Source organism: Carassius carassius, chromosome 6, assembly GCF_963082965.1.
Source record: "Carassius carassius chromosome 6, fCarCar2.1, whole genome shotgun sequence".
Lineage (NCBI taxonomy): Eukaryota > Metazoa > Chordata > Actinopteri > Cypriniformes > Cyprinidae > Carassius > Carassius carassius.
The window spans coordinates 38141400-38213488 of record NC_081760.1 but is presented as its reverse complement, the minus strand read 5'-3'; the positions used below and the strand labels follow the sequence as shown (position 1 = coordinate 38213488).

The 72089-nt window shown below is 37.7% G+C and overlaps 6 protein-coding genes across 6 annotated transcripts; 3 read left to right on the top strand and 3 right to left on the bottom strand.

The window, feature by feature from the left end:
- The first annotated feature begins 4237 nt into the window (after positions 1-4237).
- LOC132142050 (protocadherin Fat 1-like) lies at positions 4238-7727 on the top strand. Its single transcript, XM_059551687.1, has 11 exons — positions 4238-4371; positions 4634-4702; positions 4951-5114; positions 5225-5266; positions 5377-5466; positions 5556-5645; positions 6111-6233; positions 6624-6737; positions 6821-6914; positions 7041-7153; positions 7239-7727. Exons 1-11 carry the CDS (start codon positions 4305-4307, stop codon positions 7326-7328), a joined length of 1056 nt encoding a protein of 351 aa, XP_059407670.1. The 5' UTR covers positions 4238-4304; the 3' UTR covers positions 7329-7727.
- Positions 7728-26583: 18856 nt separating this feature from the next.
- On the bottom strand, positions 26584-31821 carry LOC132141727 (uncharacterized). Its single transcript, XM_059551389.1, has 4 exons — positions 31788-31821; positions 30560-31543; positions 29784-30451; positions 26584-26640 (listed from the first exon to the last, which is right to left on the bottom strand). Exons 1-4 carry the CDS (start codon positions 31819-31821, stop codon positions 26584-26586), a joined length of 1743 nt encoding a protein of 580 aa, XP_059407372.1.
- Positions 31822-44159: 12338 nt separating this feature from the next.
- On the bottom strand, positions 44160-45141 carry LOC132141726 (GTPase IMAP family member 9-like). The gene has a single exon (XM_059551388.1). The coding sequence runs from the start codon at positions 45102-45104 to the stop codon at positions 44160-44162; it is 945 nt and encodes a 314-aa protein (XP_059407371.1). The 5' UTR covers positions 45105-45141.
- A 251-nt stretch (positions 45142-45392) lies between these two features.
- On the bottom strand, positions 45393-46263 carry LOC132141725 (GTPase IMAP family member 4-like). The gene is made up of 2 exons (XM_059551387.1): positions 45889-46263; positions 45393-45467 (listed from the first exon to the last, which is right to left on the bottom strand). Exons 1-2 carry the CDS (start codon positions 46261-46263, stop codon positions 45393-45395), a joined length of 450 nt encoding a protein of 149 aa, XP_059407370.1.
- A 4914-nt stretch (positions 46264-51177) lies between these two features.
- On the top strand, positions 51178-53018 carry LOC132142049 (claudin-9-like). Its single transcript, XM_059551686.1, has 2 exons — positions 51178-51218; positions 52258-53018. The coding sequence occupies exon 2, from the start codon at positions 52288-52290 to the stop codon at positions 52939-52941; it is 654 nt and encodes a 217-aa protein (XP_059407669.1). The 5' UTR covers positions 51178-51218; positions 52258-52287; the 3' UTR covers positions 52942-53018.
- A 7110-nt stretch (positions 53019-60128) lies between these two features.
- Positions 60129-65301, top strand: LOC132142854 (mitochondrial dicarboxylate carrier-like). The gene is made up of 11 exons (XM_059553033.1): positions 60129-60535; positions 62331-62450; positions 63091-63205; positions 63875-63923; positions 64014-64055; positions 64133-64176; positions 64259-64329; positions 64413-64505; positions 64770-64847; positions 64924-64980; positions 65067-65301. Exons 1-11 carry the CDS (start codon positions 60446-60448, stop codon positions 65166-65168), a joined length of 861 nt encoding a protein of 286 aa, XP_059409016.1. The 5' UTR covers positions 60129-60445; the 3' UTR covers positions 65169-65301.
- The last annotated feature ends 6788 nt before the right edge of the window (positions 65302-72089 follow it).

Here is a 72089-nt window from a genome sequence, read left to right as displayed (position 1 = left end):
AGTCAGTCTGGTTATTAATAAGTGGAGCTGGTGATGCTGTTTGTGGGGTTGTTTATTCAGATCTTGAGAGATTTCATGTATTTTATTTCAGTTGATTTCATCTAAGGCTGTGTCTGAAGTCAGTTGTAGTAGTTCTTGTGTTTCTCTTTTCTTCAGTGATTCTGTTTGTTAACAGCAGCTGTTCATCACTAATTAACAATCAGCACTTAGTTAATCTTAATTGCAATGTACATCTTCTTTCAGTGAACTCAACTGAATTAAGTTCAGAGTACTCATAACTGTTAGTTTTAAAACTTAAATGGTTTAAGGCAATCGGTTTCCTCAAACGGTTTGAGTTAACATAACTTGTCAGGTTTGAGTGAGGCTGTGTCTGAAGTCAGCTGTATTTCCTTTCTCTCTTTTCTTCAGTGATTCTGTTTGTTAACAGCAGCTGTTCATCACTAACGCTCAATTATCAGTCAATTAATCACTTAATTACTTAATTGCAATGTATATCTTCTTTCAGTGAACTCAACTGAATTAAGTTCAGAGTACTCATAACTGTTAGTTTTTTCAACTTAAACGGTTTAAGGCAATCGGTTTCCTCAAATGGTTTGAGTTAACATAACTTAAGGATATCTGTTTACTCAAACCGTTTGAGTTAAGTTTACTTGTCGGGTTTTACAGTCAAGGCAATCGGTTTACTCAAATGGTTTGAGTTAACATAACTTAAGGATATCTGTTTACTCAAACGGTTTGAGCTAAGTTAACTTGTCGGGTTTTACAGTGTGGCAGAGGAGAAGCTGTTCCTCAGCATCTGGTTTCCTCATTGCCCTTCAGTCTCTTATAGACCGCAGGTGGATTCCAATGTCTGGTGATGTCATAAGGTCGGGAAATTCCCTCAGAAGCTCCCGATAAGAAGCTTTCCATTTCCTCACCTTTCTCCTCCAGGACTTTCTTCTTTGATGCCTCCTGCACTGTGTCTGCAACACAGCATTCTACAGTAACATCCTTTTTTCTTCATTTTTCTTTAGCAAAGATCTTACTAATACATGTATTATTTCTAGCTTATATATGCTATAAATATTCGCTCAATAAATGCATTAAACAATTACAATATAAGTGTGGTGTCTTTCTTAATAAACCACTTCTCTAATAAAACAATTACATTACATGTGGTTACAATACAAAGGTATACATATAAAGAAAAAGGCAAACGTGTAATAGGACAATTGCATATTTTCCTCAACAATATATACATAAATATATGATGAATATATATTGTGAACAGGCAAGCTCAATGAAATATATTTTTGAAATAGGAAATATATTGAGTTTCAACCAAAAAAAAAAAATATTATTTTATTTTATTTATTTATTTATTTATTTATTTTACATCATATTGATTTATAGTGATATTTACTGTATGTGTTGTGCACACTAAACTTTTTCTCAGAGTCATTTTCTTTCACTCACAATGCAGAGCAGACAGGGACTTGTATTTAACCTATTTTATTAAGTAGTATTAATTAATGATATATAAATAAATGTTTATGCATGAAATATGGACTGAATTGCAGTGCAGACACGGATGTCACTTCTATCTCATTTATGATATGTATTTTGCAACGTCATATTGTCACATCAAACCACTTTAAACTGCCCAAAACTAAAATGACAATATCAATCATTTGTCAGTTCTTGTGCAAGTTTTCATGATGTTGATGTGTCGCTATTTTGGATTTGATTGCTGTTTTCATTTAATTAATTAGAAAATAACTCTTTACAATATACGCAAACTCTCTATACTGAGTAAGTTTATTTGTTCATCACTCAAAGTGATTTTGTGAATTCATATTGGTTTAAATGTTTGCAAATGATTAACAGTTGAAAACAGAAATTTAAAGAAGTATTCAAAAAAGTACTACATATTAAAATTTTAAATAGGATAACTTGTAATCTGTGACCTTTTTATTTCTAAAGTAATCTTCTCAACACTGATTAGTTCTGATGATCAAGGATCATAACTAATAAACAGTGTAAAGATAAGTGTTGGCAGTAGAAACATAGAATAAGGCATACATTAAAAAATCCCAGCAGTATCAGGTGTGAATCATTAATCGATGTCATGGATCTTTACTGCCTGTTCAATTGCAGGCCAAACTCCAGCATGAAGCTTTTCAGATTTATTTATTAAGGAAGGAATAATAACCATTCATTATTGCAAAATAAAAACTTGTATCACCCTAAAGGGGTTTATTTTATTATAATTACCAGTTGACTGTTCTTTATTCTTCTTATTAATTTAACAAATATATTGATAAATTGCTGTGAAATACCGATTTGATTTAAATTATTCTATTATGTGACAAGAAAGAAAGTGCAGAGTGATACGAATGACATAAAGCACAGCGTATGAAGTTGGTTCAGGGTTTCTGCTATCTTAAAAATTAATTTAATGCCTTCTTAATGCCATACACAACCCATGACTAACCACGGATATTATACACACACATATTTCTTTAGACATGTCCCAAATTCTGAATTGCAACCAGTCAGTTTGACAATGATGCAATGATGAAACTATGTCATTCTGAACTGAATTAGAAATGGCTCTGGAGGCAGCTTAAAATGTCAATTTATTTGGAGATATTTCAAAATTAGCAGGAACTCTAGTTTAAGTAGAGAGCCACAATTATTCAAAAACCCAGCCGGCAAATGACCAACCTTCAACGTTGAAATATGTTTGAAATAAGGTCAGTTGTTGTTTTAACGCTGAAACAACGTTGATACAACAGTGAATCAACGTTACAATATGAACGTTGATCCAATTTGCAAAATCGAAAGGTAATTCAACGTTGATTCAACCATGGTACCAACATTGTTTCAACCTTCAATCAACGTTGAAATGCCGGCTGGGAAGCTTGCTTTTGTAAAAGTGTGCGCAAAACAACAAAACAGTAACTGTAGGCTAACCAAAAACAAAAGTGTACAATTATAACAAAATGTAATCTCACTGCCACCTTGGAGTTCAAAAAGAGATTGATTTTATTTATAATTGTTTCCTAAATCACAAAACAGCTCAGCTTCAACTTTTCAACTTCAATGGTCAACTTTTTAAATGCTGAAACTTAATGTATTCAAAGTAGATACATGTATGCAAGAGCTATAGAAACTGCTTTTATTTGTCATTTGTCTCTGTCAATTGTCATTTACTGTGTAAGTTAATTAAGGCATGTGTGATTTTAGCTCCAAATGTTAAAATGTAGCTGATTTTGTCCTTGCCACAAGTGAAAGATTTGACGGTTTCAGAATCAGGAAACATTGCCTGTTGCTTGATTTTGCTACGGTAATGTTGGTGATTACAACATCAGTTGTCACCGTAAGGTTATTACTTGTAGATTTATCAGTCACTGTATGCTGTCTGACTCTCACCGCCAATTTGTGGCCATCACAATGCATATGGGATTTCACAGCGCTGATTCTCATGGTCCCCAACGCTGCAAACGCTGCAAAATCCCTCATCATTTTTACCACTAACAGGCTGCAACCATGTCTTAACATTTTGGTTTTCCAGCCACTTCAGCTGGAACTTACACTTTCCCATTGTTCCTAGCTTCAGATCGGTCCACCGCTGTACAAAATGTCTGTGTCATCTCCACATCGCTGCAATTTTGATTCGGCAAGTAACAATTACCAAATTGGTTTCCCATAACGTTACATATCTTGCAACAACAATTTTTTGTATAAATTGTGAAGGTTATATTCAATACATTTATATAAAATTATCTTAAAAACCATGTAATGCCTGTAAGAATCAAATTGAATACCTTTTAATCCCATTTAATGTCGCAAAATCCATTTAAGGACTTTTTAAAGCCCCGCAGAAACCCTGTTGGTTGCTGTGCCGTGGCCAAATATAAACTTAAGAGTCCATTTCACATTAAAAGGTTGTGACTGTCCAATCAGAATTAAATATTTCAGAAGGCTTCATAATAACAAACAAGAATAGACCTTAATGATTGAAACCCCTTCATGAGTAACAGAAAAAGATTAAGTAAAGTTCAGTTACAAATGTTCAAAATGTCAAATATGCTCGTCCCAGTAATTCTGTCGCATAAGCTGTCAATCTTGCTTTATTGGCCTCTATCACCCACCTTTGATACCTGATTACAGTAGAGGCCATAACTCTTTCTGACATAAACAGTTAACATAACAGTTACATAACAGTTAAGATAACAGCTCAGAAAGATACATATATATATTACACAAGGATAGTCATTCTGTTCACTGCCAGACTTCACGATACAAGCTGCACTGAAAACATGGCCTTATTCTCTGTTTTAATTATTTTAGCCTGTCTGCATGTCGACAGTGTAAGGAGCGCTATTGGTAAGTCAGTTTTCTGTCTATCTATAAAGGTTAAAAAATACAGGGGAAAAAGTTTATAAAAGGTGGTTTTAGTTTTATGTCAAGTTTCAGTAAATTTAAGAACAGCAGCTGAGCAATGCCACTGTTTCTGTAGTTGTTTCAGTATTTCAGACCAATTTTTTAATTGAATGCTGAATTTGTCTTGATTTTCTATACTGCATATAATAACATTGTGTGCTGCTGAATTTTACTAACCGCAGAAACCAATTGCTTGTTGTTTAAGGTTCTACAGAAGTAAACTGTGGAAGTGGAAGTAATATCGCTCTAGGGAGAGTCGAGGAGGGATTTGAAGGTACGATAAACCAATATAATATAATATAATATAATATAATATAATATAATATAATATAATAATATTTGTATTATTATATTTAATATAAAATAATATTTTTGTTGTTGTTGTTTTCATTTCAATTTATTGTTAATATTTAGATAAATGAGCCAATAATTAAATAGTATGATGAGTCATAATGCAAAAACATTATCTGGTGTGTATAATTTAGAGTATGCATTTAAATGTGTATTTGATATGGCTTACAGGAGATATAGAGATTATCACTAACATCAGTCCAGATGTTCGTCTGGTTCTGGAGCCACATCTCTGTAGCCTTTGTATGAAATATGTGGAACTGGTTTACTCTGATGGAGACTCAACCGCGACTGTACGGACCATCAAACCACTGGATCTTGAGGAAATAAAGCAGGTTTGTTCCACGCTCAATGATCAAGTGCATATATAAAGATAAATATTATTGCATTTATATATATATATATATATATATATAAATCTCTTTGTATGTTTAATGTTTTCTAGTCTGCAGATGCTTTGTATTATTCCGTTTCCTGCGTAAGAGGGGTATGTTTATTTAAACAATAACATCATAAATCATTAAATAAGACAACATATTATAGAAATAAAGATTCAGCAAATAACCTTGACTATAGAGTCTTCGTTTTCCATTTCAGGCGAAAAATGTCCGGTCACTATACGTTCTGGATATCAATGACAACCCTCCGATCTTCCAGACCAATTCATACACCGGCACAGTGTCCGATGTGTGTGTAATCTCATGTCTCTACAGCTGCATTGTGTTTGGTGACTGAGTTCCCTCGCATTTCTTACTAAACCGTGTCTTTCATTCCAGGGGACGCCTGTCGGTTGGGTTTGCCAGAGAGTGAAAGCTATCGATAAGGATGCAACTACAGAAAACAGAAGAGTTACATATTCTATGCTGGTGAGTCATGAAGGATTATTATATATCTGATATATGCAAAAGGCTTCCTCAAAAGTGCATTAATGGTGAAGGTGAAAGTCAGACAATAAATGAGTGAAACTGCATCCTACATTTGATTTGATTTGACCGACTGTTGTGTGAACCTTACAGATGCTGTTGAGCTCTTGTCTTGGGAACTCTGCACTTTGATCATAAACAAAAATCTTCATTACTAAACAAAACCATTGCACTTTCATGTCCTGTTCCTTATTCTGTTAATATTCATCTGATAAACATCATATGACTTTTAATCCATCAAACTAGATTTAATACCAATACGGCTCTTAGTCTATTAAAGCATTGAATGTGTCTAATCTCATGTTTTATAATTACAGAATTGATGCATGCAAATCATTTTTCAAGAAACGAAATAAAATACTGTTGTGTCTGCATGTCCCTGTTTTAATTCATGACTTCTGTTAACAGCCTCCAGTACCAGAACACTTTGGCCTGAGATATAACCCACAACACGATGCAGCTGACATCGAGTTGGTTAAGCCTGTGAACTACAACAATGTTAAAAAATACGTCTTCATGGTGGAAGCTAAAGTAAATACAAACTCTCTGACATCCTTCTAGTCTTACATCCATTATTAAACATCAAAATACTGCTCCAGCCTATAAAGCAAAGCTCATCCAAAACTGGAAACTCTGTCATCATCTACTTACTCGAGGGACACAAAAAGAGATGGTTAGCAGAATGTCCAAGCTGCTTTTTTCCATATAGGAACAGCTGTCTTGATGTCTGGAAACTATCATTTTCAATGTCATTAATAGTACAAATTAAAGTAAAGTCAGTGGTTGGATACAGTTTCATCCGGACTGAGCTGAGAAACTAATTTCATTGGGTTACAATAAATCACAATTGGGGAGGTGCTCTTCTAATCTACTAATCTTGATTACTTTTGAACATTTTTAAGGGAGTTTATTTTCTTGCAGGATATAGGAGGACTCAGGGACACAACAACAATTACACTAACGATTGAAGATTATGACAACCTAAACCCTTATTTTGATCACTGTCTCTACAAGGCATCCATTGAGGAAAATCAGGTAAATGAACTCGGAGGACAAGATCGATGCTTTAAATGCATGTCTGAGCACATAAACAAAACCCTCTTTCTGTCCATGCACAGGTCGGACTCTTCTCGGACATCACTCCTGAGCCCATAAAAGCTCAAGATGGCGACACGGGCATCAACGAGCCTGTAGTTTACAGCATAACATCAGGTACCTGTAACGGATGATTTACAACACACTTACGTCCTAATCTAAACAATAAAATCATTAAATGTACTCATGATCTGAATTACCTTTCTGATAATAACAAAGCATATATTGATATTTTTGTTTCAGTCATTCCAAATGAATATCAGAACAGCTTTGAGATCGACCGAAACACTGGGGTCATCTCTGTGACGGCGGCACTAGACAGAGAGCAAACAGGGCAGATTGCTGTTGTCATACAGGTATCAGAAGTTTCTTAGGAGTCTGAAGAGATTTCACTACTTTGTTTGTATATTTTTTCTAAACAGTGTTTCCTTGTAAAATCAGGCAACTCAGCAGAATGACGCCAGTAAGACGGCTGATGCTGTTGTACTCGTCACCATTGTGGATGTGATTGACAACCCACCGAAAAATTGACCAGGGGGTCCATTCTTCACACCTTGCTTAATACATGTGAGATGATCTGACAGATGCCAGATCTTTTAATTGTGATATCTGATTTTTGGCTGATTTGGTGCTTCAAACAAGTTAGCAGATTTGATTCAAATAACTGGATTAAGTTGTCTGAGATTACTTTGTGTTGTTGTGTTCATTGGAAAAGGAAGATATGTCAATACTTAAAACCATGATCAGCAATGTAGTGGAGATATCAATGTAATGACATCATATAATTAAGATAAAGGAAACAGCCCAGCCCGCAACGTGACATTAAACTGCTAATGGATAAATAAAATGTGTAACCATATTTGTTTTATCATTCCCAGTTATTTTTCATCAATTTTAGTATTTCTATAGGCTCTGCTTTTTTCAGTTTCAAGGGTTCAGCAAAGCCTAGAATCAGGAAGGTGTTTACAGACACTCATCACCTGGAGGACAATCGGCAGATTGCACCTTTAACTTGATTCAAGTGCAATGTGATTATAATATAAGGACTTGATTGTGCTTTTACTGTACACTTCACGACTCGTTTTCTTTCTTTATTTTTGTATTAATTTATAAATGAAATAATTAAAAAGGGCAGAAAAAATTTAAACATTCCTAACATTTTTTTTTTACCTAACATAATATATAAATATATAAAGTATATAAAGTATATTATATATTATTATGTAAAGTATAATACTATAGCCTATAATATAATATCAAATAATATTGTGTTGTATTATAGTTATTATATCCTAGTTGTCTGTCTGGAACGCAGCATAAGGTTAACGTCAATAAATGATCATGTACTACAATTAAGAGCTATTCTACAAGGTGACATTTCAGCACTTAACAAACAGATAGCGACTCCTGAGCAGCACATAAAGCACGGCTAAGTGTGACTGTGTTAAGTGCTTTTTTGGGAAACGCACATAGAACAATAACGAATGATAGCAAAATGACTCGCAGAAAACACTTTTAAGCTCTATCAATCATTATCGGGAAACAAAGCCCAGGTTTGTGCAAACACATGAGAAATTTGTTGTTGTTGTTTTTTTAAGGTGGTACATGCATACATAGATATCTGACATGAGAACAGAAAGAAGAAAAAATTACAAATAAAATAAAAATAACATTTATTTAGTAAGACTTTAATTATGTGTATGAATCTGCAACAGTAGATTGATTTATGTACTGATTCATGCATTTTTACTCTATATAGAACTGTATAAATAATAGAGATATGCATATGTATTTACATAATACTTGAGAAAGGTAATAATTAAAGATGTAGAATGATTTATTGAAATGAATTACAGATCACAGGCAGTGATTGATATGTTAGCTGTTTAAGCTGGAATTGGCAATGGGGAAAACTGTTTTTATGTCTTAATGTTCGAGTGCCCAGAGATCTGTTGTGTCTGTCTGAGGGGAGAAGTGCACACAGGTTGTGTCTGGGGTGAGAGCGGTCTGTGATGATGTTACCTGCCCGTTTCTTCACTCTGGAGTTGTACAAGTCCTGAAGACTGGGCAGGTGCACACCAATGATCATTTCTGCGTTCCTAACAGTCCGTTGCAGTATCCTTAAATCTGATTTACTGGATGACCCAAACCAGACAAGTTATAGAAGAGCACAGAACAGACTCTATAATAGCTGAGTAAAACTGTGTCGTCTGTGCCTGTGGCAGGTTAAACTTTTTCACCTGGCGAAGGAAGTACAACCTCTGCTGTGCCTTTTTCACAATGGAGTCAATGCTTTTTAATAAAAAGATAAAAATACAGGAGAAATAAAGGAAAATATTTAAATGGGATGATAGTGGGATAGAATTGAAAAATACGGGAGAAGCGTGTATCTGAGTGCGTGCATCCAGTATCCAGCATCCAGAAATCCATGCGCGAGCGGAGATGTTCGCACTTGCACATTGTATTAATGTGCTTTAGTGCAACAATAATGCGCTCTCAACATTTGAGAGTAAAATAACGCCATAACTGGCAGGGTAATAATAAGAACAAGGAACAGTCGACTGCTCATTATAGTAAAATAAACCCCTTTAGGGTGATACAAGTTTGTGTCTGGGATGTGACCATCCTGTCAGGCTTTATTTTGCAATAATGAATGGTTATTATTCCTTCCTTAATAAATAAATCTGAAAAGCTTCATGCTGGAGTTTGGCCTGCAATTGAACAGGCAGTAAATATCCACGACATCGATTAATGATTCACACCTGATACTGCTGGGATTTTTTAATGTATGCCTTATTCTATGTTTCTACTGCCAACACTTATCTTTACACTGTTTATTAGTTATGATCCTTGATCATCAGAACTAATCAGTGTTGAGAAGATTACTTTAGAAATAAAAAGGTCACAGATTACAAGTTATCCTATTTAAAATGTAATATGTAGTGCAATTTCAATTACTTTAATAATGTAACTGATAATGTTTTTTTTTTTTTTATATAAATATGTTTTCAACTGTTAATCATTTGCAAACATTTAAACCAATATGAATTCACAAAATCACTTTGAGTGATGAACAAATAAACTTACTCAGTATAGAGAGTTTGCGTATATTGTAAAGAGTTTTATTTTAATTAATTCAATGAAAACAGCAATCAAATCCAAAATAGCGACACATCAACATCATGAAAACTTGCACAAGAACTGACAAATGATTGATATTGTCATTTTAGTTTTGGGCAGTTTAAAGTGGTTTGATGTGACAATATGACGTTGCAAAATACATATCATAAATGAGGTAAAAGTGACATCCGTGTCTGCACTGCAAATCAGTTCAAATGCCATCAGTGCATAAACATATATATATATTGTTTTCAAAGACAGTGGGCCTCCCTTCTGACAGAACATCGAAATGGTGTATTCTGAACATAAGTTTTGTAAAGAGCAAAGTGATTTTTATTTATATATACATAGGTATATTAGCCTGATGTCACTTTAAGACTTAGCACATGGATTCAATTCAATTATATACGTACATTCGATTTTCTCACGAAAATTTTGCCACATAAAGGCAAATTCACCCTACACCGACAGACTCCGACCACGGTCTACAATCACCAAATTACTTAAACCAATGCCAACAGAGCCAACACACTGATCCGACGAAACCAGGCGAAGTGTCTTGGTCGGTGCAGTGTGAATTGGCATTTGTAGTTGAATCTACAGTAGCTTTACCTGAAAGATCCTGCCGATCTTGTCAGTTGTAAGATCATTTTCTCTTAAAGTGATTCGCTTGTTCCCTCTAAAGAACACAAAACTTCCCTATGTGATCGATTGTCAGACAGTGATGGTCGCACGCGCTCTTCCATCAGTGTTTGCTGGGGAAAAGGTTTCCCGCTTGAATGTTCCTCCTTCCCTCCCTGGATGTGGAACAGAATATTTACCACCCAAAAACGCTAATTTTACTCCCCGAAAAGTTATTTACATTTTTTTATTTATGTTTTTTAGAAGGGGAACACCTCTGGAATTCAGTTGGGATAATGATGGCCGTTTTGTGGCTAGATTGATCAGCAATTGGGGGGGGGGTGTTGTTATGCAGATTTGGCAACCCTGTTTCACAGCTACATCCGGGTCAGGCCAAATTGGATAACTAAATATCAAAATCAGATTCGTGGTGGGTCCGTGTATCTTTTGGTCATTTGATTTTCTATTTAAAAATAAATAAAGATAAATGAGAAACGGTTTGATTTTCGTTTTTTCGTTTTGTTTAAGAAACGGAAAACGAAAATTTAGCTGCATTTTTCGTATTTTTGTTTGTGGGTAAAAAATGAGATTATGCTTTAATATTTGTTTGAATGTGTGGGCGGCGCTGAAACGCCCTTTTCATCCCTTCTGTACTGCACCGACAAGCGGCAACCGCAAACTCAGTTCATTTTCACCAGGAGAGAAGCGGCAGACAGCAGAGCATATTAATCCCGCGGATTCTTTGCTAGTGGTGCTGGCAAGCTTTATATATATATATATAACATTTTTGACCAAACAGAAATTAATTTATTCAATGACATTTGAATTTTACTGTAGGCCTATGTAACAGGTCGAATATGTATTTCCACTTGCTAAAGTTATTTTCATGTATGGCCCTTTAATTGCACTCTCTGCCCAGATCTGGTAGAATTAGGAACTGGTTCCGGTAGAGTCATTTAGACTCGCGCCAGTCGAGAGTAAGAATGGCCGCGGTGAGTGAGTGCTCCGTGTATTAAATATATTTGAGTAATTATATAACCATTTTAGGGGATAATACTGAGTTATACGTGTGTTTAGAAGTATGTTGTATGATTTGGGTTTGTGTCACTGTTATATGTATTGTAATATCAAGTTTAATGTTCACTTCCAATAGAATGCACGAGGGTGATTGCTGAAACTGATCACCGCTGTTGTATATTCACTGTCAACAGGTACAGACCAGTTTCAAATATGTTATTAATTGCTGTTTATTATGTAGTAGTTTATGTAAAAGAGTCATTTAGACTCGCGCCAGTCGAGAGTAAGAATGGCCGCGAATGCACGAGGGTGATTGCTGAAACTGATCACCGCTGTTGTATATTCACTGTCAACAGAATAAACATCTTAAAGTGCGATTTGCTGTCCATCTGATCTCAACACAACACAACGCAGAGACAACACTGTTACAATGGTGCTGTGACCGTGACTCTGGAAACAGCGTGGTGGGTCGTCTGGTCGGAGATTTCCGGAGGAGTTCGTGCCGTGGGTGACGAGAGTTTTCGCGCCGGAGCTGTTTGCTGCAATACCGTTTTTGTCCACAAGGTGGAGTGAAGGAACACGTTTCACTGCAGAGAGGAACAAAGTTCTGGTATTGTGGTATCCATTTGAAGGCAACATTCGCTTATTTGACAATACTAGCCGTTGAAGATTAACCTTTGAAGAATATATATATATATATATATATAAAAAAAAAAAAAAAAAATTACGTATATATTTTTTTTTGTTTTGTTTTTTGACTGGGTTATTGAAAAGTACTATTGGGGAGACTGAAAATCAACAAATTCATTGTGACTGAACTTTGAACTCTGAACATCAGCAAATTCATTTTGACTGAACTTTGGACTCTGAATTTTATGAAAGTGCTTTTCTGAAATTTTGAAATAATACAATTACATATTTATGTTAAAAAAGGGTAGAATTATTTTTTTTCTCTTCCTTTTGTTTGAGTAATATATATATATATATATATATATTTTTTTTTTTGTTGTTGTTGTTCATCAGTGCTACTGTCAATATAGGATATGGATTCAGACAACAGTTTTGGAAGGGGTAGAGGTCTATTCATGTTTACTCCTATGCCGTCAGTTGGGAGAGGCAGACTTGATTATACTCCTGTTACATCTACTCCAATGTCTGCCTTAGAGGCTGTGCAAGATGTAAATGTCAATTCAAGTCCTCCACCCCCCCAGTTCAGTGAAGGTGGACTGAAACAACCCAGCTTGAGAGGGGATGAGTCGATGGAATTAATAGTGGGGATGGTAGAGCGAATGGGACGCTCTATTGGGGAGAGCATTGCTTCCTGTTTAGAGTCTAAAGTCTGCAGTTCAAGTAGTGCAGACTCATCTGTTTTGAGCAGAGTTCTAAAATCTGAAATCAAGGAACCTGTTTGTTTTAGGGGTGATCGAGCTGAGCCGTACACTGTACATGAGTGGGAAGCCATAGTGCTGTCATATTTGCGCAAGATAGGGACGCCTATCGAAGAACAAGCTGATGAAGTCCTAAGTAGGCTTTTGGGGCGGGCTCGTGAAGTTGTGAGGGTGGGCTTGCGTAGTAACCCTTCAATTGATTTGTGCAAAGGCCCGAGTCCTATTTTTGATTTGTTGAAACAACATTTCAGTGACACAGCTTTTTCTAGCATGCCATTAGCTGATTTTTATGGCACACTTCCACACGCTGGTGAGGATCCCTTTGACTATTGGCTGAGGCTGAATAGGGCCATGGATATGGCTGAGGACTGTTTAAAGAGACAGGACAAGAAGATTGACAATCTATCCAATGAGCTCACAGTAATGTTTATCAGACATTGTCCTGACCCTGAGCTTTCCCTTATATTCAAATGCAGGCCTTTGGAACAATGGACGGCGGCTGATGTTCATGCACGTTTGGAGGAGTATGGAAGAGAGAGACGATGTGGCTCTGTTTCTAGAGCGTCCCCGGCCATTTCTCTTTTGAAACAGGAAGTTGCTGTCCAGCCTCCTGAAACAAAGGTTAGCAAAGCTGCTAAACCTGAGGCTGTTTTATGTCAAACTCAGCCTACAGGACCTGTTGAACCAATGGAGCGAATTTTAGCAATGTTGGAACGTGTCTTAGAGCATGGGCAATCAAGTCGTCAGGCTGGCACAGAGCGGCATGCGTTTAAGTCACAGAGAATCAGAGTGAGGCCTACTCTACCATGTGAGGTGTGCGGAGATGTTGGCCACACCACCCATTTTCACTGCAGAGCAAATCATCTGTGTTTTCTTTGTTACAAATCAGGTCATGCACGTGCAGAGTGTCCTAAAGCCAAAGCCTTCACTGCTAGTGTGATGCCTGAGACAGATGCTGTTCCATATACGGGAAACGACTAGGCCTGCATGTGGAGGGGGTGAGTGCAAGGCCTAATGATGACCCCCGATCATTGTTGGATTACGATCAGGAATCTGTATATAAAAGTGTTTGCGAAGAGTGTAGTTCTCAATGTACAGTTGTCTTTCAAAATACTCAGAAACTTCAGCCATATGAAGATCTCTTCTACACTTCAGTGATTATTGGTGGAAAGGTAGAGGCAAGAGCAATGCTTGACACTGGATCAATGGCTTGCACCATGAGCTCCAAGATCTTACCTCAATTGCTGAGTACTGGTGTGTTGTCAAACCTTTCACTTGCCCCGACAGATGTTGTTTTGGTTGGATGTGGGGGCACCAGAACTAACCCTTTAGGAGTGTGCGAGCTGGATATGAATGTTTACGGCTGTCATGTCACTGTTCCAACTTTGGTAGTCAAAGGCCAGGGTGATGATCTTATCCTAGGCAGTAATCTCTTGAAACATTTGATTCTTCAGCTGAGAGGTTCTTCAGAGTTTTTAATAAGTGCGTCTGAACGTGAGTGTGATATCAATGAGCAAAGCAAGTTACTTGATTTACTAGCCAATGTGGAGAAGTGGAGAAATGGTCCTGTCCCTGACCTATTGGGAACGGTAAAGATCAAAAAGGCAGTATCACTTGAACCCATGACTGAAAACCTAGTTTGGGCCAAATTGCAAAGCACTCATGACATCTCAGCTGGCAGTGCTGTCATTTTGGAGCCCAGTAGAGTTAAATCAAGGCCAAGGACAGTGCTGGTCGGGAAAACCGTAGCGTTGATGCGTGAAGATGGATGGGTTCCGCTTAAAGTGATAAACCCTTCAGAGAGAGCAGTGACTTTGAAAAGGAATTCTACACTTGCTGATGCTTTTCCTTGCATGGCTTTGCAGGATTTTGACTGTTCTGAGTTTTCTGATGGTTCCTCATTTGATTTAGAGCAAAAAGTTCAGAGAACAGCTGATGTTTTAACCGACAGACAGGATGAGATGAGTGTAACCGATGCTCTAAGTTTACCAGTCAAATTGGGACCTAACAACTCCTGTTCTGCTGATGACACGGCAGTCTTACACGACTTGGGTTTAACTGACTTGGATGTGGAGTCGTGTGAAGTGTCTGCAGCCTGCAAAACAAAACTGGTGCAGCTTGTCTCTCAGTATCATTCTATCTTTTCCAGACACAAGTTGGACTGTGGAAAAGCAACAGGCTTTGTTCATCGTATCCGCCTGAGTGACGACAAGCCCTTTCGGTTGCCGTATCGACGCCTTGCTCCAAATCAATATGACAAACTTCGGCAAGCTTTGAATGAGATGGAAGAACGTGAGATCATACGAAAATCTAGTAGCGAATTTGCATCACCTCTTGTTCTAGTCTGGAAAAAGTCAGGAGATTTGAGAATATGCACAGACTTTCGTTGGATTAATGCTCGCACAATCAAAGACGCGCATCCCCTTCCCCATCAAGCAGATGCTCTTGCCGCTTTGGGAGGAAATACCTATTTTTCAACCATGGACCTCACATCTGGCTACTATAATGTAGAAGTTCATGAAGATGACCGGAAATACACAGCATTTACATCACCTTTTGGGTTATACGAATATAATCGTTTACCACAGGGACTGTGTAATAGTCCGGCCACTTTCATGCGGATGATGTTGACTATATTCGGGGATCAGAATTTCAACAGTCTATTGTGTTATCTGGATGACGTCCTGGTATTTGCACCCACCGAAGAGCTGGCGCTGGAGCGCTTGGAAATGGTGTTTAAGCGTCTCAAGACTCACAATCTCAAGCTTGCTCCGAAGAAATGTCACCTTTTGCGGAGTTCGGTCAAATTTTTGGGTCACATCATCAGTGCGGATGGTATTGCTACCGATCCAGAAAAAGTCACAGCCATTGCTTCTGTCACTGAGGATGATCTCATGGTTGAGGGTACCAATGTCCCCTGCCAGCAGAAAATACGGTCTTTTCTGGGTATGGTAGTGTTTTACCAGCAGTTTATTGAAGACTGTTCAGCCATTGCTAAACCATTGTTCAGTCTTACAGCTGGAAGAAAGGTTCCTCGTGGAAAATGGAAGCGTCGAATGTGTCAAAGAGAGTTGTCTGCTTCGGATTGGACTGAGGAATGCAGTCGAGCGTTTCACAAATTAAGGCAGGCTTTGCTTGATCAAGTCTTATTGGCTCATCCAAATTTCAATGAAACCTTCCTACTCTCAGTAGATGCTTCTAGTAATGGGCTTGGTGCCGTATTGTCACAGGTTCCTAGCAATGGGACAACAGCCAGGCCGATTGCTTTTGCGAGCAAGTCGCTTACCTATGCTCAGTCGAGATATCCTGCACATAGGTTAGAATTTTATGCCATGAAATGGGCGATTTGTGACAAATTCCATCACTGGCTCAGGGGTCAGAAATTTACTGTCTGGACAGACAACAACCCTTTAACGTACATTCTGTCCAAAGCAAAATTGGATGCTTGTGAACACAGATGGGTTGCTAAACTAGCACCATACCAGTTTGATATTAAGTACATTCCTGGTCCAAAAAACGTAGTTGCTGACGCCCTGAGTCGAGAGCCCTTTGTGCACCCTAGTGTACTCCATCGGCTGACAAGAGTCCCTTATGATAAATTGCTGGCAGAAGCTGCAGCTGTGCGCACAGGCTGTGTCCAAGATGTCTTCCGTTGGTCTACTCACCCCCTTGACAGTTCCTCTGATACTGAAGGAGTGGGCATTGCCTGTCATACAGCTAAAGTTTCCTTACCTGGAACAATGTCAAAGCAGGAAGTGGAAGCTGTTCTGCACTCATGCAGGCATAATGATAACTCCAAGTCACATGCCTTGTTGCTGCCTCACCTTCCACAAGCGATAATGCCGTCAGAATCGCCGGACATTGATGTGCTGTCCCATGATTATCTAATGAAGATACAACAGGATGATAATGTTGTAAAAAGAGTGATTTGCTTTGTTGAGAGAGGACGGAGGCCAAATAGGAGGGAACGAATGAACGAGCCGAAGGCTGTCTTGAGGTTTATGAAACACTGGGGAAACCTGCTGATGAAGAATGGTGTGTTGCATAGGGTTTCAAAGAATAGTTTCACCAAGAAAAAAACTTACCTGTATGTCGTGCCTGAAGCAGTGAAAACCATGGTGTTGAAAGGCATTCACGATCAAGCAGGACACCAAGGTCAGCAGCGGACTCTGTATCTTGCTCGGCAAAGGTTCTTTTGGCTTGGCCTAGAGAAGGATGTGAAGGAGTATGTGAAGTGCTGTCGTCGATGTGTGATCAGCAAGACACCAGAACCGGAGGGTCGTGCACCGTTGGAGAACATCATTACAACAGAGCCCCTTGAACTCGTCTGCATAGACTTTTGGTCAGCGGAGGACTCTGCCAACCGGTCCCTGGATGTTCTTGTTGTTACAGATCACTTCACAAAGATGGCTAATGCCTTCTTGTGTCCTAATCAGTCTGCAAAAGCAGTGGCGCATCAACTGTGGCATAACTACTTCTGTGTTTATGGCTTCCCAGGCCGTGTCCATTCTGATAGAGGAGCCAACTTTGAGAGTGCTCTGATCGCTGAGTTGTTGAATGTCGCTGGAGTCCAAAAATCGAGGACAACTCCATATCACCCAATGGGGAATGGAGCTTGCGAGAGGATGAACAGGACGCTGGGCAATATGATACGTGCTCTGCCTGCGAAGACCAAGCACAAATGGCCGCAAGTACTAAAATCTTTGACTTTTGCGTATAATTGCACCATCCACGAAACCACGGGGTATGCTCCTTTCCTTTTGATGTTTGGGAGGATTCCACGCCTGCCCATTGACCTGGTGTTTGGAACTGTTCTAGACGATCCTGATGTTGGAAACTATGACAATTACGTCCAGGCTCTTCGGAGAGATATGAAGGAGGCAATGTGTGTTGCACAGACATCTGCCAAGAAACAGCTTAAGAGACATGCAGACTTGTACAATAGGAGAGTCAAGGGGGGACCAATTAATGTTGGTGATAGAGTTTTGCTTGCCAACAAGGGAGCACGTGGAAAGCGGAAGCTTGCTGACCTTTGGGAGAATACTGTGTACACTGTTGTTGGTCTTAATGCAGACAGTCATACCTACAGGATTCAGCACAGTGGTACTGGTGTTGTGAAGACTGTGCATCGTAACCTTCTGATGCCAGTTAACTTTCTTCCACTTCCTGATGATGACTTGGAAGGTGAGCCATCCGAAAGCCACCTGAGTGGCTCAGAGAGTGTCGATTCTGTGGTTGCTGATGTGTCTGAGGATGCTACCAATTACAGAACACGAGAGTGGGTATCACAGCTACCTTCTGATGATGCAGACTTGGATAATGTGGAGGAAGCTACAGATGTTTTTGAACCAACACAGGCTGTGGATGCCACTCAGGCTAATGAATTAGACCATAATGTGATTGACAGCTCTAACACTACCCAGCTGGGACCAGAGGGTAATGAGGATGTTGAGAGTATGGACAGGAATGTACATAAATCCTCTGCAGAGCAAGTTGATAAATCTGTTTATGTTTCTTTGAGTGTTTCAACGCCTATTGGTGGTTGTTTTGAGGGAAACAATTCAGTGTCAAATATCAGTGTTCATAACTCCCCTGCTGGAAGTTCACTAAGTCGTGTGAGATCCAGAGCTGGTAGATTGTTTAAACCAGTGACGAGATTCATTGAGATAATGAACCAGCAAAAAGTTCTGGGGTAAACATGAGTATGTTGCTTGAGTTTTGTATGTTAACTCATCTTTTTCTTTTCTTTGCTTTCTGGTATACATTTTGCAGTATTAGTAAATGCAAATGTTACTGTGATGTTTATATTGATGTATTTTGGTTATTTTAAGAGATTGTGATCTATTAATTTGAGACTGGAGTGATGTCTCACTGCTGAGCAACTTGTGTGTCCAAATGTAGAAATTGTCATTGTTTAGCTAACATGTAACGGGCATGTTTATCTAAGAGTGTCTAGGGGATTGGCCACCCCTCTTTCCACTTGAATTCCTGTAGGGAATAGTGTTTACACTGAATTGAACTGACAATTTCACGAAATTTTGAACACTTTCTGTGTTTTTTTTTTTTTTTTTCTCTTCTCTATTATTAATATATATGGTTCTTGAGGTTCAGTACCTGATGTAATTTTGGTTATTATTTTGCTATTCTGTGTAGAAGCAAGTGGAATTCAGCAGGGGGGAGTGTAACAGGTCGAATATGTATTTCCACTTGCTAAAGTTATTTTCATGTATGGCCCTTTAATTGCACTCTCTGCCCAGATCTGGTAGAATTAGGAACTGGTTCCGGTAGAGTCATTTAGACTCGCGCCAGTCGAGAGTAAGAATGGCCGCGGTGAGTGAGTGCTCCGTGTATTAAATATATTTGAGTAATTATATAACCATTTTAGGGGATAATACTGAGTTATACGTGTGTTTAGAAGTATGTTGTATGATTTGGGTTTGTGTCACTGTTATATGTATTGTAATATCAAGTTTAATGTTCACTTCCAATAGAATGCACGAGGGTGATTGCTGAAACTGATCACCGCTGTTGTATATTCACTGTCAACAGGTACAGACCAGTTTCAAATATGTTATTAATTGCTGTTTATTATGTAGTAGTTTATGTAAAAGAGTCATTTAGACTCGCGCCAGTCGAGAGTAAGAATGGCCGCGAATGCACGAGGGTGATTGCTGAAACTGATCACCGCTGTTGTATATTCACTGTCAACAGAATAAACATCTTAAAGTGCGATTTGCTGTCCATCTGATCTCAACACAACACAACGCAGAGACAACACTGTTACACCTATATGATCTACAATGACATGAAATATGCGGATTTTTAGCCTACTAATTTTATTCTATACCTATTTAAGAAAAACCTCACAAGTAGCCTATGTTTTCATTTGCTATTACAAACAACAGCAACTGAAGCTTTATCTTGTAGAGTGTAGTCTGCTGCACTTCTCTGATCGGCGGATCCCGATCCACACCTTAAATCCCGAAAACAGGGGAAAGAGCTTCAGCTCTGTCAGTTTGGATCGTAAAACACCCTAAATAACACGAAAACCTTACAAAACTCAACACGATGTGCTTTCTGCCATCTCGGTCTACATTAACTTCTTTCTGAAACGTCAGAAATGAACCAGGCTCATGCATCAGACGAACCATGTCTAGCTGGACATGTCTACTTTTAAAATAATCCATTTAAATAGAAAAAGAATAATAATAATTTTATATTTAGGCCTATGTAATTCAAATGAAACCAACGAGAGGTGCAGTGTTTCCCGTCTGAACTCATTATCTGTAATGATGTCACACCACTATATTCATACTGTCATCTACAGAATTTGTAAATTCAGTTCATAATTCTAAGTAGCCTATAGCCTATAATTAAAACATTTAAAGTAGACTAATTATGGGGAAAACTTAACTTATTTTAATATAAATTTTATTATAAATGTGGGGTTGGGTTTTTCCTATTTTATTTTATTTTTTATGAATGGCCTAGAATAAAATAAATAAAAATTAAAATAATTAAAATAATAAAGTTGTCAAGTCTGCTTTGTCAATAACATGCAGCAGCTGGAAAAATTATAATATTTTTTATTTTATTATTAATTTAATTAATTAATTAATTAATTATTATTGTTATTATTATTATTTTATCTTGCAAGCACCACTAGTATAGAATCCGCGGGATTAATATGCTCTGCTGTCTGCCGCTTCTCTCCTGGTGAAAATGAACTGAGTTTGCGGTTGCCGCTTGTCGGTGCAGTACAGAAGGGATGAAAAGGGCGTTTCAGCGCCGCCCACACATTCAAACAAATATTAAAGCATAATCTCATTTTTTACCCACAAACAAAAATACGAAAAATGCAGCTAAATTTTCGTTTTCCGTTTCTTAAACAAAACGAAAAAAAAACGAAAATCAAACCGTTTCTCATTTATCTTTATTTATTTTTAAATAGAAAATCAAATGACCAAAAGATACACGGACCGTGGTGGAGGCGTTTTTCGTATTTCCCATTTTCAATTTGAGCATGTCATCAAAAATACAAAAAAACAGTCATTATTTGTTTTTAAATTAGTGTATTCGTAAACGAATAAGGAAATAACAAGTCCTTTTTCGATTTTCCGAATTTGATTTCTTAATTGAATATGAAAAGAAGGAATGATACACGGATTCATGCAAATCAGTGTAATCGTTTTTCAATAAATCAAATGACCCACAGGCTGACAAAGTTTGAGCAGCAGGAATGACAAGCATTTATCATGCCATACATGACTGCAGTAACAAGTTTGCCCCAGTCATTTTTCCAGATTCTGAAATAGCTAAGAAAAATGCTGTAGAAACTTTGGGTGATATTTTGGGTCAGGTAGTGTCTTTATCTTTTAGTCGGTGGGTTTTAAAAGAAATATAGGCAATATATTACAGAAAGCTTGAAATGTCTACTTTTAAACGAAAATATTCAAACCAAAATAAATAGGCTACTCTCTGATTATGTAATCCATATGAAATTTGCATTTCTCTCTGGCTTTTATGGCGAGTCCTTCATCTTAGCAGTGACATAGAAAACACCAGTTTATTACTAAACAATTAAATGTCTCCTTGCTAATTTAGACACATGCATAATCATTACTTTAACCAGTTCTTTGTGGCAAGCCTTATTTGTGCGGTCATAACGCTTATTATCCTGTAGGCTAAAGCCTATTTAAATAATTATATTAATATAAAGGGGCGACGCATTTACTACTTTTAAAAAATGCGGGTCAGGAAGCGGGTCGGGTAAAATATTTAATTTTCATTTTTTTGCGGTTCGAGTTGCGGGCGGGTTAGTTGAAAACATCGGTCGGGTGCGGGTTGTTTATACATTGACCCGCGCATCACTGATATATATCATGGATATATTATTTACCTGATATAAGATGTATTTGGTTTTGAGTCAAGCGCTTCATTGTAGCACTACTGTGATATCTCTTCAGCACACAGCGTGAGCAAGTCAAACTACAATGTAGAATATTAATAACTATGACTGGGACTGTTATATACATACTAATACTATTATAATGAGAAGACCATTATACTAAAACGCTATGAATTTTTAGAGTTTAGCTACCGTGTTTCTGCATTGTTTTGTGAAGAACGCGTCCACAATAGCCAAATAGCCTTTAAGTCTTAATATTAATGTTATGTTGTATAAATAACAAAGCATATTTTAGATGAAATTATAAGTCGAATCCCATTGATTAAAAACTTGATATCAAATGCTCACTGCAGAAATGCAGAACATGCTAACGTTTTAGGCTAACGCTATAATGAGAGCACTTTCAAAAAAAAAAAGTTCTGTCGATGTTAAGTGTTAGCTATCTGTTAGTCAAAACACAAAACATTATTTCCCCCCGTTTATATCTGCAAGGTGTTGGTTACACATTCTCCCTATGTTAACATCAGTAATTATGTTAGTCGAATGTCTGACTTGACTCTTGTTAATGTATTTTGCCCTGTCCCCAAACATATGATTTGACTATCAGTCGAATATCGGCAAGATTCGAAAATTCCGATTCGACTATATAAAAATCCTTAGTCGGGGAGACCCTTTGTTGTACCCATGGTACGGTAGCAAAGTTCCTTGATTATTACGCCAGAATTAGAGTATAGTATTACATCAATAGGTTTGACAGTTGCAATTTGAAGAAACTTGTATGTCATGTTTTTCTATCATCTGAAACTATGACATCTAGCATCCAAACACATTGATTCTGTGACATGAAATCAGCTGTATATTAATGGCCGTTCAGCAGTACTTTGTATTGTCTGAACCTGAAGCTGTGGTCTCAGTGTCCTCAGGTGTTGCTGGTGTCAGAGGATGAACGTGTTTCTGATAGAATACATGAAAACACCTGTAATAGTCTCTCGTGTCCAGATTTCACATGTAAACTGAGTGATGTCAGATTTGATTATTCAGGACACAACAGATCAGAAACTAGATATAGTGCCTGTTTCAAATGGTAATGACATTGATATCTGGAGTCTGGGCAAAGAAAGAAATAGAGAAGGAACAAATGTATGTCGATGAGGAGTTGAATAGTGGGGACAAATACAAGAGGGAAAAAAATAAAAATAAGGTGGTAAAAGATACATTTACTTATTTAAAGAACACCATCTACAGACACCAAGTTTTATGACTTTCTGTGTTCACATGTATTTATAAGTGTGAACACTAGGTGGCGCTACACTAACTTAAATTACTATCTTGAAGGATGGTTTTGTATGAGTTTAATTTTTTATGATAAATTTATATTTATTAAAATAATATATATATATATATATATATATATATATATATATATTGTTTTAAATTATTTTTCCTTTGATGTTTAATATCACCATTGTTTGGACTCAATGAATATTTGACTTCACATTTGTATGTGAAGTGAAGAATATGAGAATGTGAATAATAAATAAGTCAATGTTTTGTTTTACTTTGCTTTTCTTTTTGCTTCTTCTTTTCTTTTTATCTTTCTTTTGCTCTCGTATTCGTCCTCACTATTCGCCTCAGAGTCTTCATCCTCATCCAGTCCTCTATTTCTGTTTCTTTCCCCAAACAACAGTGACATTCCCATCACAAACAGACAAATCCATCCTACTGTACGGATCATGCGGTTGATGAAGTTGTCGACAGCTGTCTCTAGTCTTGCTCTTATACTCTGGACTGTTAGCGTAGCTACAGTCACTTACATAAACGCAGATGTAGTCACTCCAGCAGCTGCTGCTTAAGCTCTGAAAACAAGCCCAAAACAAACGACTTTTTCTACGGAACCCTCCTGGGTTCTGGGAAGAGAAAAATAAATTAGTCCCCCGTGGGGACGGATTCTAAACTGTGGGTACAGATTGTCAATTTACATCCATGTGGACAGATTGGTAAACTGTTTTGCAAAACTGCACACACGGAACAGTTTATTTATTTTTTTCCCCCCTGAGCTTCAGGACAATGACCACAAGAGGGAGTTAAACCACCTTTTAACATTATTTAACATTAGAAAACTGATGGAATATCAAATATAGACTTGATGTACCAAGTACATTATATACACAGTAAACATCAGATAATTAAAATTTGCAGACACAAGTAAATATCATCCTGAATACACAAATTCTTTATTTATTCTTGCATAATAAAAACTCTCCTACAGTCCAGTCAGTCTCCAACAGTCGCAACTCGCACGCATTTATTTAAAGTTTACGTCACTCACTGACGACGTTTTCCTAACCAGAAAAGAAAAAAAACTGATTGCCCTGCTCTGCCTCTGATTGGCTAGTACTCATTGCCATCTGGGTCAGAGCCAATTAGAAGCAGGATGTAGGTGGGTGGAAAACTCAGCTGTCTCCTGTGTGTATGGGGAAAAGGGAGAAACAGAGAGAACAGGCTAGAACTCCTACGTTTAAATAATATATAGAAAATATCTGCTTGATAACTTATGGAGCTGGGATGAAGCCCAAATAAGCAACTACACTTTAGAAACAAGCCCCAAAAAACGCGACCGGCGACTACCAATATTTGTAAGCGACTTTACAGAAAAACAAGCCCAAAGTCACTTATAATAAGCGGACTGGGCAACACTGGCTCTGAGCCACCCCTTGCTGCAGACTGTAGCGCGGTGACGTCACGTATGTACGTCACGTATGTGTTTACCGCGCATGCGCTTGTAATTTGCATTGCGTGATGGCGTTATTTGTTTTCACGTCATGCGTGCATTAAAACGATGCGCATACTTAACAGAAATAAAATGTAAAAGTATTAAAGAACATTAAGGTGTAGAAAAAGATGGGAAAAACAACAGTAAAAAACAGCCCATATCGATTATTTTAACCATGTTTCATCTGAGGTAAAATTATACAGAATTAAAGTTTATTCTGCAATATCTGTGTAGTTATCTTACTTACAATATATTAACATTCTGTTGCACTTTACTTCACTGTGTATATTGTAATATTACACTTTAATGGCACCTTATATTTCTTATTGAGCTAGTCAAAATTACAACAGATAGTATAGTCGTCGGCTCTAATAGTGCAGATGGTAAAACGTGTGTTGTTCACAATTTGATGCAATCGATCCGGGTCCGAATCTGCCTTTTGACAATTTTTTTCTCCCTTTTCAAATTTCAAATCACATCAGAAAAGCATTTATTTTAAATAAAAATGAAGGAAATAATCAAAAATTTGTGATGAAGGGCTTTATTGTCCTAATAAGGTGGCATCCATTTAATAATTTGAATTAAAATTATAATTTACACTCAGTAATTATTGCATACTGTTTTATAATGTACTACAATACTGAGGTGCAGATAATTGCCACTATTTGCAATAAGTAATATAAATAGATGAATATCCTGCTATTTTAACATAGTATAAATAGAATCTATAACCATTTGCACTTAGTGTAAATAGTCACTGCCTTTCTTATTTTAATCTTTCCTTTGCTATGGTTCTTGTTTATCTATTTATTAACTATAAATTTGGACATTTTTCTTTTGCTTTGGCAATTCTGCAAGCCAATAAAGTAGTTTTAAGTTCAGTTGACTACATACAGTATATTTTCAGTGTCTGCATCCCATTTTATGCAAGGTGCCTCCAAAAAAAACAAACTGATGACATGAATGAAATTCACCTTCATCACTGATAAAACAATAAGCCAAGCAGTAGCCCTCAAATTCTTTGAATGGATAAAACCCACACAGGACTCTCCTCCTGCGATTCCTCACACACAGGTGGACAGTCTTTAAATATCTCACTGCACCGGAGACACTGGGTCAGAGAACATGACGCCCGGGAACTCAGGTTGTATTGTTCAGACAATGCACTCCAGTTCAGGACACCTAATTTACATAAACGAACAGCTGGACATAATATGTGGACATATATATATTAATCACATAATAGGGCAGAATAGTTTCTATACTGTTATAAATGCTATGTCAATTAGCACTGCATTGTTCATTTACTTTATTTATTACCTGGAGATGACTTGCAAAACACAAATAAACGATATATTGACACAGTCGTGTTTCCAAACGTTTCAGTTATTTTTTTTACGTTTTAAAAAGCTTTGGACGGTTTTTTTTTTTACTTTTAAAAAGTTTTTGGACACTTTTGTCCATTTCCTGGTTCGACTTTCTGCGCGAGAGCGCCTTCCGGCTTTGAGTATTAATGAAACACACATTGCATGAGTGTTTAGCGCTCCGTGATGTTCCTCTCGCCTTATTCTGGGTCCGAATAAAATATCAGTCATGTGCAGACTATCCTGTCTCTTTGATTTTAAATCTATATATTTATTCAAACCAGCTCTTGAAAACCTCTATGCAAACCTGCCCGAAAAAGTCCAGGCATGTGTGCAAGTTACGCATGCATCCCACGCTTAATCTACGTTCCTGTCGGCAGCCAATCCAGCGACCTTCACCGCTTCAGCTGCTTCCATCCTCCTGAGAGCCGCTAATGTGACCACAGCCAAACCACCTCTGAAGACACCAATGCACTGAAGCCCCCTAAAAACCAGCGAGAGGTGGGCTCCCCCAGTGCACCATAAGTGAGTCCAAAACTGACTCTCAGTAGAAGCACTGGAAGCCCAATGGTACTTGAGGCTCCATCTGTCTAAATTATACTTGTTTGAAGACATGGATCTTCCATTCCTGTTGCTCTTCCAACAGTCGTTTCTTACTTTGAAGCCTAAAAACAAGCGATGCACATCACGGTGTTTGTGCAGAAAGTTCAACACTGTTTTGCTTTTTACCAGGAGTGTTTCTAGTGCACTGACAGCTCTTACAAACTGCTGGCACCCTCTTCTGTCTTAGCTGCAGAGTGTTGAAACTGAAACTATTAAATACACTCACTCTGGCCTGCATAGTTTTATAGGTCTATATTTAGACGTGAGATTGCTAGACATCTTGCTCCCTTAATAAAACTGTGATTAAGCTGGAGCACATTTTAAGCATGTCTGCACTTTCATGCAAAACCACCTGTGTTGGGTTTATAAAAGGTCAGCATGGTCTGTGTTCACACTGCATTACTGCTCAAATCCGTTTTATTGCTCCGATTATACGTGACTAGTAGTTCATTTGTTACTTTTGTCCTTGTCCCTATCTTAAATAACTGTGTGTGAATGTAACCTGTAAATACATCTGGGTATCATAAGAAATGTGAATTCAGCCAAATGTTTTCAAAGGGTTTAATGAGTCTAAAGAGGTCCAAATGCATTTATACAAGGAAATGACGTGGTGTATAAATAGATGTACAGTAATTACCTAAATACCAAATATGTATACCTTTATATTAAATCTGCATACATATAGTTCACTCAAATTTAGGGTCTTATGTAATATAGCAAATCTCAACAGCTTGTATTTTGTAAAATGTATCTATATTATCATCTTCCAGCTCAAATCTGCTAACAGACATGAAGACATTAAGATATCATAAACATTAACATCATGATTTTCAGTAAAACTGCTTTGAAACAATGTGCATTGTTTGAAAAGCACTTTACAAATAAAATAGACTTGACCCCCTTTTCTGACCATCTTTTCTCAACATAGTACAAAAAAAGTAGTTACTTTTGTCACATTTAAAGCTCTTAGCAGAGTATTGTAAGATAGTGTATGATTTTTATTTCATCGTATCAACATACGTTTGTATTTTATGGAGTAAACGAATATACAGTCTATACTTCACATACCTGTGAACAAAAGTTATACTCAGCTGCTCTGAATTTAAGTAGCTGTTTAGGTATGAAGTATTAGGTTTTTTTGTGTGTTTTGTTTTGTTTTTAACTGTTTCTCAGTGGTCCAAAGTCCTCTTTTCTGATTAAAGTACATTTTGCATTTTATTTGTAAATCAAGGTCTGGAGTCTGGAGAAAGACTGGAGAGGCACAGAATCCAAGCTGCTTCAAGTCCAGTCAGAGATGATCCAGGTGCCGTGATGTCTGCTGGTGTTGGTCCATTATCAAGTCAAAAGTCAATGCAGCCATCTACCAGGAGATTTTGGAGCACTTATGCTTCCATTTCTGACAAGCTTTATGGAAATGCTGGATTTCCTTTTCCAACAGGACTTTGGCACCTGCCCACAGTGCCAAAACCACTTCCAAGTGGTTTGCTGAACATCATATTGGAAGGCTCAATAGTTGCTCAGCAGAGCCACAGGCGGATCGCTTCCATGCCATTCCTCGCTGATGCAGGAGTTTGTGCTAAAGTGATTTTTAACAACTTACACCTAGGTACAGGTTAACACCTGATCGCATTTCTTCTGGGCTTTTGAATTACAACAAATGTGTTTTAGAAACACAAGGTTAGAACAGCCAGAGAAAACACAAAGACAGAAGTAAAGGGTTAAGAGCCCAACTAAAGCAAACACTGATCTCTAACATGGTTACTTCAAATGAAACAATTAATCAACATCTAAACCTTAGTTCATTCTCAATAAGATCTTCTGTAGACGTCTGACAGAAATAAAGTCAGTCTGGTTATTAATAAGTGGAGCTGGTGATGCTGTTTGTGGGGTTGTTTAATCAGATCTTGAGAGATTTCATGTATTTTATTTCAGTTGATTTCATCTAAGGCTGTGTCTGAAGTCAGTTGTAGTAGTTCTTGTGTTTCTCTTTTCTTCAGTGATTCTGTTTGTTAACAGCAGCTGTTCATCACTAATTCTCAATCAGCACTTAGTTAATCACTTAATTACTTGAATGCAAAGTTTCAAAACTTACATGGTTTAAATCAAGGCAATCTGTTTACTCAAACGGTTTGAGTTAAGTTAACTTATCTGGTTTTACAGTGTATTAAACATAACATTACATAACTTGAACTTTTATGTTTGCATATCCTTTTTTTGATTGATATTAGGAAATATTCTAATATTTTGAGATACTGGGTTTTTAACTTTCATGAACTGTAAGCTTTAATCATCTAAAAAAAAAAACACACATACTTATAATGGATCTAGAATGTATGAAAGTTTCACTTTTTGAAATAAGTTTCCAAAAAAAAAAAAATCGGGATATTCTAATTTTTTTAGATGCACCTTTACATTTACTGCCATCTTACTTTGTGGACTGAGTGCTGGGACAGAGAATGGTTCAAACATTTACTTTAAAATGTTACTTCCATTTTCCTCTACAAATTTAACTGGGAAGAAACAATGTTTATCACATAATAACTATTCATGCAGTGACTAACTAAACACAGTAATTCTCTAATAAATTTAAATTTAGTATTTTTTCTCTTCCAATAAATAGAACCATTGTGAAATTCATGGCTTGAGCTCCAAAGATCTCCTGAATTAGTTCAAAAAAAGAGATACATATCTGTGCTAACTGAAAGAAAATACGATGACAAATATGTTTAATCCAATATTTGGGGAGGGGGGTTGATCCCCAAAAATGTTGGGGAGAAGTTGTTATACCCTGTGTAAAAATAGGCAGTAGGTATTTGTGCAGTGCGAAAACAGTCATTAGCATTTTTAGGAAATAGATCTTCTCTGGATTCAAATGAACAGAACTCAATATACTCAACACCTTTCTCACTCCAAACTGAACTCAAAGGTTGGCATCCCTTCCTTTAATGTATTGTCTTCAGCATTTCATTTCTGCTTCTTTGGCTCATATGCTGCTTGAAATTCTTTGATTATAGCTTCAGACAGTGATGTTCCATTAGCAGCAGCCATTGCAGCAGCTCCAGCAGCTGTTCCTGTCATTACAGCTGCACGTAGAGCCACTTGACTAGGAGCAGCAATCAACACTGCACCTCCTACAACTGCTGCTCCTAAACCTGCTGCTACAGCTGATCCCACTAATGCTGCATCTTTAACCTTTTTCAGCCTTATTTTTCTCTGAGCTTCCTGGTACATCTCATTAGTGTAATGCTCTCCTCCGTTCTCCTTCATCATTCTGTCGATTTTCTCCATCAGTTCAGTGACCTGTGATGGATTGTTTTCTTTTGTGTTATTGAACACATGATAATGCCCTTTACACTGTTCAACTAGCTCTCCAATCTGCTTGTTTTCTGTCAGAAACTCCACAATAGTTAGTTTTTCCTTTTCTAACTGATCTCCTCTAGTGAACAGAACGATGGTGTAACGTGCAGCTTCTTCTCCAAAGTTCTTCTGAATCCACTTGACTGTGTTTTTCTCTTCATCTGTGAATCTCTCATCCAGTCTGATGACCAGCAGAAATGCATGAGGACCAGGAACAGACATTTCTACACACTTCACTAACTCCTTCTTCAGTTGTTCTTCACTGATTGATGTATCAAACAGTCCTGGAGTGTCTATCACTGAGATTAATCGACCTGTTTTCTGCTGATGCTGTTGGCATGTTTTAGTCACAGATTCAGTCGAGAATTTTTCTACAAATATCTTTTCTCCCAGGATGGTGTTTCCTGATGCACTCTTTCCAGCTCCAGTTTTCCCCACCATCACGATCCTGAGATCTGTGCACTTGCCAGGTTTTGTGTGTTTGGTCTGGATGCACTCTGAGACTGAGGCCCAGATCGTTTTAGAGCAGAAAAAAATAAGACACAAGTTTAATTCTTCAGAAGTACTGTATGTCATGATATTTGGGAAAAGTGTAATAAAACTGTTCTCACCTGTTTGGGTTGGATGTTGTTCTGTCTCTGTCTGTTGTTTCTTCTGGTCACATTTTCTTCTTCTGTATTTTTCTGGTTTCTGGACTGTATTTGTTTCTCCCTTGTGTTCAAAGTAGTTTCTCAGTGATTTTGCTGATGGTTTGACCACCTCTTCTTCATCATCCTTGTTTTCTTGTGGATCTCTAGAGTGTATGTCTACATTTAATTCAGTTTTCTCAATTTTTGTCACATGAGAAACACAATTTTTCTTTTCAGTCACAACATTTGTTGTATCCTTTTCTTTTACAGTGTACTTGCGAATCTTGTCCTGCACTATCATCTGCTCTTGTTTCGTCTCTTGGACATTTGTTCTTCCATTCTTCTCTCCTTGTTTATTCCTTTCTTTCCTGCTCTTTGTTTGATACTGTAAGTAAATCTCATGATCATAATGCTGGTCATTATTCTGTTTGATAATTTCATCAATCTTCTCTAGAAGCTCTGTGATGTGAGATTGATTCACCTCATTTTTACTGTTGATCACATGATATTTACTTCTGCAGTGACTGACTAGTTCTTGAAACTTTTGAGTAAATGTAAAAGCTGTCAGGTCTCTTTTCGACATTTGTTCTCTTCCAATGAACAGCACCATCGTGAACTTCAAAGCTTGAGCTCCAAAATTCTCCAGAATTTCTTCCACAACGTTCCTCTCATCCTCTTCAAAGGTCTCCAGGTTGATGACGAGCAGGAACACATGAGGACCAGGATCAGAGAGATACAGACTCTTCATCATCTCATTCTTCATCTCTTCATCTGTCAGTTGAGTGTTGAAGAATCCTGGCGTGTCGATGATGGAGATGTTTCTGTCTTCTACTCTTCCTGTCTTTTTCTCAGTCTCTCTGGTTCTGCTCTCTTTAAATGCCTCTCGACCCAGTATTGCATTTGCTGTTAAACTCTTTCTAGCTCCACAGACTCCCAGCAGCACAATCCTCAGCTCCTGTGAATCACCTGTGAAAAAGATCATGTCATTAAGTTCTTAGATGCTTCTTTGATTCCAACATGCCAGTTTTTCAGTCCCAGATATTGTTTGCTATTTCAATAGAAACGAATGCATTTTGTCAACATATTTTGCTTTGTATCTTGAAACAGTCTGAGCGAAATTGTCATCCATCCAGTGCTCTACCTGCATCAGTATTCATAGAACGGTTCTAGTACACCCGGCTGCAGCCTGCAGATCGAGGAGGGGCTGTACCTGGGGCGGGGCTGCATGTGTTGCCCTGTCCCATACCTACATGACAGGAAATGTGTGCGTAGTTGGTGTAGGACGGAGTATGCTGTTTAAAAAGCTAAAAACACTGAGCAGTTTTACAAAGCCTTCTTTATAATGTAGTTGTTTGTTGTTAACTTGACTCACTATGTCTGATTTATTGAATCACGAGATGTAAGTTTAATCTTCTGGACAAGTCAAATTCATGAATTAATCATTGGGACATTCTAAAATGCTTAATGTGAAAGTACATGGGGTTATGCATTAAAACAATGGTTTAAAAAGACCAAACTCAGTAAACAAATTATTAATAAAGCATTCTATGCACAGACAAGCAGATATGAGGCCAGTTTACCCAATAATTATGTGTTAAGCTTTTTCCTCCCATAATGTGGCTTATTCAAGGATGTGCATTTATTATATGGACTGAGCAAAAAAAAGAAAAAAAGTGTCTAAAATGTGTGCGCATTACTGATCTCTAAATAGTAGGCTACCGTTGAATGATATATAAAAGTTTAACTTAATGCTGTTAAAATGTATGAAACTGTTTGATGAAATAACCACAATCATAACAACTACATTAAAATAAGAGCATGATGCGCATAAAATTGTGTTCGTTACTATAGAAACATATTGCAGTTATGTCCTTTCAGAATCATCACTGGTAGTTCCCTTTCGAGGGAACTTTGAACTGCGTCCTCTAGGGGGCGCTTTGGGGAACACCTCGTCATGACCCGTGTCTGAAGCATACATTGAAAAAACACCAACTTGTTGGCCGGCGACAGCCTCCGACGTCACTACCGGCACGACTATAAATAAGCACCGGGAGAGCACGTCATTATCTTCTTCATCTTCACTGACTGTTTTGTTTGAAGCGTGCATCTGAAAGAACCGGTAAGGGCGATCTTTCTCTGTTTATCATGGCGACAACTATCAACTATACAACTATGGCGTTTAGACGATGTCTGCATCCGTGTCGGCGTTATTTGACACCCGATGACACACGCGATCTTTGCGTCATTTGTTTGGGTGAAGAGCACGCACACGATGTCTTCGAGGAGGCAATCTGCTTGCATTGTGAGCGTTTTTTCAATGGAAAAAGCTCCGCTCTCGTTCGTCTCTCTTCTGAAAAAAAAGGGGAAAAAAAGGCAGCCATCTGCTTCCCGCGGTTCAGGACCTGTCCGCGCTGAGGCGTGGAAGAGAATGAGCTCGTGAGAATACAGGTAGGTGGATCTGTCTGAATGGTTTAAAGAGCGACTTTCCCTTTTGCGCTCGTAAACAAAAAACAAAAGGGCGGCGGACGAGAGAGAGCCTCGGGAGGATGATGTTATATCTTTAACACTTTCTGATACTGAGGTTAGTGCTCTGCTGGGTTTTTACCCAGGAAAAGCAGGAGATATTTGAGGATGGTGAAGAAGCTGAGGCTGAGCCTTCTCAATTCTCCTGCCCTGCGTATGTAGAGCTGTTGGAGGTTATTGAGCGAAAATTAACTTTTGACCATAGCCCTCCAGCTCAGGTGAGCCTTTCATTTGTGCATGATCTCCATACAGAGATTAAAAAGAAATGAAATATGCCGTTTTCTTCTCGCATCCATCGGTTTCGGCATGTAGTAATCTGCCGACATCGAGGTGATATGCGAAAGTGGCTATGAGGGAATGCCCCCTGTAGAAAGAGCTAAAATTTTTATAAATAATTAATACATTTTTATCTGTGGAAATGTTTTTTCTTTCTGCAGGGGAAACATCCTCTCTTAATCTCCCTCCTTGCCATCTAAGCTCCTTCAGTAAATCATCTCGCTTAAATGGCAAGGCATACGCAGCAGCAGGTCAGGCTGTGGCTTTATTACAGCACAATGCTGGTGCTTCAAGCATATCAGACTGATCTGCTAAGAGACCTGGATAGAGGCAGGGGCCTTTTTCTGATCAGGTAGCTGAGCTGCGCCGCACCACGGATCTCTCTCCGTGCTACCAAGCAGGCCACCTCCACCATGGGCAGGACTATGGCGGCCATGGTGGCAGCGGAGAGATCTGTGGATGAACCTGGCAGACATCGGGAGGAAAGAAAATGCTTTCTGCTCGATGCTCAGGTTTCGCCTTCTGAACTTTTCGGTTTTTCCATTGAGACGGCGATTTGAGAAGTTCAGGGAGACGAAGGCTCGCTCTGCTGGTTTCAGATCCTTCGTTCCACGGAGGTCCAGGTCTGAGCCTGAACAACATAGGGGTCCTGGCCTGTCTCGATCTGATGATCAAAGATGGGCACAGAAGGCTAGTGTCACAACTCGCGCTCCTCCCCCACCTGCGGGCAGGGGTTAGAGGAATCGTGGGTCACGAGGAGGTAAGCAGAATCTAAGGGGTATGATCTAGATGAGGCAGCATTCTCGTCTGAATCGGAGTGATACCGAGGTATCTACTCATTCCCTTTGGGGATTTTTAACCCTCTGGAGTCTAAGAGGTTATCAGGAGAAAATAGCCTCATAATGTGTATATGCGTTAATCGACTTCAGAGGGTTAACTTCTGCTTTTATCCTCCCCTTCCTAATTCCCCTGTAACCACCAGGTCTCCACCTAAACGAGGTTAGGTGGAAACCTCTCGCATAACAGTCTCCTATGCTGGGCCTATTATGTTTTTATGGTTCTATGTTCATAGCAACCACGGGGCTCCAGCGCAGGAGGGTGGGTGAGTAAATGTAACCCTCTCTGTATATACTTATGTGTATTTAATTGCTGGTGGTTAGGTTTCTACTAATAAACTCTGTGAGTTTCCTTTGCAGTGCTCAGTTACAATGTTTACTAAACACTCGTAACTATATGTTACCCTTGGGAGATCTCATCAGGAAACATGGTGTTAGCTTTCACTGTTATGCTGATGATACTCAGCTCTATATTTCTTCGCGGCCCGGTGAAACACAACAATTTGAAAAACTAATGGAATGCATAGTCCATATAAAAAACTGGATGACGAGTAATTTCTTACTGCTAAATTCTGAAAAAACAGAGGTGTTAATTATAGGCCCTAAAAACTCCGCTTGTAATAACCTAGAACACGGTCTAAGACTTGATGGTTGCTCTGTCAATTCTTCGTCATCAGTTAGGAACCTAGGTGTGCTATTTGATCACAATCTTTCCTTAGAAAGCCACGTTTCTAGCATTTGTTAAACTGCGTTTTTTCATCTCAAAATATATCTAAATTACGGCCTATGCTCTCAATGTCAAATGCAGAAATGTTAATCCATGCATTTATGACCTCAAGGTTAGATTATTGTAATGCTTTATTGGGTGGTTGTTCTGCACGCTTGGTAAACAAACTACAGCTAGACCAAAATGCAGCAGCAAGAGTCCTTACTAGAACCAGGAAGTATGACCATATTAGCCCGGTCCTGTCAACACTGCACTGGCACTGCACATCAAACATCGTATAGGTTTTAAAATATTGCTTATTACTTATAAAGCCCTGAATGGTTTAGCACCTCAATATTTGAATAATCTCCTGTTACATTACAATCCTCTACGTTCGCTAGGTTCTCAAATTTGATTTTTGATAATTTGACATTTGACATTTGATAATACCTAGAATATCAAAATCAACTATGGGCGGCAGATCCTTTTCCTATTTGGCGCCTAAGCTCCGGAATAAACTACCTGAATAACATTGTTCGGGAGGCAGACACACTCTTGCAGTTTAAATCTAGATTAAAGACCCATCTCTTTAACCTGGCTTACACATAACATACTAATATGCTTTTAATATCCAAATCCGTTAAAGGATTTTTAGGCTGCATTAACTAGGTAAACCGGAACCGGAAACACTTCCCATAACACCCTATGTACTTGCTACATCATTAGAAGAATGGCATCTACGCTAATATTTGTCTGTTTCTGTCTTATTCCGAGGTCACCGTAGCCACCAGATCCAGTCTGTATCCAGATCAGAGGGTCACTGCAGTCACCCGGATCCAGTACGTATCCAGACCAGATGGTGGATCAGCACCTAGAAAGGACCTCTTCATCCCTGAAAGACAGCGGAGACCAGGACAACTAGAGCCCCAGATACAGATCCCCTGTAAAGACCTCCAGGACAAGACCACAGGAAACAGATGATTCTTCTGCACAATCTGACTTTGCTGCAGCCTGGAATTGAACTACTGGTTTCGTCTGGTCAGAGGAGAACTGGCCCCCCAACTGAGCCTGGTTTCTCCCAAGGTTTTTTCTCCATTCTGTCACCGATGGAGTTTCGGTTCCTTGCCGCTGTCGCCTTTGGCTTGCTTAGTTGGGGTCACTTCATCTACAGCGATATCGTTGACTTGATTGCAAATAAATGCACAGACACTATTTAACTGAACATAGATGACATCACTGAATTCAATGATGAACTGCCTTTAACTGTCATTTAGCATTATTGACACACTGTTCTCCTAATGAATGTTGTTCAGTTGCTTTGACGCAATTTATTTTGTTTAAAGCGCTATATAAATAAAGGTGACTTGACTTGACTCGCCAGCACCAGCCATCCCACTTCATGTTCCGGTATTAGGCGGCTGAGATCACAGGTTTCTGAGGGAGCCTCCTTGATCATCAGGCCTGGCACAGCACTGCAGGGAATTTCATGGATGTCCGGCCAGGTCACCCCGAGGGGTCTCCTGGCCGCTTAGGGGTGCTGTCGCATCTACCGGGAAGTGGAGGTGGCCGTTACAGAAGTCTTCTTGTATATGCTGCCTCAGGTGATGCTCCCCTCGCCCGAGGTTTGTAAAATTGAGCTTGCCTCTCCCGTGAGATTCAGCGCCTCTGCAATGCTTAGGAACCTTTAAGTACACACACTAAGCTTTGTGTACTTTCTCAAAACCACATGGTGGTCAGTGTGCACGTGAACACTTTGCGCACTTTCTAAAAATCCACAAGTGGTAAGTTTGCACGCAAGGCTCTGAAAACTTTCTGAAATCTTGTACGATAAGGGTTACACGCTCTGCTTCGTTCCCTTTCTTGAGATGATTAGACCTTGGTTCCTTGGGCTCCATTCAGTCAGTGTGTATTTGTTTATACACCTCAAGCATTGCTTCCCTCAACATGAGGGGCCATTTGGGTGATTCTCGTGGTAATTTAGCAGTGCTCCCCTTTTTCCAATAAAGGGTCACATATGAGTGCGCTACTCTGAGCCCGGAGTTCTCCTCTCATATGAGACGTGAGTTCTCTCTTTTTTTTCCCCAGAGTGCTCCAGTATTGTTTCTATAGATCGAGTTGATGACTCTCAATCATACTGTTTTGAGATGCAAAATTCCATCTATGAGCTGCTCTATCATAGTGTCACGAGAGCCCCGTGAAGTATTTGCACACTTTCTGAAATACACACTGTGGTAAGTTTGCACGCTAGTATTCTGCGTTCTTTCTAAAATCCTATATGGTGAGGGCTTCGCGCGGCTGCTTCATGACCTTTCCCCAAAGCCCCCCATAGAGGACGCAGTGTCTCGTTCCCTACTCAGGGAACTATGGTTACATACGTAATCTGAGACAGTTTTTAATCAGCTGAACAAATACTTAAACTCAAATGGATACCTGGACAATTTTCAATCTGGTTTTCGACCGCATCACAGCACAGAGACAGCACTCATTAAGATAATAAATGATATTCGCTTATATTGTGACTCTGGCAAAATATCGGTGCTGGTATTGCTAGATCTCAGTGCTGCGTTTGGACTATTGTAATGGGCTCCTCACTGGCCTTCCAAAAAAGACCATTAGACAGCTGCAGCTCTTCCAGAACGCTGCTGCCAGGATTCTGACTAGAACCAGAAAATCTGAGCATATATCATCAATCTTCAGGTCCTTACACTGGCTTCCAGTTACATTTAGGATTGATTTTAAAGTACTTTTACTCGTATGTAAGTCACTAAATGACCTAGGACTGAAATATATTGCAGATATGCTCATTGAATATAAACCTAACAGAGCACTCAGATCATTAGGATCGAGTCAGTAAGAAATACCAAGGGTTCACACAAAACAAGGGGAGGCCGCCTTTAGTTACTATGACACCTGCAGTTGGAATCAGCTTCCAGAAGAGATCAGATGTGCTAAAACACTAGTCACATTTAAATCTAGACTTTAAACTCATCTGTGTAGCTGTGCATTTATAGAATGAGCACTGTGCAATTTCCGAACTGATTGCACTATATTTTCACTTTTTGTTTTTTTTATGCTAAATTATTTTCTAACTGTTTTAAATTCAGTACATTTTACAATATACAAAGTAAATTTTTTTATAATTTTAAAAGTTTTAAGATTGCTTGTTTTATTCTTGTTATTATTTTTCTTCATTATTATTTTACTTTCTTTTATGTAGAGCACTTTGAATTGCCATTGTGTACGAAATGTGCTAAATAAATAAACTTGCCTTGCCTTGGCCGGTAGAAATAAAAGTTTCTAGATTTCACTTTAAAATAATGAGGAGCAGCATATTTTCCTGAAATAAATGGGAAGAAAAGTCTATGCTTTGCAATGTAGTAAAGAAAAATTTAAATGGCACACAGCAGACACATTAGCCTACTGCAGTGTCATTTATCAACTGCATGACAGATAAATATACAGTATGTAACAATAATTGACTTGTCGTGCTTGTGTGATGAGTAGGGCGAGGCCGGTGGAGTGATTGGGAGGAGATCAGAAGCATACAAAAGAGGTGCGACTACAGTGAAGGACAAGAGAGGACCAGGCCTGGGTTTTATTTAGTGGTTGGTTTTTGTTTGTGCAAGGCAGTCGTCCGTGAGGGGCTGTCGCGCTGTTTTGTGTTTATTTTGTTATTAAAGTTTTATTGGAACTGCTTCGCCAGTTCCCGCCTCCTTCTTCACCATGATTATGAAGTTTGTACTCCGTTACACTGCTATATAAATTAAAACAGTACTGATACATCCTTTTCATTTCCTTTCTCATACTCTGATGATATGAAATAATCAATTATTTTAATAATTATTTTAACTCTGCAGATTGGGACAATATGCATTCTGAGCAGAGTTGATTTAAATCTGGTGATTTTGCTGTAAACTGCTAACTAACAACTATCTTAATGCTGACTAACAACTAGCAAAGTAACTTACTGCTAACAAACAACCAGGGCTCTCAAGTTTTATCAAAACTTTGGAGTGAGATTACATCTGTTAGAGGAGGAGCCAAATACATATATATATATAGCATCGGCCCCTGTGCCCTGCCCAAATCTCTTAATTTTTTTTCTAGCAGCTCAATTTTCAAAACTTCAAGTGCATCATAAGTACCTTTAATAAACATGCACCAGAAAACAACATTACTTATGTGCATCTTCATACAAAACAATGGCACCAACATATTTATTTTAAGATCAGTCTGTGCAAGTTTCTTTCAGTTAAAACAGTCCAGCCATGCATTTTAGTCTGGGACTAGACTTAAGCCTTGTCTGTGAAACGGGTATGTTTATCAGCACTGAATTTATTTAGTGATGGACAATTGTTTTTAGTGTGACTTAAACCAGCTGGTAGGGTTGTGCAGTATGTAAGCTGTTAATTCTTACAGCCCTGTTTGCTTTTTGTATTAAGTTTTCAGGTTAGTTAACATCGTGAGTAATTATGAGAAAGGTTGAAACAACATTTTTTAGCAGCTAACAGGCTCTGTCACATTCCTTTTAATTACAGATGGTTGTTCAAGCTTCACACAAAAGACATAGCTTCACCATTATTTTTGTAACACCATATCATATTTTATCCATTATATACACTAATGCATTGGTTCTCAGCTCTGGCCCTCGAGGTCCACCTTCCTGCAGAGTTCAACTACAACCTTGATCAAACTCACCTGCCTGTAGCGTTCTCATAACCTTAAAGCGCTAGGTGTGGTCAGATACCAAAAAAACACAGTATAATTCAATTCTCAAAATTGTATTAAAGTGACCGTTCATATTAGGTTTATTGAGACTAACCTTTATGTTTTGATGCCATTATGTCTCTTGCAGTTTCGTTGTTTAGAGTCTCTCCGTCAGTCTGAACTCAAATGAGCGAAACTAGAAGAGGCTAAACTGCCTCATACTTATAATAAAAGAATCATAATCAGTCATCACCACCCATTGGCTGAATATCTGACACCTGTCAGTATAAAGAACATGCCAAAGTATGTTTTTGATCGAGGCCTCTTGAGTATGTGCAGTCTCTTACCTCAGAAGTTGCCTAGGTTTGCTCAGTGTTTGAACTCAGAAAACCATAGGCTGCAATATATACATAAATCCTTTGATAAACGGAAAAGATCTGCCTTTTGACTCACTGTAAAAAAATAAAAAAAGTTGCGTCAACTTAAAAAAATAAGGCAACTTATTGCAAGCACTTTTTTGAGTAAACTTAACAAAGTCCACCCAACTTAAAATAATAACTTAATATCACAACATAAATAGTCATGTTTACCTAAAAAATATCAGAACAAAATATTTTTTGTTTACTGAACACTATTATTATATTAAAATACTGAACAGCCTATTATCTATAAGCATACACAATTTTAAAGGAAAAAAAAAATGAAAAGTGACATTCAGCCAAGTATGGTGACCCATACTCAGAATTCATGCTCTACATTTAACCCATCCAAAGTGCACACGCACACCGTGAGCACACACCCAGAGCAGTGTTCATCATTTGCGCTGCGGCACCCAGGGAGCAGTTGGGGGTTCGGTGCCTTGCTCAAGGGCACCTAAGTCGTGGTATTGCCGACCCGAGTTTCAAACCCAAAACCGAAACCAAAAACGACTTTATATAATTCAAATAGTCTAAATAAATAAAAGACCATTACACGGGTCTAATAACTTTTTTATTATTATTGAAAGTTTGTGTCCAAAGCACAAGGACATACCATGTCTTGTATATTAACTTCTTTACTCAATGCATTTTACACTGAACTCAACACATGGTACATAATGCATGTTAAATAAATCCAGTGTTAATTATACCTTAATACGTTAGCAGTCTTGTGGCATGAAGTCACATGTATTTAACATTTTTGTTTGTTTTTAAAGGAACTATTACGTGAAAATTACTATATTGCGTATTTTAACATCAACCTAATCCACTGGGCAAAGTTATGTCCAGTGGATGTTGAAAAGACGTCCACTGAGGAGACAGAATGTTTTTATGACGTCTTTTTTTTAATGTTTTTTTCTGTCTTCTGTACGTCCAATATAGACGTTCCCAGATCCTCCTTACAAGGTTAATCGTACAAAGTCACCATTGTGGTGATCAGTGTTTGGTTTAGTTGGGATCTTGGTCCAGTTACTTCTTGTATTAGAGTGTCTCTTGCTGCTGTAACATTGTATTTTAAAATGCTGTTTTTGTGGCAAAGAAAGACAAAATGTATAAATGTTTTATCAGCTCTTTTTTGGTGATGAAAAAGTCATCACATAATAAGTATATGAGATCATAAAATAAGTTTTGTTTGATGTTTTTAACAGGCACCAAGAGCAAAATACTTATTTTGAAGATGAACAAAATGAATGTGTTTGAAATAATTTGAGTAAAAGGATCAAGTCCTCACACACACAGACTTCTAGATTTAGCATATGCATCACAACAACGGTGACAAACAACAGAGCTCAATAGCACCCTAACTCCTCCTAATTTTTTCAGCCTTTTTTGTTCTGATTGTCACCATTGATGTGATGCATATCCAAAATCTTGATGTCTGTTTGTGACGACATGATCGGTTCTCTAAAATTAAGTACATTATTATTTACACAAGGTTTTCTATCCATAAAAATAAATCCATAGTTGCAACAATACATTAACATCTTATTTTGCCACAGTTTGTCACCATTACAAGCAAGATGTGAAGTGTATGCTTGATATCAACCCTCTCTGATACAATAAGAGTTTTTTATAACACACAATTTCAACAGCAAGAGACAAGCTAACACAAGAAGTAATTGGACCAAGATCCCAACTAAACCAAACACTGTCCACCACAATGGTGACTTCAAATGAATCAAGTATCAACATTTAAACCTCTGTTAATTCTCAATAAGAGCTTCTCTAGATGTCTGAGAGAAATAAACTCACAGAACCTTGTAAGGAGGATCTGTGAACATCTATATCAGACGTACAGAAGACATAAAAACCATAAAAAAAGACATAAAAACATTCTGTCTCAGTGGACGTCTTTTCAACGTCTGCAAAGACATAAAAAGACGTCCACTGGATGTAACTTTGCCCAGTGGATTAGGTTGATGTTAAAATACGCAATATAGTAATTTTCAAATAATAATTCCTTTAAAAACAAAAATGTTAAATACATGTGACTTCATGCCACAAGACTGCTAACGTATTAAGGTTTTATTTAACATGCATTATGTACCATGTTTTGAGTTCAGTGTAAAATGCATTGAGTAAAGAAGTTAATATACAAGTGTGTGTGTGCACTTTGGATGGGTTAAATGTAGAGCATGAATTCTGAGTACAAGTCACCATCATTGTCTGAATGTCATGTCACTTTTCACACTGTAAAATTGTGTTTGCTTATAGATAATATGCCTTGTGTTCAGTAAACAAAAAATATTTTGTTCTGATATTTTTTAGGTTAACATGACTATTTATGTTGTGACAACTTGTGATATTAAGTTATTTTAAGTTCGGTGGACTTTAGTCCCCGTTTGTTAAGTTTACTCAAAAAAGCGCTTGCAATAAGTGGCCTTATTTTTTTAAGTTGGCGCAACTTTTTTTTTTTTTTTTACAGTGCTTCCATGGAGAAAAGAACCTCAAGCAGGTTTTGAAAATATGAAGTTAAGTAAATGACCTTCGTTTTTGCAGAAAGTCATTTGTCAATCTTAGAAAAGCTATAGCCCAAGAAGGAAATAAAAGACATTCATAACATTTTTTTCAGTTAACCTCAAGATGCATTTATCTTATATGTTATGCTTTCATACAACACATGCTGATTCAATTGGATGACAATCAATTTGATCACATTACAATACTCAAAATATAATTAATAAATAATATTATTTTAATGCAAAGAGAACAACATGGCACATGTTTAAACTATCAAGTCACAAGTGATTGGATAAGACTGAGTCTCTAATCTACTGTACACCACATTCACTAAACACTTTCTTAGTGGAACATGATATAATATATTCTATTTTATTTTCTTGTTGATACCATCATGGCCGTAGCCAGCTATGAGGTCACCGAGGTCCGGGCCTCTGTAAATTTTTCATATTTGAAAATAAAATTTTGTTCTCTGACTAATTTGCTTCTAAATTCCTCATCTGAATGTCTGAATATACTTCAGAATATTTAGCGTCCGTGAAATCAAAATAATCTCCGTGAGACGCTTCCGAAGTGAACGAGTCTTCAGAGAGTTGTAAGCAAGAGAGCGAGAGACGCAGCTGCATAATTACTGCAACTAGTGGCAATTACCTGCACCTCAGTATTGTAGTAGCCTACATTATAAAACAGTATGCAATAACAACTTATTGAGTCTAATTTAATGGAGGCCACCTTATTGGGACAATAAAGCCCTCCCTACACCTACCCTTTACTTTTTGACTTTTTACTTAATTTTCATTGAAAATAAATGCTTTTCTGGTGTGATTAGAAATTTGAAAAGGCGGATTCGAACCCAGGTCGATCAGGTCAAAATACCGTATGTATGACACTCGTCTGACCTTCTGCGCCACTGGTGCTAACTGTCAATCCTGACTATCTGAAAATAATCCAAATAAACAACTGATTAAATTATCCACCCATAAATATAGCACAAACTTTGATGCAATAAATAGGGTATGATTTAAAATGAGCATCCCTCAAAAAACATCTACATTTCTGTCTCTTTTCAAGTGTAAGTGTATATAATTAGTTGTATTTATAGGGGTTATTATAGCACAATTCTATAATAAGCGGGTTATTATAGAAACCCCCTGGACCTCACTTATTTTCAAAGCCTGGCTACGGCCATGGATACCATCTATACAAGTTTTTTGTAAATCTTCTGAAGACTGTTTAATTTGTAAATCCACACTTCTCATCATGTTGTCTGATAATGTTCCCAGTGCAAATGCTTCTCCTGTAAGAATGAAATGACAAGTGGACACACCAAGTGCACTGGCAGCGGGAAAAGATATCACATGCATTGTATTTCTGGTAAGTGAGCAGAATATGTGATCATTCAAGTCTAGCTGGCTAGTGAAGTCATGGCTTTTTTTTTAAACATTAATTCATCGAATTGTTATATCAGTTATATCAGTTTACATTTTTAAGAGCATGGCCAAGAAAAATAAGCCATTAACCTCATAAGAAGTCAGTACAGCATTAGAATGATTAAACTGATTCAAAGAGAAAGATTTGCTTTAACAGAAACTCGATTATTTGCTCCTCCCTCCCATTAAAGCTGCAGGTATTGATGCTCCACCAGTAACAGATTTCAGTGCTGCATTTCCAGCAGCCGCTGCTCCTGCCATTAAAGCTTCAGATAGTGTCTCTCCTTTAACAACAGAGGTCAGAGCTGCGCCTCCTGCAGCTGCTGCTCCTGAGATCAAAACTGGACCAAGTGTCCCTCCACCAACTGCAACTGCTGCTGCAGCTCCTGCACCCACTACTACACCTGTTCCCATTAAGGCCACCTTATTCACCAGCCTATTTCTTTCCTCTTCTCTTATCTTTTCCCGCTCTTTCAACTTCTGTCTCTCCTCTTCTTCTCTCTTCTTTTTCTCTTCTTCCCAGATTTTTATCTGAGCTTCCTGGTACATCTCATTAATGTAATGCTCTCCTCCATTCTCCTTCACCATTCTGTCGATCTTCTCCAGCAGTTCAGTGACCTGTGATCGTTTGTCTTTTTTTTTGTTATTGAACACATGATAACCTCCTTTACACTGTTTAACTAGCTCTCCAATCTGCTTGTTTTTGGTCAGAAACTTTTCTATGGTTATTTCTAACTGATCTCCTCTAGTGAACAGAACGATGGTGTAACTTGCAGCTTCTTCTCCAAAGTTCTTCTGAATCCACTTGACTGTGTTTTTCTCTTCGTCTGTGAATCTCACGTCCAGTCTGATGACCAGCAGAAACACATGAGGACCAGGAGCAGACATTTCTACACACTTCACTAATTCCTTCTTCAGTTGTTCTTCACTGATTGATGTATCAGACAGTCCTGGAGTGTCGATCACTGAGATGTTTCTACCTTCTACTGTCTGCTGATGCCTTTGGCATTTCAAAGTCACAGATTCAGTAGAAATTTCTTCTTTAAAAGTTTTCTGTCCCAGGATGGTGTTTCCTGATGCACTCTTTCCAGCTCCAGTTTTCCCCACCATCACGATCCTGAGATCTGTGCACTTGCCAGGTTTTGTGTGTTTGCTCTGGATGCACTCTGAGACTGAGGCCCAGATCGTTTTAGAGCAGAAAAAAAAGACACAAGTTTAATTCTTCAGAAGTACTGTATGTCATGATATTTGGGAAAACTGTAATAAAACTGTTCTCACCTGTTTGGGTTGGATGTTGTTCTGTCTCTGTCTGTTGTTTCTTCTGGTCACATTTTTTTCTTCTGTATTCTTCTGGTTTCTGGACTGTATTTGTTTCTCCCTTGTGTTCAAAGTAGTTTCTCAGTGATTTTGCTGATGGTTTGACCACCTCTTCTTCATCATCCTTGTTTTCTTGTGGATCTCTAGAGTGTATGTCTACATTTAATTCAGTTCTCTCAATTTTTGTCACATGAGAAATAAAATCTTTCTTTTCAGTCACAACATTTGCTGTGGCCTTTTCTTTTACAGTGTACATGTTACTCGACTCCCGCACTATCATCTGCTCTTGTTTAGTTGCTTGAACTTTTATTTCGTTCTCTTGTTTCATGTTTCCTTTTCTGTAGTTTATTGGAACTCTTAAATAAATGCCAATGTCGTAATTCTGGCCATCATTTTGTTTGATGATTTCATCAATCCTCTCTAGAAGTTTTGTGATGTGAGTTGGAATAATGTCATTTTTACTGTTGAATGCATGATACTGTCCTCTGCAGTGACCTACTAGCTCCTGAAACCTTCTACTATCTATAAGAAGCTTCCATTGTCTATTTGGAATTTTTTCTCTTCCAATGAACAGCACCATTGTGAACTTCAAAGCCTGAGCTCCAAAGTTCTCCTGAACTTGCTCCACGAGGTTCCTCTGTTCCTCTCTGAAGGTCTTCAGGTTGATGACGAGCAGGAACAGGTGAGGACCAGGATAACAGAGGAACATACTCTTCATCATCTCATTCTTCATCTCTTCATCAGTCAGTTGAGTGTTGAAGAATCCTGGTGTGTCGATGATGGAGATGTCTCTGTCTTCTACTTTTCCTGTCTGTTTCTCACTCTCTCTGGTTCTGCTCTCTTTAAATGCCTCTCGACCCAGTATTGCATTTGCTGTTAAACTCTTTCCAGCTCCAGAGACTCCCAGCAGCACAATCCTCAGCTCCTGTGAATCACCTGTGAAAAAGATCATGGCATTAGCTGGAGCTCTAGATGATTTTTATTCCCAGGTATTTTCTTTGTAATTTAACCAGATACATTTATTCATGTACTGTGTCAGTGTTCACACAGAAGGGACGAAAAAACAAAAATTAATTAACTACCTAAATAAATAAACTTAACTGTCTTGATAACTAGCTAAAACTAACAAGCTAATCAACATTGCAACCAAAGAACTTGTTTAACAATTCAACTAACTCACTAGCTAAATAATTAACTAGCAAGATAGCTAACTTAATAAAAAAATATATATATTTATATATATATATATATATATCCCATTATAATACAATAAGTACCCAGTACGTAGTGTAAAAGCATACTGCATCACTTGTGGTTCTTATGAAATACTAACAGTATAAATACTTTTCATTTTCCATGTCATTATCTCCGTATCCTTTAAACATTGCACATTGTTTCAATTTACCTACACGTACATACAGCTGTAAATTATGCTTATGCTGAAAATTTGCCACTTAATTTCAGAATATGTGCCCTTTAGTTATAAAATTCTTACAGTATGAATGCTTTAGAATTTGGCAGGTTATTATCCCCTTATTCTCCAAACGTTGCATATTGTTCCCTTACACCTAATCTATAGTTACAAATAGGTACGCTGTAAATTCTAAATAGATTATATAATGGATTGCTATTTTTAACTTTTCATGTTAGTGGCGTGTGAGTGCAGATATTATGCATGACTGACTGTAAACCAACATTTGACCGGCTGTGTCACATTCCTTTTGTTTAAACGACACAGAATACAGATGACAACTTTCACTATCACAACATCATACTGTATGTTAAACATGGTACTCTGACTTGTACTATATTTTAGAAAAGGTATTAAGAGACATCCACATTCTAAATGTACTCAATGAAGGTTGTAACATGGGCACTCGATACTGAACATTAGCTTCATTATTTACATTCTGATTTGCTTAGTGCTGTCAACTACCAGAAACTGAAAGCACAGTATAAAATACATTTCATCAGTATGGCATCTACATTGTATTCTGTGAGTATCAAATCAGGTTATTTTATTTAGACTGACCTTTATATGCTGATGCCATTATGTATCTTGTCGTTTGTTTTTGTAATTCAAAGTCTCTCCGTATTTGTCCGTGTGAACCTGGAACAAGAAATGAGTCTACACTTCCTCATACTCTAAAACAAATATCAGCGTCACCCATTGTGACACCTGAAAGTATAGCTTGCAGCACTGCTGTATGTTCTTTTGTCTGTGACCCACCCATGTTTACTTAAGACTTACTTTCTGATTAGTGTTGTCAACTACCAGAAGCAGGAAGCACAGTACATAATTCATTTCTCTGAATGATATTAAACTAGCTGTATTCTGTGAGTATTACATTAGACTGACCTTTATATGCTGATGCCATTATATCACGGTTTCTCTTTGTCGTTTACAGTCCCTCCATCTTTATCTGTGTGAAACTAACACAAGACGTCTGTCTCTGACTCCAGATATAATCCAAAATATTTGTGACCGCCCAGTGGCTGCTTTCTGACACCTGAACCTGTTCGTGGCCTACCAATGTTTGCTTGGTCAGATTAATCTGTTTCCAAGGTCATGTATCAGACCAAAGGTAGAATAATTATGTATCTCCCAAGAACAGGTAGAAATACATATACAAATGTGGAGAGAGAGAGAGAAAAAAAAGAAATATATAATCACTTTTAAATCATAGTAATTCAAAGTTGCTTGTGTCTTGCAATAATATAAGATAAAAATTCAAAGATAAGATGTATTTTCTCTTCTTTAACCCTTTCACAAGTAAAGCCTGGTTCACACGGGACGATTTTAAAATTGTCGGCCGATTATCCAAACCTGAGAGACCCCACACACGGCGATAAAAAATCACGGGTCTAACAGTTTTGGTCGTACAGTGTGTGGTGTGCAGCCACACGGCAAAATCAACACATCACACACGAACCGATTTGACTCCCGAGCATTCCCAGGTCAGACGGGAAATCTCGCAAAATCCCTCGAGATCAAACGTGACTTCAGAGTAAACAATCATGGCGGACGAAGAGGATGCAGTGGCCATAGTTTGTGCTTTGTTTGTAACCGAAAAAAACATAAGAAAAACAAGAAAAGGCGATGGTGAAAGAAGTGGAGACAAAGTCCTCCATCTCCGACGTCCACCGGACTTTCTGGTGCGCCATGCCACAGGCTGTTTTGATTTTGTTTCCCGGTACTTCCTCGCCGCCTCGTCACCTCGCTTTCTGATTGGCTACACGCCACAGTCCACCGGCTGCGTGATCGTTTGTCCTCGGTGGACACCACACATGAGAAGAAATCGGGCCAAATAAATCCAACATGTTGGATATCCCCGATTTGAGATCGGAGCGGTCCCGACGTCCTTCCGAGCAGAGGAGAGCAGTCTTAACACACCACACACGGCAGGAATATCTGATCAGATTATTTTACGATAATCGGAGCATCCTTAAGATTGTCGGAAGGTGTCAATCAGGGCTAAAATTGGCCTAATTATCCTGCCGTGTGAACCAGGCTTAAATTTAAAATATTCTAGCTGACTTATGTAGTTCAAATAGATGAGCAGTCAACCCCAATACAATACTCCAAAACATCAGTAATGTGAACAGATTTAATAATTGATGCTTATTTGCAGCTTTTCAGGACAGTTAACTTTGTGAGAAAAGATGTATGAACACATACTGAACATAACCCTAACCCTACCAGTACAAAATGTTTACTGTTTTCTTTCTCTCTTTTATATTCTCTTTTTAATTTCTTGTGGGAATACTAGTTTTTTTGTAGCTCATGTGAGGTCTGTTAGGTTGTTAATCTACACTTCTCATCATGTTGTCAGAGCTGATAATGCTCAGCCAAATGTTTTCTGTCTACATTTTTCATTTGTTTAAAAGAAAAGGTGTGGCATAAGCAAGTCATTCACCTCAGAAGAAGTCAGTGTAGCATTAGTATTAGAATGATTGTGAAACTGATAGTTCAAGAAAAACAGATGCTTTAACTGAAACTTGATTTCTTGCTCCGGTCTGCGTGACAAAACTGAAAAAACATGACCATCTCTTCAATATCACAACTCAGAATATGTCATTTCCATAACTAAAATACACATCCCTTATGAAAATTAACCAGTTTTACTTTTACAAAAAAATGGGTGGGATTGGACAGTAATGGTCAACCATTTAGGTCGCTGTGTTTTTGCCAAGTAACAAGACCTGTAGTAAGTAACAAGTAACAAGACAAGGTCCTGTATCAAAATTATGGTCCAAAAATAACCAAATCCATACCCCTAAACATAACCCCACCCATCAATTATTCATATCAGAGAGAAATGAATAACAAGGGCGTAGAAGCATCTAACATCTGACTGTAAGCTTAAAACTGGCATTTCTTGAAGATGCATCCCTCAGATCTGATTGGTTGAATGGGATGTTGTACTTGCTGTGAAATCACATTCAACAAAGATTCAGCAGGAGCAGGATTTAGAAAACTTATTGTCAACTACAAGAAACAAAAAACACAGTTTATAATTCATTTCTCTTTTTCTTATATGAGCATTTCTCCCGGAAAATTGTGCCTGCGCACACGTTGACCAGAGGAGAGTGAGACCGCGCATATCAATGCGCTTCAAAATCATCCGCAGCGCTGCATAGGATTTTTTCGAGAATGTCTCCAAATAAGTGCATTTTTTTGGATGTGAGGGAAAGTTTACCGTGTTCAGCTTCTCAAAGAACCCAGTGTTACAGGAACAGTGGATGCAGTGTGTTTTTCCGGGGCAGCAACGGAGTGTATCAAGTGCCTTTGTGTGTTCTGTTCATTTGAGTGACGAATGTTTTATAAACAAGGCCCAAGTCGATGCTGGGTTTGCACATCGTGTGCTATTAAAACATGGAGCCGTCCCTGTGATAAGAGACCCCATTCATGTAAGTACAACTGCATCAGATTTCTGTATTTTGTTGGAAATCAGCACTTAGGTGAATATATGTTCATAACAACACGAAACATCAGTATTATAGCTCCGCTCACGGCACGCCTCCAGGAGCTAGGCTTTTTTCGGAAAGAATCGGAAAGCTGTATTTTTCTTAATAAATATGATAAAACTAAAGACTTTTGGATATATGAATGATGCAGTGCTACTCTATAAGTATTCAAGATTAACATGAGATTAGGTGAAACTCTGTATGTACCCTTTAAACTCGCTATGTTTTGTGAGTATCACATTCATTTATTTCATTTAGACTTACCTTTCATTAGGCCTATGTGTTGATGACAATTTATCCATGCGGTTTGTTTTTGTCGTTCAAAGTGGCCAACCTATGTTTATTTAGTCTTGTCCATTTGTGTGTTATATTAGTACACTGTAAGATAAAATGTCAACAAACAGATTCACATCTTTGGAATAGTGACAAATTGGAAGGAAAATATTTAGGATTGATAATCAGAATAATGTCGAGTAGCATGTGAATGTTATTGGAAAAGGTCACATATTCAACCTTTACAGTAAGTTCTTACAATGATAATAGTTTTGAATTTGCTGAATAGTGTCTATGACTCCATACTGCCACCTACTGCTTTGGTGTGAACAGAAAAACATATGTCTAGTTGCAATGTGGTTTTCTAATGAATATACAGTACACTGTATGTAGTAGTGTGCGTGTATATGTTTGCATGACTGCCTCTGTAAGTGTGTGTGTAGGTGTTTGCATAAGTGCGTTCTGTATTTATGCTGTGTGTGTGTGTGTGTGTGTGTGTGTGTGTGTGTGTGTGTGTGTGTGTGTGTGGAGATAATTATGAGATGATATTTTCTGGCACTCAGATGCTGATTTACTCCCACTCATAAGAACAAAGAGAGTGTTTCTACAAACACAGATGAGAGTCCAACAACAGCACAACACTCACACAGACGCTCCTCAGACACTGTAAGTACTGAAGAAACTTCTTCTTGTGAAGTCATTTCTTTGAATTATACCTCTGAAGTGTTTATATATATATATATATATATATATATATATATATATTGCTGTTATTTTTGCTGTTAATTTTAGTAATAGAGTTCATACAGAAGGCTTTTGTTTCTTAAAAGGTGAAAAGATTTTGGTAACACTTCACAATAAAGATTCATTTGTAAACATTAGTTATTCAAATGTTGTTAACAATTACAAAGACTTCAAAAGCATTTATTCTGAATTAATTTTAATTAATGGCAATTGTATTATTTACTAACACATTCTTAAAATCAAAAGTTGTATCTGTTAATATTATTTAATATAACATGAATTAACAATGTTTTATTTTATTGACTGAGATTCACAAATGTTACATAAACATTGAAATAAATGTATTATTGATAGTTAATGCATTAACTAGTGTGTTAACTAATGGAACTTTAAGAGTTACTGAACAGTAGTTTACTTGAGCAGTTTCTTGTTTAACTGTCATAGTGAAATTCATAATTTTCAAATTAATAATGTAATAATGTTAGTGGCTATGATGTTTGTATTTAATAGAAATATTCACTCTAGTAAATAATTATTATGCAAAAATTAATAATGCATACATTTGTATGTATGTATTAAATTAAAATATTTACAACAGTGGTGATGTTGGACAATTTTATTGTTATTATGAAAATAGTTGTTATCTAAATTAATGCAAAACTTAACAGTAAGGCAATAACACTTAGAATCTATTGTTTATTCATTTCTTTTTAGATCACTATATAAATGTGCATTATATAAATAAAATAAATATTTCAAAAATATTTAAAAATGTAATTTATTTTCTGAAACGGCACTGCAGACATAAAAAATGTCATTTTTATTTATTTATTTATTTATTTTTCATTAAGGGAGGACCATAAAACTTTTTTTTTTTCCAAACCTAATTGAGGATGTAAAATTACAATTAAAATCAATCGATCAATCATTCCTGTGTTCAAAACTGCATTGTCTTCTGCAGAGTGAATAAATCATTGGTTGGCGATCAGTCATGGCAAACACAGGTCTTCAGGTGATGGGTCTGGTCCTGGGCGTGGCAGGCTGGGCGTTCGGGATCCTGGTGTGCGTCGCCCCCTGGTGGCGTGTGTCAGCGTTCGTGGGGGACGAGCTGGTGGTGTCTCAGGTGCTGTGGGAGGGGCTGTGGATGACGTGTCTGTCGCAGTGGGGCCGTCTGCAGTGTAAAGTCTATGACTCCGGCCTCGCCCTCTCAGGCTCCGCCCAGATGTGCCGCGCCCTGTGTGTGCTGTCGCTGCTCCTGTGTCTGCTGGCACTCATGCTCAGCGTGACCGGGCTCAAGTGCACGCGCTGCCTGGGGGACGCGCACGAGACCAAAGCTCGACTGGGGCAGGTCGGCGCCGCACTCTTCCTCGCAGCTGCGCTTTTCTTCCTTTTGCCGGTGTGTTGGACCGCGTATGTCGTGATACGAGATTTCTACGACCCGAATGTCGCCGCACCACTGAAACGTGAACTCGGACCTGCGCTCTACCTGGGATGGGGCGTGACTGTGCTGATGCTGGTGGGCGGGGCTTTGTTGTATTTAGGCTCCGCCTCCCCTGGTGTTCCAGCTGTGCCTGTTTTCGGAAAAGGCGCCAAAGGAAACCCTCCTTCCACAGCAGAGAGCAAACCGGAGAAGGTCTTTGTGTAAGAGAGCGTAAAAGACATCAGCCTGGATAAACTGTTCAAGTGCTCTCCTTTAATCTGCAGAAATATTATCATTTACTCACTGTTACATTGTGCAAAAACTGTATGGGGTAATTTTTTTCTGTGTAACACAAAATGAGAATTTGCATAATTATAGCTTTCTTGTTTCTTCTTTATTATCCATTTTCATAGACATTTGTATCTGGTTTTCCATATGGCACATTATAAACATACAGTACAGCTTATTCACAACACAGAAAGAGTTATAGATGATGTTATGATACTTTTGTGACACTTTCAAAATTGAAACTCGACAACTTGTCTTAATGTGGAAAAGAGCTGTCTGGTGCTTTTCATGTGCTAGAATGAAACAACATTGGGTTAGAACAACTTGAAGGTGACTGACGTCATTTTGTTTTCAGAAAGTCCATTTGGATTAAGAAACCTGAATCCACCATACACTGAATTGTGTATCTGAATACATTTACAAGACTTTAGAAGCTTATTTTGATTTCTGAAGGATTTTGTGTGTGTTATATGAAGGTCAGTAATTAGGTTTTTCGGAATTGGTTGTTGAATCACTGCCCCTCTTATTGTTTTTGTCGTTCTTCAATTCCCAGTATAATAAATGATTATATCTCATGTGATTTATTTATTGATGTGTTATGGTGCATTATTTGTCTAATGAACGTAATAGAATAATGTGGGTTGGCTGCATGTTAATGTGTACAACAGCAGAACACAGGACCGGGACCGTACACAGAGTGTCCTCTGTTGCTCTGATGATGTCATCGTGCTGGAGGACGTGTGGAATATGAGCTCGTGTCCCACAGAACTCCTTCAGAAGCCCTGCATGAAAACAGACCATCAGAGGAGGAGGAATTCAGTCCTACAGATGCATTAGTGACTCCTGCAGGCATGTTTGTTGGCTCTAAAGCCGGTTCATATGTTACTACAGTAGATGATTCAGCCACAGTAACTCTATTACTGCAACTGTCCACTAGAAGACAGTCAAACCCAAGCCTCCAAGATCCCACACTCTCAAAAAATAAAGATGTTGATGGTTCCATGAGGAACCTTATATATAGAACATTTCCAGTCCACAAAAGGTTCTTTATATTATGAGAATGTTCTTTCAGTGAACAGTATCCATTGAGATGTATATATATATATATATATATATGTAAATACAAGAGGCAACGATTTTTGATTTTTACTGCAACAGAGTTTTTTCTTCTTCACAGATTATCTTAATCTTTATTTCTTATTGTAATAAAAACATTAACACAAAAAGAGTAAAAAGTCCCAGTTAAATATTAAAGATCATTATTACCTATTGACTAGTTTATGTAGGCTATATCTCGTTCGAAGTTGTTTTGTGGGGCAAAAATTGTGGGCCATATAATATTAATGGGTACTTTTGTTGTTGCTGTTGTTATTTTTTTCCCGCCCTTTTACAATATTCTCAAAGCATCAGTGCAGATAATAGATGCATTAAAACTGAAGAGACCGACTTACAGACAGACAAAGATTATTTTGATATTACATGTGTTTGTTATGTCACGACTGGCTCAAAGCCATGACAAATAAGTGGAGGACTTAATATAGGTTGGTAAGGTTGCAACAAGTTTTTATTAATATAAGTAACTAAATAGGTAAAACGGGAAATCAGTTAAAGTAACAATCAATTCCTGTCTGACAACCAATGTTAAAATGTCAGACAGAACCAAACTCAAAATAAATACAAAAGAAAACATAATCTAAACAAACAGAAACCAAACACAAAATGAACAGGATAAAACAAGTCTCACACATCTCTCAGCACTGGAGCTCTCCGAAGCATCCCTCAACATTCTCAAAGCCTATCGTCTAGATGGAAATAGGGGTCCACGCGCACCCCCCGGCTTTTTATGCCACCTGATTTTTTAAAATCCTTAAAGTATCTATTTTCATAGTCTGCCAGGTACCAAGCTGAAATAATGTCCCAAAGGGTTCTTTTTTAACCCTTTGCTGCACCTGACTGGAACCCGAAAAATTAAAAAATTATATAGAAAGTGGCGTAACATTAAACAACATACAGAGACAAATGAACACATTTTCCCATACAATTCTGACCCCAGGAATTTAATGGAATGGTTATTTTTGTCATTTGACAACATATTGACCTTATTTCTGGACAAAAATAGCAAAAAATGGCCAAAGAAGTGTAGAGGATCAACGATTTTTTTATTTTCTCAAGCGCATAGGGTGACTTTTTTTCCACAACATGTTATTTATTTATCATTCAAGTGTCTATTTTAAGATTAAATTGGGTACCAAGCTTAAATAATGTCCAAAATGCTTTATTTTTAACCCTTTGCACCAAACCCGAAAAATCTAAATATGATATAAAGTGGCATAACTTTTGATGTAAACAACTCACAGAGACAAATGGACACATTTTTCAATACAATTCTGACCCCAGAAATTGTTATTTGTCATGTTTTACAACATCTTGACCATCTGTAGTCAAAAAGAGCAAAAAAATCTAATTTGACAGCGTTTTTATTATACTTAGCAGCCTGAAATAGGGTTTATTTTAACCTTTTACTTCACCTATCCTGAACCTGAAGATATTTAAAATAGTTTTACTTTTGAAGTAAACAAAACAAAGCAAATTAACTTAAATTAAAATTTGATTTTTGGGGCTTTGCAGGTGGTGGTCGTCGGTTCGTACCTGCAGATCGCCATCTCCCACTGCTCTCTCTTTTGGAAAAATTTCAGTAAGTATTTGAAACTATAATTAAGATATACCTTTGTAGTCATAGCTTAAAGTGATTTTTCAACAGTTTTTACTATAATCACAGGCTTTCGGAAATCGAATCTGTATTCTTGACTAGCAGTGTTGGTAGCGTAGTTGGTAGCTACTAGCTAAAGTTTTTTTTTTTCATTTTCAGGCTCAATTCATACATACTTACCAAGGGGAAAATTAAACATTGTAACACAGCTGAAGTGCCTCCAAAGAGGATTCGTTCCCTAACATGTATTTTAGAGTTTCAGAGTTGAAAACACAAGGAACCAGCCTGGGAAGTTATTGAACCTAGGGCACAGGAATTAAAGAAAGAGGCTCTTTATCGCAAGGTGCAGGGCAAGGACCTTTTGCAATGGAAGCTAAGTATCATCCATCATGCAAAAACAACTTCAACACAGAGTACCAAACCCATGAGCGTGGAAGGTTGAACCCAGGCTGGTTCCTTGTGTTTTCAACTCTGAAACTTTGTAAGCTCTTCAGTCTTGCCCTTTAACTTGGATTTTGCTTTGTCACAGAAAATGCACTGATTGGGAAAAAAGAAGGAACACTTTCTAGGAGCTCCTTCAGATTGAACTGACAGTGATTTGACATGGCACAGAGAGTCCCTTTTCAAAGATAATGATTCACCAGATGTAGAAGCCTTTGACACTAGTAACCTATCTATTTTCCCTGTAAAGCTTTTATAGCAGTATTGGTGATAGCCAATTGTATCAAGACAAGTCCTCTAATTTCAATGGAATCTGTTCACAAATATCCTTCATGGGGTATGGTGAACTGACGTCTTCACAGAGTCTCATATCTCGTTTACTGTGTAGATACGCTTGACCCCCCCCCCCCCCCCAAACTACGCTACCAACACTGCTAGTCAAGAATACAGATTCGATTTCCGAAAGCCTGTGATTATAGTAAAAACTGTTGAAAAATCACTTTAAGCTATGACTACAAAGGTATATCTTAATTATAGTTTCAAATACTTACTGAAATTTTTCCAAAAGAGAGAGCAGTGGGAGATGGCGATCTGCAGGTACGAACCGACGACCACCACCTGCAAAGCCCCAAAAATCAAATACTTGCAGTTTATGCTCAGTCAACTTTTTGGATTTTTTCTGTAGTTTTTTATTTATTTATTTATTTATTTAATTTAAGTTAATTTGCTTTGTTTTGTTTACTTCAAAAGTAAAACTATTTTAAATATCTTCAGGTTCAGGATAGGTGAAGTAAAAGGTTAAAATAAACCCTATTTCAGGCTGCTAAGTATAATAAAAACGCTGTCAAATGAGATTTTTTTGCTCTTTTTGACTACAGATGGTCAAGATGTTGTAAAACATGACAAATAACAATTTCTGGGGTCAGAATTGTATTGAAAAATGTGTCCATTTGTCTCTGTGAGTTGTTTACATCAAAAGTTATGCCACTTTATATCATATTTAGATTTTTCGGGTTTGGTGCAAAGGGTTAAAAATAAAGCATTTTGGACATTATTTAAGCTTGGTACCCAATTTAATCTTAAAATAGACACTTGAATGATAAATAAATAACAGGTTGTGGGGAAAAAAAATCACCCTATGTGCTTCAGAAAACAAAAAAATAGTTGATTCTCTACACATCTTTGGCCATCTTTTGGTATTTTGGCCAGAAATAAGGTCAATATGTTGTCAAATGACAAAAATAACCATTCCATTAAATTCCTGGGGTCAGAATTGTATGGGAAAATGTGTTCATTTGTCTCTGTATGTTGTTTAATGTTATGCCACTTTCTATATAATTTTTTTTTTTCGGGTTCCAGTCGGGTGCAGCAAAGGGTTAAAAAAGAACCCTTTGGGACATTATTTCAGCTTGGTACCCCTATTTCCATCTAGACTACTAAGCTTATATACAGGTGAACATCATTCTCTTGATGGCCCTGCACAGGTGTAAATCATTCTCCTGATGAGTCTCCCAGCCAGACCCACCAGTCGACAACATCAGGCACAACCAGAGACTCGTCACAGTTATTATACATCATAAATGGACACTATAAAGAGATACTCATTCAGTCAGTTCGATAGGAATATATATTGTTCTCAGTGTTGGGGAGTAACTAGCTACATGTAACGGCGTTACATAATTTAATCACTAAATTAATGTAACTGTAGACTAATCAGTTACAGTTACTAAGAAAAAATGATTAATTAAATTACAGTAACTTTTGAAAATTTTAACGATTACAAAGGGGATTACATTTGAATATTTACACATCCTCATACAGCTTATTTCTTTCCCAAATTGCACTGAGACATATGGCCCATAATCTCCGCGACGCGGAAAACACAGTCTGGTTCGTAGAATCCAGTCATAAAAACGGAAATTCAGCCTAGCGCGGACGGAATATGACACATTTTGGAAGAATAAATCAAAAGTAGGTCAGTACACTTGAATCAAAACACGATATGGGAGTGTCTGTGAATATTAAGCCGCAAAATGACAATCTATGAATCCAGCACGTTCTGCGTGTCTGTGGAAACCTGGCACTGACTGGCCATCGGGAGAACCAGGACAATTCCCAGTCGCCTGGCAGATTTGGCCCGCTATTTTAATATTGTTATTGTATAATTGCACGCCAAATGTGCTAAAGCGATTATTTCCGAATCCGCCATTCGATAATTAGCCTAAATCTCTAATAAATCATGGATCGGTTAGTCGTGACTGGCAATGGTTGGGCGCACACGCTCTCCGTGCCTCCGACAAACGGTTAGGATCAGACTCCGAGTAATCAATGCAAGAGAGAGAGAGAGAATAGAGTGGACTGTGTAAGCGCACAGCTGGAGCAGAGAAGCGACACTTCTGTTCAGGGTTTCAGGTGCAGGTCAGTTTCATCTGTAAATATGCTAATGTAGTTTTGTCTTTGTTTACTTAGTCAAGCAGCAGCACATTGCTCGCAATCACTCAAAATACTGTATAAACAACATCATTAATATCTATTGTAATGTTACAGTAGTAATTTAGCAGACAAATGATCATATTTTATCATAGGTTTAGGGGGAGCTAATGCAGACAAAAACACAACCCTTAGGAAAATTAATGTAGCCTATGGTATGACACTAATCATAGTTTAGTGAAAAAAATATAGATATGTCCGCAACACTGCTTCTAACTCCCATGTTTAGCAGTGTTGCGGACATTATTAATTTTTCACTTCAGTAGTTTCTTTTGTCCTGCACCTGCCAGAAGGTGGGATGTGCACACAATTACTTATTTAACACTAACCGCGGAGTTTAATCATGGAATTAGTAGTAAAAATAAATACAAGTGGTAATTAATTTGCCAAAAAACTAAAATGCACTTACAAAACATGGTAAAAGTAAAAAAAAAAAATCTTCAGTATTAAAGTCATGAGAGGATGGATGGATAATAGAAGTGAAGGTGCAGTTCAGGAGAGAACTCTAAATTATATTGCATTTCCCAGCCTAAGGATTTAAATCTTTTTCATGTCAGGTCCATACACAAAATAGGGTTGTCCATGTTTCAGAATGTGTTGTGGGTGTATGAGTGTGAGATTTCCCAGCCTAATTTTTGAACACAAACATAATCTCTAGAACTGCTGTGTGTCCCTTCATGAGCATTTTACTTATTTTGAGAAACTATCATCATACAAAGAGACAGCAGTGTTTCAAAGACACCAACATTTCAGGAGTTTAGTACACAAAATAGGACACATGCTTATTAGATAACCGTGTTTGAGTTGATGTATATGCTTGTATTTTTTCATTAACAATTTTTTCCCCAAACCATTGTTAGATTACAGTGTTTCCTGTATGCAAAGATTTGGTTTCAAAAACATTATCTATAAACTATTTCTTTAGATTTTAAATCTGCATTGAACTTCAGATCAATCTCAAAGTAAAATGCAGTACTAATGTGATTTTGTGGTGGATGTGGTCAAATGTGATCATCTTAATTCAAGTGATGAAGGATGGTGGAAGTCTGACAGTATTGAGCACTACTTTAAGGTTAAACCTGCATGGTTTAAATGTTTGAAAATGACTTACAGTTGCAAAAAAACATTCATTAGAAATTTAGAAAAGTAATCCAAAAGTAATTAGTTACATTACTTTATTAAAGTAATTTAAAAAGTTACACTACTATTACATTTTAAATAGGGTAACTTGTAATCTGTAACCTATTACATTTCCAAAGTAATCTTCCCAACACTGATTGTTCTCAAGAACAAACGTGTATTGTCTAGCTAAACATGTTCACCCAGCAGCTCATATGTTTCAGTGAAGTGGCACTGGAAGCTGCGCGAGAATGAGGAAGTGTTTGGTCTTAAAGTGGCAGAGCTGTAATTCCGCGCTCTCTGTCTAATATTCCAGAGGTACTGTCTCTTTAAGAGTCCAGAGCTGCTCGTTCTCAATGAACGCCGAGCAGTCGGATGCACGAGTTTCTCTTGTGTGCACTGTGATGTGTGTGTGTCGATAAGAGGTGTATCCGACCGATGCAACGGGAGGCCGTACCAGATTCCGCGCGAGCAATTGGCTGCTCGTGAACTTTGTTTATCCGCGCACCCCGGTCGCGCACGCCACGCACTCAGGATGTCTCGCGGTCTTCGGAATAACCGGTAGATTAGCGAGATCATCCACACACGCAGTCTGCAGTGTGCAGTGCGCAGGTCAGGATAGAGCGCGTCGCGTGCAACCACACAGTCCGTGAGAGAGAGAAATTAACGGTAACCGGAGAGATGACGGAGAAACGGATGTCGCGCTGGTACTTCGGTGGGATCGCGTCGTGCGGAGCCGCCTGCTGCACGCACCCGCTGGACCTGGTCAAGGTGAGACGCGCACGTGGACGCGCTCAGCACGCTCTCGAGGGCTGATGTTTGAGTGGCCTCTTCTTCATCTTCATCTTCTCAGCCGCCAGCACAGCTCGTGTGTTTGAGTTTGAGGAAGCTGAATCAAGGAAAAGGTCCTAAATTAGACAATTCATAAACATGTTACAGGGCAGGCTGCTCTTTTATTGAAATATTACTCTCATGATTAGTAAGAGAGCAATAAATCTCGTCTAGACCGATAATCCCGATAATATTCACCCAATTTAACACTATTAAAATAACAATGCTTGTAATTTCTAAATTTTCAAAACCTACTGACAAACTGTTATACATATACTATGCTAAAAAAAAGCAATAATATTAGTCTATTTTAAGAATATCAACATACTAAACCTTAAGATACAAGTCTCTTCCAAAAGCCAAGTAAAATGTGACGAATATTTTATCATAACTTGAACGTGACCATTTTGATTACGTCATCCTAATATTACTGAAAGGCTTGTGAAATCATTTTGAATATTGTTGGCCATTCAGCATAATATTAGCTACTGGAAATAAGTGTGTCTGTTCCAGATTATGATTAATATTTTTAAGTGATAAATCAGATTATTAGTTTGTCTATTCCTAACAGCCTTGTTAAATTACAGTGAGTATTATACATCCAGGAGTAAAATGAGATGTTCGGCCATTTTAATATCTGCATATAAATCCTTGTAAGAAGTTTGTTCCCAAATCCACCACCTTGTCAAATATTGTATTGTGTAAAATAAGTCTTAATTTAATGCAATTTTAATGCAAATGAGTGGAACCACATTATTACTGGACAGAGGTCACTTTCTAAAGTCCTGAGACCGCTCTGAAGGACACCACAGACCTGAACGCTCTCTAGTTCACAGAAACAAACACAGACGTGGTCTTCTGAGAGAGCGGGACGGGTGATAGTGAAGTGCTTCATGCGTCCTCTACAGGAGATCTTGTGACTGTCCTGAGTGTGGTGTGTTCATGTTCAAGGCCAGAGGGATTTCAGGAAATCAGTTACACACGTGTGCGGTCCTCTCTGTGTGTGTGTGTGTGTGTGTGTGTGTGTCCAGTCGGTTCCGGTTTGGTGGACTTTGATTATCTTGTGTCTCTGTTTGTCCTCCAGTGCCCCTCTGCTCTTAAGGGTGTAGTTGTACTTTGTTTTTCTCTCACAGAGACGAGTATCCGGTGGCCTGAATGAATGAGACACGGATGAATGAGTTCAGAGAATGATTTCCTAAACGATCAGTTCTCTGATCGCTGAGAGACGCTCGTCCTCTTCACTTTCTCTGTGTTCTCGTGTTTATCTGTGATGATAACAGGCTGAATTATCTCAGGTTTGTCTGCTCTCCACTAAAACAAGAGCCACAGATAAGCGGCATAATACCACACACACACACACACACACACTTCTGAAGAGCTGCTTGACGTGAAGGTCACCGGCTGGCCTTCAGAGATCTGTGTTTAATGAGAATCCAGACAGTGCATTATTAAACTATCACAGTCTCTGAACAGACAGACATGGGGAGTTATTGTCGGCCTCTGTTCAGACGTCCCACAGAGTGTGTGTGTGTGTGTGTGTGTGTGTGCGTGTGTGCTGTTGTGTCAACTTTAAGCTTTTGTTACAAATTGTTGCATGTTGCAACAGGTGTTTCATGCTCAAGTGAACATGGTATATTCATCAAGGCTGCCTTATACTGATCAGAAGTGGATGTTTTCTGCAGATGTCCTCGTATCGCTGGTGTGATGGTGGTGTTAATGATGCTGGTGTTGACAGGTGCACCTGCAGACGCAGCAGGAGGTGAAGATGAGGATGCTGGGCATGGCGATGCATGTGGTGAAGAACGACGGTGTGCTGGCGCTCTACAACGGCCTCAGCGCCTCGCTCTGCAGACAGGTCAGATCCATGAGATCAGCATCAGACATGGGTTGAGGATGTGACTCGTGAAGAAGCACACACAAACCGCTCCACATGGCTGAGCTGCTGAAAATACATCGTCATGCTTGAACTTGAAAAATAAATAAATATAAGCTGTCAAACCGCACCGATGACGCAATCTGATCTGCAGAACTGATTAAACGAACACCTTCACCGTGACACTGCACAAATTTGACCAATACACTTTTATGTTTTGATTTGTTTCAGTATTTTACAAAAAGAGAGGGAAACAGGTGGACATATTCTCCAGAGAAACTGTCAACGTTTTATGTAGCTAATGATATCAGTAAACAAATGCATTTCTAATGCAGCTGGTTACAATTTGAGTTTGTTTAACATCTTGAAAGCTGTGATGCCATGTAACAGAAATCTTTATTCAGCAAGTTTTCTTTATGAAAGTGGACGTTGTGACATTGCACATATATCAGCTCATATACAGCAGCTCTTCAGATAAAGTCCTCTCGAGCAATTAAGCAGATAAAGCGTGAGATTAAGATAGTGAGTGTTGAGTGGCTAATCATTGTTTAGGATCAGGTTTGAACACTGAAGATGATGAAATCCTGGTATAATGCTAACCAGTGTCTGTGTGTCTGTGCAGATGTCGTATTCTCTCACCAGGTTTGCCATCTATGAGACGGTCAGAGACGTGATGGGCAGCGGTGCTCAGGGACCCATGCCCTTCTATCAGAAAGTGCTGCTGGGCGCCTTCGGAGGTAACACACACAGGTTTATTATCTAACCTGCATTCAGGGTAGTGTTTGTTTGTTTTTGTTTTTTTTTTAGTTAAACTTCAAATAATTTTGTTTTGTGTTCTCTCTTTATTCATATGTATGAAGACTTCTGCCATGGAATAAAAAAAGAAAGTTAACTTTTTTTCAGAAATTGCAAGAAATAACCTTCAATTCTTGTTAGTCAGAGTCTTGTTAGTCAAGTCAGAATAACAAGATATAAACATTTGCTATTGCAAGAAATATTGTTTGATAAAAGGTGTGATTACCATTAAAATGTTTCATTTAATGTATATTTATAAAAAAAAAAAAGTGAGATGTTAATTCAGAATTGTTAGTTTGTTATATTTAATTCTTAGTTTATATCTTGCAGATGTGACTTTGTGAATTTTTTTCTCAGAATTGTGAGTTTATATGGAAATTCTTTTTATTTTAAATCTCAAAATTCTATTTTTTTAAGAACTATAAAAAAAAAAATCTGAATTGTGAGGAAAAAGTCCCAGTTACTTTATTTCTTCATAAAGCTGTCTATATAGTTTTTAATAATTTGTTAATTTCAGTTCTAGTTTGAGTTGTTGTACCTGTTTTATTTGAGTTAATGATGTTAACCCTAATGCATACATTGCTAAACACGTTTCGCGCTGTGCTCCACAGGCTTCACCGGCGGTTTCATCGGGACTCCGGCAGATTTGGTTAACGTTCGGTGTGTATTGTGGGGTTTGTGTTAGTGCTGTGTTTGTGTTTCTGTCTCGTCTGGCCCAGCGTGAGCGTTTGGTGTTGTTGATCTCCACAGGATGCAGAACGATATGAAGCTTCCTGCAGATCAGAGGAGAAAGTGAGTGAGTCTAGATCTAAAATCCCTCCGGACGCTCCTAACCTGAGTAATCTGAATCCCAACTGTGTCTCTCGCAGCTATAAACACGCGCTGGACGGACTCTTCCGGGTCTGGAGGGAAGGTGAAGACGTTTCAGGGTCTCTCTCAGTCTTGATCTTCTGTAGATGTCTGAATGTGTCTCTCTGAACACCTGTTTCTCTCAGAGGGCACCAGGAAGCTGTTCTCAGGAGCCACTATGGCGTCCAGCAGAGGAGCCCTGGTCACTGTCGGACAGGTGAGGAGCATTTTGGCTAATCAGATTTGATCAGGTTTGATTAAAGCCCTGAAGGTGTTCATGAGCGTGTCTCTCTGTGTCAGCTGGCGTGTTATGATCAGGCCAAGCAGCTGGTGTTGGGCACAGGACTCATGGGAGACAATATACTCACACACTTCCTGTCCAGCTTCATCGCTGTGAGTAACGAAGCCTCTGATTGGCCAATCAAAGAAAATTCTTCTTAACAGACCGTTAATGGACAACTAGTTTTTACTTTCTTTATGAGTGATTATTTGGTCGCAATTATTTAATATTTACTTAAGTGTAGCTGCATTATATATATATATATATATATTGTCATCAAATATATAACAATTTATATATAATATATATGTAATATGTATTTCTATTTTAATTTAATTATTCCTGTTTAAGTATATACATATATATTCTCTGTTCAGGGAGGTTGTGCGACGTTCCTCTGCCAGCCGCTGGATGTAATAAAGACGAGATTGATGAACTCTAAAGGAGAATACAGAGTGAGTTTCATCTCTCTCTCTCTAAACACTGTCTGCTCTTTATTGCTCATTTGTCAAATTCATGTTTGTATGTCAGGGTGTGATCCACTGCCTGAGTGAAACTGCCAAACTGGGACCACTGGCCTTCTACAAGGTACCAGACTTGATTTATTTTGCGTCATCTTTTTCATAACTGGTCATTTCTTTGACCATGTTTCCCTCCGTCCAATCACGTGACAGGGTTTAGTTCCCGCCGGGATCCGCTTGATTCCTCACACGGTCCTGACCTTCGTCTTCCTGGAGCAGCTGAAGAAATACTTCGGCATCCGGGTGGTCAGCTGAACTTTGACCTCTTGACCTTCTCCCTTTGGCCTCCTCTTGAAGCTGCACTCACTTCCACAATATTATTTCTGTGTAGTCTCTCACTACACACAGTGCTGCACACAACACAACATCACTGTCCGAGTGCCGAACCCGACAGTGCGCTCCTCTCTTCAGGGTGAGCTGTAGATTATAGATCTCATCCATCTAGTTTATGAATGAATGATTCTGATTATTGTTTTTAAATCCTTCTTCTGCAACCAGATGTTTTATAGAAATAGTTCACCCATCCATGTTGTTTAATTAGTAAATGCATTTGTGCACCCATGGGCGTGCCGGTCTAAAAAAGAGGTGTGTTCAGGCACATTGCTGGCTCATTGCTATTTTAAGGAGCTGAAAATAAACTGCGCCATAGACCAACTCAAACCTGGTCTAAAGTCTAAAGTCAATGGCGCAATATTTTCTTGTTATTTAAAGAGGGCGTTAGAACATGCACCTCTGGGCGGGTCCACAGTGCACGTTGACTTTTCTTATTACACGCAGGGATGTGCATCACACAAACATGCCAAATATTAAAAACAAAAGGATTACAGTGTAAAAGAATATTATTGTGCAGGCTACATAAATATAAAAATGTAATGATGGATAGTCATTGTGTGTATTAGAATTAGGCTACCTATTTGCAATTCAGCTTATTGCCGCTTAAAATGATGAATGAAATTGGCTAATTAATTGAACAGTTGTGCCAGTACACATATATATATATAACTGACACATCACGCAGAGCTTTGGTGGATTCCTGCTTGTCCCGTAGATGATCTGCTTGTGTGCTTTAACTCCGTGCACGAGCAGATCGGTTTCTTCGCTTCAGCTTTTCCGCCAACAAATCCCGCCATGTAAATAGTGATCCGCCATGGCGCGAGCGTATCTTACTCTTAAAGGGAGTGGAAGATGACACTCTGATTGGTTAATTGAACGTTACGCTCATTACTCATTAAGAGAACAGGGACAACCCATTCCACGAACCGTTTTTTCGTCGTTAAAATAGCAAAAGTGGATTTGGACACACCTGCGCCGTGCGCTTTATAGGGCCCATTATCTCATCATTTACTCCTGGACAATGCTCTTTATTGTTGTTTTCCTTTTCTTTTCCATTTATTAAATAGTTTTGTTAGGGTGAGTAAATTCTAACAGATTGTTTTTGCTGTGTGAACTATTTCTTTAAGACATAAGATGCGCACAAATAAAACGGTCCATATTGCTTTAAGGTTTTTAAATGGTTACGTTCAGTCTGTATGAATTGTGTTAAACTGTTTCAATGGAACAAATATCTTCGACTATTTTCTGGATTTGATTCACAGCAGGTTCAGGGGGGACAGAATAAAACCAGGTTTTACTTTAATATCCAAAATGAGAAGCATCATAGAAAAAAAAAAAATTAGACAACAGACTGATGTGAATCCAGTAGTGTGTTTGCAATGTGAAAGATGAGTCAGAATCCTGTACTTGATGCTATGCTTTAATTTTTCAGGATATTTCTGCTGGAAAACTCTGCCTCATCTGTGACTGAAATAATGTTAGATGTACTGTCATTTCTGCAAATATTCCTGTAGTTGTTTTAGTGTTGAAGTAATGGGGCATTTAATGATTCGTAGTAATTCAGTTTTGTGTTTGAGTATAATTGAATTGTTATACAGAACTAAGCATATATAATTTACCCCAAATTTAGTTTAAACTTAATATTTTAGATTAAGTTGGTTAATTACCATATTGGTATATGCCTAAAAACGTGCTTGGTTGTTTTTAATTTAATTTAATTTAATCTAATTTGACACTAAGAATGAAGTGGATCACTGGAGAAGCCTGTATGGGTGTCCAGCAGCTGTGTGCATGCGTGGAGGGTTCGAGGGTTTGCAGATTTGGTTACGAACAGGTTTTTATAATACAAATGTATTTGTAATTATGGGTTATTAATTGTAATTTAGGGTTTTTGAAAATCAAATGCTTGAACTGAATAGAACTGAGCTGCTCTCTCTATCTTGAGAAAAACGCAAATATGAAACCAAATGAGATATAAAACTGGTCTAAACTGCAGTTGTGCCTCCTCAGAATGACATTTTGTCTAAAATGAAAGTATATGGAAATAAAAGTACTAACACAAGAAAAACTGCTTTTTTGTATATCTATATATTTTGTATTCAGCTCGTTCAAACACCGCTCAATCAAACATTCACCATGTCTTCAATGTATAAGCTACACAAAACACAAAAAAAGAGTACATCAGGAAACACAAGGAGCTCATAAAGAAGACCACAGTCTGTCAGTCAGCACAAACAGTGTCTGCTTTTCTAGAAGTAGTGTAGTATAGTACAGTATAGTATAGTTTTGTTATAGAAGTAGTGTAGTATAGTATAGTGATGTATAGTATAGTACAGTATAGTGTAGTATAGTATAGTGATGTATAGTATAGTACAGTATAGTGTAGTATAGTATAGTGTTGTTATAGAAGTAGTGTAGTGACGTATAGTATAGTACAGTATAGTATAGTTTTGTTATAGAAGTAGTGTAGTATAGTATAGTGATGTATAGTGTAGTATAGTATAGTGTTGTTATAGAAGTAGTGTAGTGACGTATAGTACAGTATAGTGTAGTATAGTACAGTATAGTGTAGTATAGTATAGTGACGTATAGAATAGTACATTATAGTGTAGTGTAGTATAGTGACGTATAGAATAGTACAGTATAGTGTAGTATAGTGTTGTTAAAGAAGTAGTGTAGTGACGTATAGTACAGTATAGTGTAGTATAGTACAGTATAGTGTAGTATAGTATAGTGACGTATAGAATAGTACAGTATAGTGTAGTATAGTATAGTGACGTATAGAATAGTACAGTATAGTGTAGTATAGTATAGTGTTGTTAAAGAAGTAGTGTAGTGTTGTATAGTACAGTATAGTGTAGTATAGTACAGTATAGTGTAGTATAGTATAGTGACGTATAGAATAGTACAGTATAGTGTAGTATAGTATAGAATAGTACAGTATAGTGTAGTATAGTATAGTGACGTATAGAATAGTACAGTATAGTGTAGTATAGTATAGTGTTGTTATAGAAGTAGTGTAGTGACGTATAGTATAGTGCAGTATAGTGTAGTATAGTACAGTATAGTGTAGTATAGTATAGTGACGTATAGAATAGTACAGTATAGTGTAGTATAGTATAGTGACGTATAGAATAGTACAGTATAGTGTAGTATAGTATAGTGACGTATAGAATAGTACAGTATAGTGTAGTATAGTATAGTGACGTATAGAATAGTACAGTATAGTGTAGTATAGTATAGTGATGTATAGAATAGTACAGTATAGTGTAGTATAGTATAGTGACGTATGGAATAGTACAGTATAGTGTAGTATAGTATAGTGTTATAGAAGTAGTGAAGTGACGTATAGTATAGTACAGTATAGTGTAGTATAGTACAGTATAGTATAGTGACGTATAGAATAGTACAGTATAGTGTAGTATAGTATAGTGACGTATAGAATAGTACAGTATAGTGTAGTATAGTATAGTGACGTATAGAATAGTACAGTATAGTGTAGTATAGTATAGTGACGTATAGAATAGTACAGTATAGTGTAGTATAGTATAGTGTAGTATAGTATAGTGATGTATAGAATAGTACAGTATAGTGTAGTATAGTATAGTGATGTATAGTATAGTGTTGTTATAGAAGTAGTATAGTGACGTATAGAATAGTACAGTATAGTATAGTGACGTATAGAATAGTACAGTATAGTATAGTGACGTATAGAATAGTACAGTATAGTGAAGTATAGTATAGTGACGTATAGAATAGTACAGTATAGTATAGTGACGTATAGAATAGTACAGTATAGTGTAGTATAGTATAGTGATGTATAGTATGGTGTTGTTATAGAAGTCTGCAATTGCAAAGCTTGTTTAATTTTCTGATCTGTCTGATGTTTTCAGACTTCTACGGTGTACTGTGATGTTCATGTTGATTAATGTTGTGCCGTCTGTAGCTTGTGTTGGTGTGTGTGGTGAGCCTGTGTTCGTGGAGCTCTTCGGCCATCGTGTCTGATTTGAACAGCAAGATCCATCTGATAAATCAGACCTATTATTATCATTACACAGCTTAAGAATGAAAATCACTTGGACTCTTTATTTTATTCTTGAAATCATTTTAGATTATTAGTGTTAAAAAAGTTTCTTTTTAGAATTTGCAGTACAGAGATTTGAAAACAGATGCATTTGATCACTTTGGCCAGATGAGAGAGCCACATTATCTGAAGCTTTTTATCAAGATTTAACCTGATCTTCTTATGACTTGTTAAAAGTCTTGTAAGAACTCCTCACTTCCTGTCACCACGTGACCAGTCCTCTCCAGCTCTTCCAGCGGTCAGCAGCACATGAATAACCATCTTCTCGGCAAAACAGACTGCTTGTGTTTGACTTGTACATGTGCAAAGATTCACAGCAATGTTTAATGTGCAGTGATATAATCACCATCTGTTAATAACCATCCCAAAGAGAGACTGCATGGACAGTAGTCTGTTGATGCATCCTGAGCATTTTTATGTGCACCATGAGAACGTCAAAAACTGCTGCTGAGATTTGAGGGTCGATGTGTGCTAAAGCTCCAGAGAAGCAGATGTATTTGGGTTTTCACTCAGGATTTTAGTTCCCATAGTCAGGACTCTCTGGAGGAGGAGAGAGGATGTGAACCGCTCGCAGGAACATGGATCTGACTCATGCATCATAAACTCATTTAGTTAAACATGATCAGATTTAATGACTTATTATTTTAATATTGCATGTTCATAAGGCATAAAAAGTGAGCAAACATTGGCACTGCATTACTTCTGAAACATGTAGTAACACTTAAACTTTAGATGAATGCCAACTGAAATGTTTAAAAAAGAAAAAAAAGTTCCATGAGACATGTACAGTATAATGTTATTATATATTATTATTATTATTATTATACACTATTGCTTTGTGCTTACATTTTAAGAAAGTTATTAAAGACCAGATAACTTTGAACCAACAATACTGGAACTTGGGTTAACAATCTTACAGTAACTTTTACTTCCATTTCCTGTAAAACATGAGTTTGTAACAAATTCATCATCATCTCTGGACAAATTTGCGTTACAGATATTATGCTTGCTCATAAGACGATTCATATTCAGTAATATTATTAATTTACCTGCACAGACACGATCAGATGAGAACCAGATCTGATCTGGATAATGAGATGGATAGTGCTCTTCTAGTGTTTGCTGAATCGATGATGTTATTGAACTGAATTGAATCAAGATTACTACACTGATTGCTAATTGATTGATCACTAATTACTAAACTAAAATGAGCTGAAGAACAGTTGTCCTCTGTAGACTGGCAACTGAAATCAATTTATTTCATAACGGATTCATTTTACAACATTAAATGATTAATGATATGTGTAGTGTTTTATTCAATAATAATTGAAAGCACACTGCTTTTTCCATGTGCATGAATCTATGTTCTTTTATGGTTTCTCAAATAACCATTTAATGATCTATTCTCAAAAGAACCATATGTTTTCTAATTGTGAAAAACATGTTAATAATGAGAAAATATATATATATTTTTTTACACTGCAAAGAAACTTTTGTGGAATTGGAAGATTATGTGGACGTTAGGAACCATCGATGCCAATAAAAAAATGCTTTATTTTTTTGAGGTGTCATGAACTGCCTTTATAATTATAATTATAATTATTATTATGTTCTGTTCTTCGAGTTCCACTTATAATGTGATCAAGATTTTTTAATCAAAACACATTAAATGTAGAAGTAGGCTGTTTTCTGTCTGTTTCAACCAAAGATCATAAGATCAGTGCATGAGCCCTTGTACAGTATTCAGTGAAGATCAGATTTGTACAGAGCTTAACAGTGCGCCTTGTTTTGAAGCAGCTTTGATATTAATGTTCAGAATATCGTAATATCTTTATGCCTTATAGAGAAATTTAGCAGATGAGATCTGGGTGATAATATAGAAACGATCAACCATCTGGTTTGAGATCGATTGCTGACAGTTCACTCTGATCATTCAGTTCTGTTCATCTTAATCTTGGAAACTTGTTTGACAAATCTGCTTCAGGGGTTTCTAAAGAAAAATTTAAAATCCTGATGAACAATCATCTAACACCAAGCTGTCCAGACCCTGAGGAAGCAGTACATCTCTCAGTTTTTTGCCATTTGATGTTGCTCTTGAGTGTTTTTTCTCCACACACAGTGTTTTTTGATTGTGAATCTGTTCTGTGAACATCTCGCCAGCTGTTCTTTTGTGAAGATCACATGTGCAGTCATGTTTCCTCTGTGATGTCCTCACATCAGCACTGTTTGACACATCGTACATGACTCACTGATGTTAGCTTGTTCCAGGGGATTCTGTAAGTCTTCTGAACATCACTGATTATTGGACGTGGTTCATCTTCTTTTAGGACACCCTGTTCTACACAGAGAGGAGCTGCAGTGCTGAACTTGCTCTATCTATCGATGCACACACTCTTCAGCTTAACTCAAGTCGATGTTTGAGGTACTGTATGGTTCACATCAGGGAATGCTTCTTGTGAATGCCAAAGAAATTCATAGATTCATCTTTGTCCTGCATCTTTTGTTCAGCCCTGATCCTTGTTCTCCTCAAGGTCTTTTCTTTTGGGAGCATCTCAAGGTGTTTTGCTGGAGGTTTTGTTAGGCTTTCTGTCATTCAGAATATAAAGCTGCTTCGGAACAATATTTATATTGAAGCATACTACACAAACACATTGAAATCAATAAAGGTACACAATAAAACATTTAATTAAATCTGGCGCTCAGTTAACATTTTTTATCTTTTTTCTTTTTGTCAGCTTTTGTTGAAAATGGAAATATCC

Excerpts from the sequence above, each read along its gene's own strand:
- LOC132141726 (XM_059551388.1), bottom strand. The coding sequence starts at position 45,104 with ATGGTGGGGAAAACTGGAGCTGGAAAGAGTGCATCAGGAAACACCATC.
- LOC132142049 (XM_059551686.1), top strand. The coding sequence starts at position 52,288 with ATGGCAAACACAGGTCTTCAGGTGATGGGTCTGGTCCTGGGCGTGGCA.
- LOC132141727 (XM_059551389.1), bottom strand. The coding sequence starts at position 31,821 with ATGGGACAGGGCAACACATGCAGCCCCGCCCCAG. Across the intron at positions 30,452-30,559 it reads ACAACATCCAACCCAAACAG|TCTCAGAGTGCATCCAGACC; the intron begins GTGAGAACAGTT and ends TCTGGGCCTCAG. Across the intron at positions 26,641-29,783 it reads GAAAAATAAGGCTGAAAAAG|AAACGACTGTTGGAAGAGCA; the intron begins GTTAAAGATGCA and ends CTTCAAAGTAAG.
- LOC132142050 (XM_059551687.1), top strand. The coding sequence starts at position 4,305 with ATGGCCTTATTCTCTGTTTTAATTATTTTAGCCTGTCTGCATGTCGAC. Across the intron at positions 6,738-6,820 it reads CATCCATTGAGGAAAATCAG|GTCGGACTCTTCTCGGACAT; the intron begins GTAAATGAACTC and ends GTCCATGCACAG. Across the intron at positions 7,154-7,238 it reads AGATTGCTGTTGTCATACAG|GCAACTCAGCAGAATGACGC; the intron begins GTATCAGAAGTT and ends TTGTAAAATCAG.
- LOC132142854 (XM_059553033.1), top strand. The coding sequence starts at position 60,446 with ATGACGGAGAAACGGATGTCGCGCTGGTACTTCGGTGGGATCGCGTCG. Across the intron at positions 64,056-64,132 it reads CCTGCAGATCAGAGGAGAAA|CTATAAACACGCGCTGGACG; the intron begins GTGAGTGAGTCT and ends TGTCTCTCGCAG. Across the intron at positions 64,848-64,923 it reads ACTCTAAAGGAGAATACAGA|GGTGTGATCCACTGCCTGAG; the intron begins GTGAGTTTCATC and ends TTTGTATGTCAG.
- LOC132141725 (XM_059551387.1), bottom strand. The coding sequence starts at position 46,263 with ATGATCTTTTTCACAGGTGATTCACAGGAGCTGAGGATTGTGCTGCTG. Across the intron at positions 45,468-45,888 it reads AGGCTTTGAAGTTCACAATG|ACATACACTCTAGAGATCCA; the intron begins GTGCTGTTCATT and ends AATTAAATGTAG.